At 30.4% G+C, this 72,089-nt stretch overlaps 4 protein-coding genes across 4 annotated transcripts in view; all 4 read right to left on the reverse strand.

Annotated features, from left to right (window-relative positions):
* Positions 1 to 11,052: 11,052 nt before the first annotated feature.
* On the reverse strand, positions 11,053 to 14,690 carry LOC129297701 (ras-related protein Rab5-like). The gene is made up of 4 exons (XM_054936058.1): positions 14,570 to 14,690; positions 14,003 to 14,076; positions 12,351 to 12,444; positions 11,053 to 11,466 (listed from the first exon to the last, which is right to left on the reverse strand). The coding sequence occupies exons 2-4, from the start codon at positions 14,063 to 14,065 to the stop codon at positions 11,363 to 11,365; spliced, it is 261 nt and encodes an 86-aa protein (XP_054792033.1). The 5' UTR covers positions 14,066 to 14,076; positions 14,570 to 14,690; the 3' UTR covers positions 11,053 to 11,362.
* A 19,909-nt stretch (positions 14,691 to 34,599) lies between these two features.
* LOC129303862 (trans-cinnamate:CoA ligase, peroxisomal-like) lies at positions 34,600 to 37,370 on the reverse strand. Its single transcript, XM_054943409.1, is given in 3 exon segments — positions 34,600 to 37,067; positions 37,174 to 37,238; positions 37,241 to 37,370. Coding segments are annotated over 3 exon segments (1,743 nt in total). The 3' UTR covers positions 34,600 to 35,519.
* A 14,701-nt stretch (positions 37,371 to 52,071) lies between these two features.
* LOC129302988 (ras-related protein RHN1-like) lies at positions 52,072 to 57,694 on the reverse strand. Its single transcript, XM_054941956.1, has 7 exons — positions 57,427 to 57,694; positions 57,243 to 57,320; positions 56,467 to 56,634; positions 55,621 to 55,669; positions 55,051 to 55,128; positions 53,327 to 53,416; positions 52,072 to 52,439 (listed from the first exon to the last, which is right to left on the reverse strand). The coding sequence occupies exons 1-7, from the start codon at positions 57,463 to 57,465 to the stop codon at positions 52,336 to 52,338; spliced, it is 606 nt and encodes a 201-aa protein (XP_054797931.1). The 5' UTR covers positions 57,466 to 57,694; the 3' UTR covers positions 52,072 to 52,335.
* Positions 57,695 to 71,705: 14,011 nt separating this feature from the next.
* Positions 71,706 to 72,089, reverse strand: part of LOC129304097 (protein OXIDATIVE STRESS 3-like) — a 1,009-nt gene continuing 625 nt past the window's right edge. The window contains exon 2 of the mRNA XM_054943744.1: positions 71,706 to 72,089. This exon is cut by the window's right edge and continues 130 nt beyond it. Coding sequence (XP_054799719.1) covers positions 71,847 to 72,089 — 243 coding nt within the window. The 3' untranslated portion in view covers positions 71,706 to 71,846.

Below are 72,089 nucleotides of genomic sequence, written 5' to 3' on the forward strand. Positions count from 1 at the left end.
GTGGCCTTTTTATCTCCATTCCATTCCACCAACTTTGAAAAGCATTTCTGTTAAGGGGGAAAAACATTTATCTTTTTAAGAGGAAATTTAGTACAGATGAGAAACCGGTTTCTTGCTGAGCACCGTGCTGCTCATCATTATCCATAAAAATCTGAACCATCAAATTTTAATATAAATGATCCAATTTTTTCAATTTTAGTTTTATATTTTATAAAAATAAAATTTATAAATTTTTTTGATAAATATATTTATTATCAATTTGGAAATTACTGATTTAATTTGGATGATTCAATTTAATATTATAATTTTTATAAATTATTTATCTAGATGTACTCTGAACATTCTAAATTTAATATTAAATTTTTATCTGTAAAGTCTAGATTTAAATTTTTTATTTAAATTTTTATTTTATATTTATTAAAATAAAAAATTATTAAAAAAATTAATAAAATAAAAATTATTAAAAAATTTAATATTGAAACTGTCTTATTCAGAGTACATCTAGATAATCAATTTATGAAAAATATAATATTAAATTGAACTACTCTGAGTCTCAGTACTGTCCAAATTGATAATAAATATATTTATTAAAAAAATTATAAATTTTTTTTATAAAAATTAAAATTAAAATTAAAATTACAAAAAATCTAGACCATTCAAATTTTAATTTTCCGAAACTGGTTCCGTATAGATGATGTGTACGTCTTGTTTCGTTTGCTTTGGCATTTTATTTTCTATATTTTGTTTCCTGTTTTATTCTTTACTTGGCAATTATAATGCCTTTGTGCTTTCTCTTCTGCTTGTTAATGTTCATGTAACCAAACTCCATTTTTAGGGTCAGTGAGTATGAACACCGGACGAGCTACGCTGGCTGGAAACAGCTTGTCAAAAAGTGCAAAAAGTGGGAGGGAACACAGACAATAAGCTCAAACATAAATATTCTAACCTTTTTAGGGCCAAGGGTTGGTCCATTTAAGCTTGTTTATACCCTTTTTATTTAAAAATGTAAATTATTTTTAATTAAATTTTATTTTTAATAAAGTAATTACCTACTTTCAAATTAACTTTATCTTTTTATATTTATCTCTATTAAACAATCTATAATAAATATAAATTTGTTATCAATAGGGACACTTAAAAAAAAAAGATAATGATTACACCTCAAAAGATTAAAAATACTTTATATTTTTGAACATACAACTCTTCAAAAAATACCTTATATTTTTAAACGGAAAGAGTATTTTTATATAAAAATTATTAATAGTTAATAAATGAGGAGGGAGAGAATTCAGATATTAAAAAAAAAGTAGAAAAAGAACCTATAAAATTGAAAATTTTGATACTTTTCTGACTAAAAAGACAGCTCAAAAAATGAAGTACAATCAAATATTATTAATATCATAGATGATAGCAGTATCAATAGTATAATATTTAATATACCACAATAAAAATTATTTAATATATCGGGCTTGGCCTATAATCTGAATAAGATTAAACATTAAAAATTGATTGCTTTACTAATGAACCCTAAATTTTTTCAAGTTTATGTGGGCAACAATGTGAACTACATACCAGCTCCGTCATTATCTAACTTTATATGGATATAGATAGATTTTCATCGAAGGCTGGCCCAGTCTACGTGCCATCCAGCCTTTTGATTTTGTCTCATCCACTACCTGTTTTCGATCACTTCATTTCAAAGGATCTCACAATCAGTTCTTTTATATTTTTTTTTGTTCCCCGTGAATATTGGCCATATGTCGATGTCACAACCTCGTCTGTTAGTATCATAGCAAACGCTTCCAAACACAACCTCGTCTGTTAGTGTTAGCTATTTTCATACGTTTGTGTTTGGAAACGTTTGCAATAATGTAGCCATGCCTGTTTTTCAAGAGAAAATATCACTAATGGTGCCCACTTCACTAATGGGACTGGTTTCAGGGCTCAGTGCACTAATGAGCATCGTGCTGCTCAGCGCTGCACTGAAAACTGAACAACTAAATGATGTAAATTTAAAATACTATTTTATTTTATATTTATTAAAATAAAAAATAAAAATAATTTTAATATTTTTTTATTTTAATATGATTTAAATTTAATTTGAAAGGCCTAATTTAATATTAAGAATTTTATAATTAATCTATGTTGACTATCCAAATGTACTCTGCACAATTTAAATCTAATCTGGCGTTAATCTAAATTGTGCAAAGTATATTTAAATAGTCAACATATATCAATTATAAAACTCTTAATATTAAATTGGGCCCTCTAAATTAAATTTAGATCATATTAAAAATAAAAAAATTATTAAAATTATTTTATAATTTTTATAATTTTTATTTTAATGAATATAAAATAAAAATATGTAATAGTACTTTAAATTTGTATCATTTAAATCAAAATTCAGATGATCTAGTGATTCAGATTTTATTACAGTGATGAGCGTAGAAACCAATCTCCTTCACTAACCAAGCTTTGTTTGTGGATCACGTGTCTAGGCCAAACCGACCGTTGAAATCGCAACCTTTGTGAATGAAAGCGCTAAAATCAACAAAGGTTCCTCAAAACAGCAATAAATGGCCCCTTATGTTGACGAACATTGGACAACTAAAGCTCCCGTGGAATATAGTTTGTAAATTAAAATTAAATTAAAAATTAGTTATTGTAATATGATTTATGTTTGAATATATTTAAAAAAAAATTACTTGTTTGTACCCTTAGGTTGACCAACGCTGGTTAACTAAAGCTTGTTTGAGTCCCCCTTCGACTTCTCATTAGGGTTTGAGTCCTAAAAACCACATTTCAATTATCAATTACTAGTTTTTGAAAAACATTTTTAACATAAAATCCAAATTTGATAGTTGAAATTAGATAAAATGCTCAATCATGCATAAAAAGGATCAATATGTTGTGGCAATTGAGGGGTGGGTCCTGAAAACAAAGTTGCACCTCTGAAAAAGGAAATTAAAATTAAAATCACATCAAACTTTCATTAGTGTTTCTGATTCACTTTCCCCAAAAGAAAAAGATGGTAATAATTAAATTTGAGTAATATATATCAATAATTAAAAAGCTGCATATCTGGTGGTGTCTAATTAAATTTGTGCGTGGAATGATTGGGTTGCTTCAATATCAACCATTCAAATGACTATTAAACAACACAATAATTTATAACCTTCAATCTATACTCAAAATATATTGACTTGTCTGTGAATAGGGACTCCATTATCAAGTTGCTTAGACTGTTTAAAGAGGCAAGATAAGAACAAGATTGATGCCACCATTCGCCTTTACTCTCCCTCACCCCCTCTCCCAAATGTGATTATTTGGGAGAATGATGCATCACGAACCTTTTTTGTGGGATGGCAAAAAATTGTTTCTGAAAAGTATTTTATTAAATAAAAAAGATATTAGCATTAGTGTAGCTTTGATACTTTGTGTAAAGACAGGAAAAAGAAAAGAAATATTATTTATAAGTCATAAATTGTATGATTTATTCGAATTTCTGTTGATGAGATAAGTTATACTTACAATTCATTATTTATAAATAGCATGACTTTATATATTATTTTTATTTTTTTAATACTGATGACAAAGAATGACTTCTTCTTCTTGTTTTTTTTTTTTGGGTATGAGGAATATGAATATTTTGCTAATAATATGATTGGACATGATCATATGACACCACATTAACCAGTCATCAATGAAACCCTACCTTCCAATTCCACACGACGCAAGTTCTTCAATACAATATTTTATTAATTTAAATGTCAAAGCTGTTGGAATATTTATTTAATTATGGATTAACATTAATTAATAAGCCCAAATAGATTGGTCTTTATGATCTTGTATGGACCGTGATAGGAGGACCACATAAGTGAGCCCAATGGGTAGAGGCCCAACCGACAACCCAATAGCCGTCAGTTATTCCCTATCTCTTAACTGACTGAGTTAGAGATAATAAGATAAATAATTATTTATTTAAGACGATTAGTCGATAACCGCATATACGCGACTCATTTCTTCTACTCTATTATCTCTGAACTCTCTAAAAGCTCTGAGAATATCACTTTACTCATTTATATGAATTGAGATATAAAGATTCAACACGTGGCATCAGAGCCTTGATAACGAATTTTAAATTTATATATCTCAATTCTTCTTTATGAATTAATAAAATTTATTTATGAGCATGTTTAGAATTTATTAACATACTTAATAATTTTCCTTCCATTATTCTTTGTCGTGTATGAGATTTACTATGTAATTGTGTATTGCTGTAAGACTCTCTTCTTCTCTTCCCTTTCATTTTTTTTCCAACATCGGAACGGGACGGAATCTGGTACTTCCACCGTCAGCTTCGTTTCCGGTGACTCTGGTTCACACACAAACAATGATGGAATTCGACCATCACAGTCAGATCTTGGGAGGGAGGGAGATGCCGTGACCTGACAGAATTCTGTAGCTTCTTTTCTAGTGACCTGACAGAATCCGGTACTTCCACCGTCATCTGCAGTTTCATTCTTCGCCGTTGCTCGCCTGCTCCATGGTCGCCGGCGTTTTCTCCCCTGTTCAGGTTCACGGCGCTGCTGCAACATCACTCTCCCATGATTTCTGTTCTTCATAGCATGGGGACTGTAGATTCGTTTGGAGATAGTTGCCGACGGAGAGAGCTGCTGGACCGTCAGAGATGGCTGGTTCACGGCGTCTCGCTGTGCTGTGACTCGTGGCTGGTGCAGACCGTTAGAGATGGCCGGTTCACGGCGTCTCCCTGGGTTTATGGCTCGCGGCTGATCCTAGGGATCCAGTTTCATAGAGTGTTGGGCCCAATTTTCGTTGGGGCCCAGACCTAATTTATAAAAAAAAAGGGGAAAGGGAAGGGAAGGAGGAATAGGCCAGCGTTTCACTTAAACATATTGGGCCTCGGCCCAGTAGTATTAGTGTGTGTGTATAAAAAAAAAGGATTTCTGTTAATTACGTTTTGACCTCAGGATAGAATTACCTCCTTCAGCCCAAAATTTCTGTAATTTCTTCCATGACCCTAATAAATTTTGAAGTTCTAATTTAGTCCCTTAAGTTCTAGAATTGCATTTTAAACCCAAATCTCTTCTAAAATTACCCATTTACCCCTGGACACCTTTCAAAATTTTACTTAAGTCCTAAATTTGTTCCCTAATTCCTAAAAGACCCTAAAGACTTTTAAAATTATTTTTTTTTGTCCTAAGATCATAAAATTTGTGACTTTATGAATTATTGATGATGCTTAAGATTTTGTAGCATTGATAATAGACATACCCCATAGGTGTGACATTATTAATGTGATTTTGATGGTTAGTTTTGAGGATATGCTAATAGCACTCCTTTAATGTGTTAGATATTTGTTGTACCCTATAGGTATGAAAATGTTTAATGCATTATTTTGTATGAACTTTTGTATGAGGTAAACTTTTATGGTATATGAGCCTTCTTGGTGCATGATTATAGTTGCATAATTGATAATCACTTGTTGGGAAATTCTGTTTTATAATTATGTTGTGCACGCATAATTAATATTTTCCATTTTCTATTTTGCGATTTTAGTTTCTGCTTTTACACAACTATCCTCTGTGAAGGCTCTCAATGGGACTAATTATGATGACTGAAAAGAGTCCCTGACTATGTATTGACCATTTTTTAGAAAGATTTAGCTCTGAAAAAACCCAAGCTTGCGGATCTCTCTTCTGAGTCTAATGCTTCTGAAATGACCTTCCATAAACAATAGAGTGAGGCCAACCAGATTTGTCTAGCAATCATCAAGTATACAATTGAAAAGAAAATTAGGGACAACATTCCTGAGAAGGATACTATAGTAGAGTACTTGAAAGCTATTGGTAACAAATACAAGAAGCTTGATAAGACTCGAACTATTATCTATCACTTCTTAACAATACTCGATATGATGGAGTTTCTAGTGTCAGGGAGCACATTCTGAAGCTTGTTCATTACTATAACAAGCTTAGGTCATATGGGATTGATTTGGGTGAAAGTACCTTAATTTACCATGTTCTTCAATCACTGCCATCAAAGTATGCATTCTTGAGGACTTCATACAACTCACAAGAAGCTGAATGGTTTGTTGACCAGATGATATTGATAGTCACTCAAGAAGAGGAAGCTATAAAGAAGAATTCCTCTCACTCAATAAACTATGTTTCTCATGGCTCTAACAGTAAATCTGGAGAGTCATATAAGAAAAGGGAGAAGAAGCATGATGCCCTAAAGCCTAATAATCCAACCTTTAAGAAGGATGGTGATAAGAGCGAGAAGTTGAGGAAGAAACCCTTTAAGGGGTTATGCAATTATTGCAAGAAACCGGGTCACATTAAAGCTAATTGCTTCAAATTGAAGAATAAATAAGAAAATGAAGGTACAATTCTTCAAATTGCCCCTCTAGCTCTAGTCTATTTTGAATCTAACACCATTGAAACTTTCTTTGACTCATGGTGGCTGGATTCTAGTGTCACTGTATATGTTGTGAATTCTCTATAAGGGCTAAGAAACTAGAAGGTTCCAAGTGAGGCACAGAAGTTAGTCTTTGGCATAGTAGGGAGCAAGGCATCAGTTGAATGCATTAGAACTATTTCGTTGTATTTAAATTCTGGTCATATTTTACATTTGAACAATGTTATTTATGTACCTTCTGTGAAGAGAAATTTAATTTCAACTTCTGTATTGGATATTTGTGGCTATTCATTCTTCCAAGGAAATGAAAAAATTGACATTTGTTTTGATTCCATTAATATTGGTGTCGCTTCCTTAATATATGGTTTATATTGATTGAATGATTGGTCACTTGAACTTCCTAATCTCCATATCAATGCTGCTATTGGGCATAAACGTTAAAGGCCCAATAATAATTCCTCTATGTTATGGCATTGTCGTTTGGGTCATATCTCTAGAGAAAGATTGAAGCATATGACCAAACAAGGTGTCTTACAAGACCTTGATTTCTCAGATTTTGAGACTTGTGTTGACTGTATAAAGGGAAAATTTCCTACTAGAGCTAGAAAAAAGGGGCAAAGAGGTCTGAAAACACTTTATACCTAATCCATACTGATATTTGTGGACTTATCACACCTCTGGCTATGGGTGGTTTCAGATATTTCATCACCTTCATAGATGATTACTCTCGTCATGGATGGATTGAACTCTTGTGTGAAAAGGGCAAGTCTCTTAATGCATTCAAGACCTTTAAAGCAGCACTCGAATTAAAATTTGACAAGTTGATTAAGTGTGTGATATCTGATAGAGGAAGAGAATTTTATGGGAGATATACTGAGACTGGTAGGAACCCTGGGCCATTTGCTTTGTACCTTCAAGAGCATGGCATTTAAGCTTAGTATACTATGCTTGGGACCCTACAGCAGAATGGGGTTACAGAAAGGCAAAATCATACTCTCATAAATATGGTTAGAAGCATGATCAGTTACTCTTTACTACCGAAATTTTTATGGGATGATACACTTAAAACTGCTGTTTATATTTTGAATCAAGTTCCTAGCAAGTCAGTTCCAAAGACTCCATATGAGTTGTATTTTGGAAGGACTCCTGTGCTGAAGCATATGCGAGTTTAGGGTTGTAAAGCATAGGTAAAACCTTACAATCCACAACAGATGAAGCTTGATGCTAAAACTGTTGATGGTTTCTTCATTGACTATTGCATCAGATCTCGTGGGTACAGATTCTATTGTCCAAATCACACTACTAGGGTAATTGAATCTGACCAAGCTTATTTCTTTGAAGATGCCTTAGACAGTGGGAGCTCTGTGCCTAGACATATTACTTTACATGATAAAAGTAGCATTTTGCCTATGCCTATCTTTACAAACCCTCATGTTGATAGAAATAATGCCGTGGATCAGGATGAAGCTCAAGATGAACCACCTTTAGAGGGTGATAGGGATCTGGTTATTGAATCAAGACGGTCCCAAAGAGTTCGCAGGTTTGCTATTCCAAATGATTACATGGTGTATTTGCAGAAATTTGATTCAGATGCTACTGATAGTTTAGACCCAATATCTTACTAAGAGGCTATTTCTAGCTTGCATTCTTCTGAATAGTTGGAGGCTATGAGTAAAGAAATTGCCTCTATGTACTACAATCACATATGGGAGCTTGTAGAGCTATCAAAGGGTTTTAAACCAGTGGGTTGTAAGTAGATCTTTAAAACAAAACGAGGAGCTAGAGGTGAAATTGATAGATATAAAGCCAGACTTGTAGCTAAGAGCTACAACCAGAAAGAAGGTATTGATTACACAGAAACCTTCTCTCCGGTATCCACCAAAGATGCTTTTAGAGTGGTAATGGCTTTTAGTTGCACAACTTGATCTTGATCTTCACCAGATAGATGTCAAGACTGCGTTCTTGAATGACAATTTATATGAAGAAGTCTACATGACACAACCTAATGGTTTTGTTGAATCTGGTAAAGAACATCTAGTGTGCAGATTAAAGAGATCCATCTACGGGCTAAAACAGGCCTCTAGACAGTGGTATCTGAAGTTTGATGAAGTTATCACCTCGCTTGGTTTTGCTGAGAATGTCTCAGATTAGTGTATCTATCAGAAGTTTGATGGGAACAATTTTGCCATTCTTATTTTCTATGTTGATGATATATTGTTAGGCAGCAATTCAATGAATTTTCTCAATGAGATAAAACACCTATTGTCTTGCCATTTTGACATAAAGGACATGGGTGAAGCCTCCTTTATTCTTGGGATACAAATTTATCGTGATAGATCTCGTGGTATTCTTGGTTTATCACAGACCACTTATATTGAGCGGGTACTTAAGAGATTCAGAATGGATTCATGTTCTCCTTCACCTGGTCCTGTACAGAAAGGTGAGCTGTTATCAGAGTTACAGTGCCCCAAGGATGATAAGAAGAGGGCTGAAATGAGAAATATACCATACGCTTCCGCTGTCGACAGCCTTATGTATGTTCAAGTGTGTACTCGACCAGATATAGCCTTTGCCATTGGAGTGCTGGGTCGATACTTAAATGATCCAGGTCTAAATTATTGAAAGGCTACTAAGAAAGTTATGAGGTATCTTCAAGGTACAAAGAATCATATGTTGACTTATAAAAGGTCAAATTCTCTTGAGGTTGTTAGGTATTCTGATTATGACTTTAAGGGATCAGAAGATCTTGAGATTGTTGGCTTTTCAGATTCAAATTTTGCCTCTTGTCTGGATGATCGTAAATCCACGACTGGCTATATTTTTATATTGTCTGGAGGAGCTGTCTCTTAGAAGAGTGTAAAACAGACACTTATGGCAGTTTCATCTATGGAAGTTAAGTATATTGCATGCTTTGAGACTACACGTCACGCTATATGGCTGAGGAAGTTGATATCTGGCATGCACCTAGTTGAGTCAATATCACGTCCTCTAACCATTTACTGTGATAACAAATCTGCAGTATACTATGCTAACAATCACAAAAATTCCAGTTACAAAGCATTTTGATATCAAACTCATGTTTGTGAAAGAGAAAATTGATGAGTCTCAGACCCGTGTGATATACATTTCTGGCACATAGATGCTTGCAGATCTACTGACTAAGGGCCTACCTGTAGAAGTTTTTCAAAATTATGTCACTTGTATGGGTATTGTGAATTCATTTAATGCCCTGGTCTAGTGGGAGTTTTTGAGAACCTTTTATGTTGCAATTTCTCTTTAGGCTTTGTTTTTCTTCTGAGTTATGTTCAGTTTAGTTAGATGCATCTATATCATTTGTATCCCCATAGGATTCAATGATTCTGTTGTGATATGCTATGCATGTCACTTGTTTCCCCATTTGGAATAAAAATTTCATATTTTATTCAGATTATGAGATGCCATATCACTTGTTTCCCTATAGAATCTAGTGATTTTGTGGAGTTTCATTTTCTGAATCTTGTTTGTGGCTTGTTTATACAACTTGCTTAATTAATGCAATCCAAATGGGAGATTGTTGGAATATTTATTTAATTATGGATTAACATTAATTAATATAGCACTTATAAATTTTTCAGGTACGCATATATCACTTTATTCATTTATATGAATTGAGATATAAAGATTCAACAAAAGCATGATTTTATGGAGATGGTTTATTAATTTGAACATCATTAGATAATGATCAAATTATAACAACTAGATCAAGCACAGTGCATTACAAGTAAACGGACGGTCTTCATTAAATTTTCCAGTCAAAACATAGTGTGTATGTAAAAGTATTTCAAGTTTAGTCATATATTCTCACCAGTTTTATTTGTAAGACCACCCTTATCGGTCTTCAATACACAACTAGTTCCAAAATTTAATGTAACATTTATAAGTCATATACAAAATTGCAACTCGACCCATCTCCCAATGCTGAGAAAAAAGTTCTCATTTTTTATCTAGCATGATTAAGTGCAATTGGGAAAAAAATATAAAAGTTTTTGACACTTCCCTTACTACAAGTAAAGTAGTCAACAGATGCTTATAAAAGAAACCGGATAGAGTATGTCGAATTATTAAAAAAAAATAAATATTATTTTTTATTATAATAGTACTATCCACCCTGATCTTTCAAAAAGCGTATATTTTAAAAAAACAAATCCAAAGCTTTTTTATGGGCTTTGGTGTTTCAAATCCTAAGGGATCTTTTCATGCATCTTGATCTCTTTTAAGAGATCTTTGTGATGCCTTGCTCCGACCTTTGGGTTGGTTACTTATTTCCTCCTCATAGCCACCTTTTTTATTTTTATTTCTTCAACTTATTTGCATGAACCTGGCTTGCGCATATCTAACCAAGGAATAGCTGTTCTTATCAGTTTCAGGTTTATTTGGTTTCAGTTTTTCAAGTTATGTTTTTTGTTGGTCCTTGTTCGTAATACTTTCAGGTTGGGCTTTCAGATTCATTGCTCTAAGCCTTTCTGGTCTGAAATAATCATTTTATATGTTTATATATGTAGACTTTTTAACCAAAAAAATAAATAATAATAATTAGTTGAAAACCGTAAAATCAACGAAGAAATTATCCAATGACTAGTCAAGAATAATATGATAAATTAAAATTCAAACAGCTTGCAGCTAATAAAAAGATTGAAGTTATTCACACATGTTTTGATGCGAGAGAGCTGAGAGTTTCATGGATTCCATCCACCCCATGTATTGAACAAATCAAGCCACCAAAAGTTTTCAATTCCAAGGCGCGTGTGTATTATATATACACTGCCCATACTACTACTTGAGGGAGCTACAACTAAGAGTGTGCCACTGAAGTGCAAAAGACAAGCCACAGAAAACACAGAAGATGCTAAGTTAAAGGAAGAAGAATCACAACACCAATGCTTTAGGAACAACAAGATGCAGCAGTTCTGGATCCTTCTGCAGGTCTGTCCACAAGCACCATCCCTGCCCGGTTTGGAGCAGGCTGAGCCCTCGGTAACCTCTTTGCTGTTTACACAACCAAATTGCCAGTCAAGCAACACAGTTTATCAGAAGCAATTCGCATGCTTTAGAAGACGAACTCCAAACCAAGATATAATAAATGTGATTTCATGTCATTGGAAACCGGTAGACATGTTAAGCCAACTAAACCATTCAAATACATTATAATAAGAAATGTGTCAAGGAACAAGTAAAAGTTTGTGCCAACGAGGAGCCAAAACATTATTCCCTCCAACCCTATATACAAGTCACTTCTAACTATTTCATCGGAATCAAGGAGAGAGAGGTAAATTATTATTGTTGTCTTGAAAAAAAAAACAGAGAGAAGAAAGAAATTCCTCAATTTATCTTTACCAAATGCAAAATCTTTAAAAGCACTTTCTCTCTCATATGTAACATTTTACTTTGCTCATAGAAAATTGTAAGAGGATAAAATTGAAAGCAATTAATTAATGATCCGCCTTTTATGCAAAACAAGTTACCAAAAAAAAAACCATCAATTTCTTCTAATCAGTGACTAGCATATGGGACTTGAGGGAGTACTAAGCAAAGCAGTGTTTTAAATAAATTGAACCCGAGATTCATTGCTAAATGTCCGATCATGTGATTGGGTTCTGATAATTACTTTCAAGTCCCAGAACTAATACCATAAAATGCTAATTTAAATTCGAATAACTTGCAAATATAATCACAAAATCTTGCCCAGCAGAAGTGTGGGGGACCAAGGTTCTTCCTCTAAAAGAAAGTTTCATCTCTTTGAATTGAGGTTCTGTTATACCAAAGCTATTTAATTAAAGAAATAAAGTAGGGAAGAAAATGATTAAAATAGGACAGTTCATAATCATCATCAAGCAGCACAAAGAGTATTCAACATAGAAAATGGGTCCCACCTATTTCATAAAACATGTCGTTTACATTGATTGCAGTTTTGGCAGATGTTTCCATGAAAAATAGATTATTTTCTTCAGCATATGTTCGTGCCTCCTGCAATGCCAACGAGATAAAACTTGTATGTTGGTGCTTCAAGGAATTGTATTTTGCACACAAAATTTGAAAATATATTGTATAAAGATCCACAATTTATCAATCATGGAAGAGCAAAGCACCTTATAATATTTCAAATTAAAGAACCTTTGCCATCGAGAATGGATGCTTTAGGAATTAGCACAGCACAAGTTTATGAAAAAGACACAACTACCCAACAAGTTCATGTCAGATTCACTATGCATAAACCTTCAATGGCAAACAGATTACCAAAATTGCACTTGCAAAAGGGACATCAAAGGAGTTTCTTAGCTAGAAACAAAGCTGAAATGCAGGAAATGTGTCCATGAATCATGAAAAATAATTCAAAATGTTTCGCCAAATTTTATTCATGGGGAAACCCATTTGACAAATTAAAGCTAGTTTTCTAGTAGACATAGGTATAGACTATTAATTATTCTAGACCAGAATCTGCAGGCAACAAAACTAAATTTAAAGTCCAATTACCGAAATTTTGATTAAGGCAAAATCAGTTGATTAAAAGGAATAGGGTTAGAGTTTATTTAGTTGTGTTTATTATGTTGTAAGACCAAATATAACTCCAACAAGCTGACTGTCAACAGAATTGATAGGGAAGGACGTCTGTTGTGGCATGCAAACATGTAGGATATTGGCTCTGCATTTTTTTTTTGGCTGAATTTTGACCATACATCTTTTCCCTTATTTTGAAAAGAAATGAAAAGCAGGATAAAGACAGTTTCACTGAACAGACATCTAGTTACTTGTCTATCTGGAGAAAGTTAGAAGGCTTTCTTTAGTTTATTTTTTGTTTCTTTCAAAACTAAAAGGGAAAAAGAAAGGATGGCCAAAAAAAAAAACATCAAAAACAAAAAAAGGGAAAAGGGAAAAGGAAAGAAAAGAATTGATCGTCAGGACTGCACATCAGACAATCCAAATTCCCAGCATATTCAGAGCCAACATCTAGAGCTATCCCTCAAGAAGCTTAAAACAAATGTAGCACTACACTTTAAATCAAGAGTTGTCTGTCTGAAACCTGCCAAGCACTCATATTAGACACAACAAAACAGCTTAAACTACATATAGGCACTTCAGATTTTGTCATGTCATTGTATCCTTTTGAATGATGCTGTGTCTATGCAAGTACCCATGCTTCCTAGCTCAGAATAGTTAACAGCCAGGACCCAAAAAAATTCCAAATGTGTTAAGCCAGGGGCTATAGGAAATTTATTTGACAACTCAAATGCCAAAAATGATCAAAGTAACACATCAGCTGCAATACTCAGATGGATGACAAAACCCAAAAAATAAAACATAATAATAACATGGCGCAAAATTCCTCTTTGTCATTTAAACCAGATTTCAAATTTAAATCTTTAGAGGAAACAAAATACAACTTTACCAAAACAACAACAACAAACCTTATTCTATTAGGTGAGGACAAAAAATATAGTTTTAGCAAAGTTGCAAAGTTCAAGAATTTAGATGTTAAAAGCTTACATGCCGTAATAAGAAAATTTGAATATGTAACAAAACTCACTTCAGCTGTCACTTTCCTCTTATCTTCCAGGTCAGCTTTGTTACCAGCAAGAGCCACAACCATGTTAGGATTCCCTGTAAAACACATCAAAATGAGTGTGTGATTTGGGAATCTGGCAATCTACTCTGAAAGTCTCCCACATTTTCCCTCTGGAAGGCAATTTATATTTGTGTGAAAACCAATAGCTACTGATATTTGTTTATATGGACTTTCATGCTTTTCTATTCCCAAACGAAATGACAGAGTTTTATCTTGACAGTTAATTCCAGCAAAAACAAAATAACCATTCCCCAAAAAAAGATATTAAAAGGATGCGAATTATAAACAAGATTGCTCTGTTCATTAGTACAGACAGTTAGAATTCAAATGCTACCAGTACAAGGGATATGAAACATCAATTTTCTGATTTTCATTTTGCAATCTACCACCTTCATATCTCCACACAATAGTATAGCATTATATTATATCCATAATATAAAGAAAGGACCAAGAATAAGAAATTTTCTCCTTTTTTATGATAAAGAGAGACATAAATCACAAGAAATCTTCATGGCAATTACCATATACCTTGCTTTTGAAATTCTAGAACCCAGTTCTTGGCTCGTGCAAATGGATCCTGTAATTGAGATGTAGAACTAGCCTTAGTGAACAAAGCATAACAATTTAAAATGCACTGCCTTGGACCTATCCAAACACATGCAGGGATAACCCTCCTAGCAGATTGAGTCTTCTCAACTTTTGTGAAAATACTATATTGAATATAAAAATATAAAAAATACTCTCTCCATTAAAAAATATAAAGCATTTTTAAGGGATTGAATAGTAAAAAAAGCAAGGTATTTTTAATCTTTCAAGGCGTAATCATTGTCCTTTTTTTAAAAAATTTCTTTATTAAAAAAATTACTTTATATTTACTTAGGGTAAAACATCTTATTAAATAGGGTGAATATAAAAAGATAAGGTTAATCTAAAGACAAATAACCACTTTATTGAAAGGTAAGATTTGATTAAAAATACCTTATATTCTTAAACAGATAAAGTATTGATGAATTACGATCACTTCAACCATTAATTTTTACTCTCAAGTAGTTTTCTTTTCTCAGATTTTTTAAGATACTTCACTAATTTTTACTCAATGGAGTTTGCAGTTTTAACTACAGGTGCCAAAGTAATTTTAAAATTGCGTTGTCAAGACAATTTGTCAAATGTTTTTAAAGTGAACAATAATGGATTGTGCAGTCATTACTTTTTTTTCCATGAGCATAGTGAAGTCAATTTAATTCTCTGATTAATTGAACTTGAAATGAATTATTAAGAATGTTAGAGATCTGTGATTTTATATTTTGATTTTTTAAACATTGATTTGGTCTTATATTAAATTAATTCAGACATTGATTTAACAGTTTACTAGTTCAAATATTGGGTTAACTTGATCTCTAATATTATGACTTTGCATGATTTCTTCCATAATAGAATTTCCAAGCATTCCTCCAAAGGAGAGATTGTGAGGGTGACATGGAGACTTTATGAGACACGAGTCTCACCATTTTCTCTGTTTGTATTTTCAACGTATTCATTATACACGAAGTTTTATTTCCAATACAGTTTTCAAGCATTTCTCCAAAAATAAAATTGAGGCCTCGTTTAATTTATTAATTAAAAAGAATTTTAATGAAAACGGAAAAGAAATTGAAATTGCAAAATGAATTAGAATTTGATTTAAAATTACATACGGTATAATTGAAAATTTGAATGGAATTCTGACATTATTTTTGTATGATAGTGGGAGTAATTTCCTCCACTCACAAGCCTAGAAGAAAATTTCTTTGCCTAAATTTAATTCATTCATCGCCACCCCTAAAAAAGAAAAGAAAAGAAAATTCATATGGCCTTATAAAAAAATCGTTTATTCCCTAAAATAAATTAGTTTTGCGAGCAGATAACTATTAAACTTTAAATCATATGTAATAATCCATTAATTTCTCAAGTTGTTTTTTTAAATAATAGACTAATTAACTAACCACATGATAAGAATATTATCTACACAAACATAATATGGATATTCTGGTCTTTGTCTTCATTATGTTTTGAGAGACTAAATTGATTCAACAACCTACTTTTGTTTTTTCATGGTCTCAATAACCAGGAAAAACCCTAACAACTATGTTTTCTTAAAGCATGACCAAAATGCAGAAACTAATAAAGGTATGTTCAGGTTTATGCCGGCCACTAATAATTATATGCATTAATTAATTATTATGATAAAAGAAATTCAACAAGAATAGACTAAAAGAATTGTTTTGAATTCGTCATTGTTCAAAGAACCTGAGGATGATGAACGAGAATTTCAATACATGGTTGTGAAAATTAAGAATACATCAAAAGGATTTTTTTCCCCCCACATTTCGCATTTTGAATATAATAAGGCAGCTTCATGACACTTTCATGGAAAAACATGTGAGTATGCTGATTATTTGGATTCATTCAAAAAATTCCAGTGGAAAGTTATTAAGTATTACTCCTATTAGTTTTCCAATAAGACTTATCAAGTCAATGAAAAAGATCTCTACAATTTAGAAAGATGTAAAGGTTGAGGATAAAATTTGAATTAGGACATTAGGAGCAGTAAGTATAGTAAGTAAAATGAGTTGAGTTTGTAGGGCTAACTCATTTAAACCTAACAATTGCTAGTGCTGGATACAAGATTTAGAGTTTCAAACTAGAAAAAAAAGTCATAAAAGTCAGTCATAATAGGCCAAGGGTCTAAACAGTAGGGTCAAGGGCTAGTTCATTTAAACACTTTTATTTATTTATGTGTTAAATATTATTAATTATGCTAATGTTAATAATATTTTTGACATTATTGATAATGCTTCAAATATTTAATTACTACTGTATTTTTTAAAATTAACTTTGCTTAATGATTTGGTTTGTTTAATTTTAGATAGTGACTTCTTTGTTTGAACTTTAAACAGTTGTTTGATTTAATTTGGACTTTGACAATAATTTGATTTATGTAATGTATGTGTATCTATATTTTTAAATTATATTTTTGACAAAGAGAGTATTTTTATACATGTATAATATGAGATCGTATAATTTAAATTAAGAATTTATAAATTTTAATATTTTTATTACTTAAAATAGGAGGTTTCATGCATAATCATGATGTTGATAGTGCATACATGTAGTCTCCTATTTTCCTCAATGGAGGCAATATTTTGGTTGAGAAACAGTCAAATACTAAATGTAAGCATTCATTTCAAGTAAAAATTTATTTTATTTTTATTTTTTTAATTTATTTCACTTCATTTTATTCTAGTAACCACTACTACAGATTTGGTTATATATGATGGTTATTTTCAATCGTATTTGACGATTAACAACTATCAAGTAAGCCCTCATCATATATAACACACGACAATATTTGATGATTAAGGAACCGTCAAATAACAACCGTGAAATATTCTTATACATGTTTGACGGTTATGGTAAGAATCATCAAATATGACCATCATTTTTTTTTTTGTATTTGGGGGTTGCATATTTCATAGCCCCTTGCATTACAAACCAGAATAAATGCAACCAGAATCTAGTCTAAAATACTTCTAATACATAAATTAAAACTAATCAATTGAAAATATGTTCAAATTAACCAATATATTTTCATATACCATTTTTTTAAATCCTCTAATATCTAAGAAGAAGTTACCCCTATGAATTTGTTGCATTTTAAGCTAGCAATTGTAATGAATATTACCACTCCTTGATAACTTTATGGATGCTCATATTTCCAAATACTTCACAATATGTGTCTGGGTAGTACTACATTATAAATAACCAAAGAAAAGTTAGTTGATAGATTTTTAATATTGTAAAATAGTAGAATTTGAATCACACACACACATGCACGCACGTACAGAGAGAGAGAGAGAGAGTCAAAGGAATGATAGTCTGCTAGTTAGTGATAATGTCTCATAATGCAATATCTACAGTCTAGGTTATTATCCTTTTTTCTATTGGTCAGTGATGATGTCTTTAAGATACCTCATAACGCAATATCTACCGTCTAGGCTATTATCCTTTTTTCAAGGGCACTTAAAAAAGCTGGTCAGTGATGATGTCTTTAAGATACCTCATAACGCAATATCTACAGTCTAGGCTGTTATCCTTTTTTCAAGGGCACTTAAAAAAGCTGGTCAGTAATGATGTCTTTAAGATACCTCATAACACAATATCTACAGTCTAGGCTATTATCCTTTTTTCAAGGGCACTTAAAAGACCAATAAAAATATGTTAATGAATTAGAACAAATAAACATATAATGAAGACAATATTCAAAGGCAATACCTTAATTATGTTCCAACTATAAGGCTAATGATATTTCTTACCTCTTAGAATGCTAAGCTACATTTGGGTGTGACACAACACCACAGCCCTCATAAACAAACAAAAAATATTAATGTTTAGAAATTTGAAGTAATAAAAAATATATAAGCTAATTAAGAAGCTAACATATTAAACATCTCCATCATATCTTGTCGATACTTGGTAGCCCTCCAGCAAAATTCAAGTAGTAAAACCTTAGGCATTACCAACCAGTTGGATGGAAATTAACATCCAATGGCTCCTAAGAGAATTTAAAAATGTTATAAAATGAAATTCTTGAAGCGAAATTAATTTGACAAGTTCAAGTAATAAATTCTCACCCTTGCATGTAAGGTGTCAAGAATAACAGTTCCTTTGAAGGGTTATTGTTCCTAGCCTTAAAATACTTGGATAAAGCAATTGATTAAGCTTCACAACTCTTGGTAGATTGGTTGTGATGAGTAGCAATGTCATAAGGACATATAAAGATAAACTTTGAGGCAAGGTTGGTGAGGACAATGAAATTTTCATAAAGATACCTAAATAAAGAAAGCAAATATGTCAATATATTTGTTATAAAATAGAAATTAGTCATGTGAAAAATAAGTACCTCATATGACAATGAATGATGGTTTGGCTAATCTCCCCATGCTTAAGAACTTCATCGATTACTTTGATCCTGAGCATATCTCCTTGAATCTCTATTGTACATGTGTGATTAAATAGGAGCCACATCATAGGATTTTTAATCCTAAACACGAGCATATGCTTCAAGTGCATCTCACCATCTCGTTGACAATTGCGACACACTTGTCGAGGGTAGTCCAAAAACCTTAAATTCATGTGCCAAACTTTTAAGACGGTCTTGTCCCTTAGATTATGAACCAATATTATTAGTTATGGATGAAAAGAAATTATATATATACTTTGTACAAGATAATGCCAACTATGATACCTTTTTTATCTTTTCTTCTATGTCTACTAACAATATGAGACTCCTAGGCCATGCAACAAAGGAGCCTGCCACTTCTCCTATAGTCGCTGCATCAATTATGGGCATAGTCAACGGATAGTTGGCATCAAGGGATTTATTGATTAACCTTCACATGTGATCTGCAGGCATTAGCAAACTATGTATAGTAGTTTCTCCTGATATATTATACACTTTCCCTACTGTGACCTTACATTGATCCAGACTGTTTACTAAGAAAAAACAATCGAACTCGCCCTAAACATACAAAAGCATTAGGACAAAAAATAATTGTGAACTAAAGTTAATATATATATATATATATATATTAAAAAAATACTATATCAGGGATGGCTTTGAGACGAGAAGGCTGGGCCATTGTGCAACTGTCTCGCTTTCTGGTGGAAGAAGGTCAAAAAATGGTTTCCCAGCTTCTTAGGAACTAAAAAATTCCTCAAATTTCTCAATCAATTTTGCTTGTCTTCTTACTTCTTGTCTCAGCTCATCGACCTCCTCCGTAGTAGCCACACCCTTAGCCTTTTCCTTTTGTGGTGACCCTAGTATTTGTTTTCCAGTGACATCAAGGCCAATACCTTTAACACGACTAGGGTGATTTTTATTGCCTAATATCCTTTCCAATATATCTTCAGTCTTTAAAATCTCACCTTGAGAGACTTCTTCTAAAATGGCAGCTTGAGTAGCAATAATATTATATAACAAAGAACATGCAAATGAATAAATTCATTTGATAATATAATTATTTAAACACTTACAACTTTTTCAATAAGTTCTCAAATTGATTCATTAACAATATTTCCAGATTTATCAATCTGGCCTCATATAAAAAGTCTATGACGAGATATAGTACTATCTCTCATGCCTTCTTGCTCTAGCTATATATAGGCATAAGTGGCAAAACACATGTTAATAAACTTATTAAATAAAAAAATTTAAATAGTTTAATTTTAATCCATACCTTTTGTTTCTTAATGCCAGAATACCCTAACTGCCCTTTCAAGAAAGGGTAAGGATTCTTCGACCTCAATTCCTGATTGTTTTGGCTCAAATCCTTTAGCAAAAACATAAAATTCATATCAATAAACTTATTAACTAATAAATTTATTAAATAAGAGTAATCGTTAACTAAAAATCTTTTCGAAGTTATCTAGCAATAAAATCATCCCAATATTGTTGTTTAACTAATGGCCTTATTAAATCTGGGACAACAGCACTAATGTTCCTCTCAGCCTTTCGTATGTATTTATGCCTACGAAATACCAAAAAGATTGCAATGCCCTCATAGCTGTGCTCATGACATAATGCCTTTGACTGCTGTCAATCTTAAATGCTGCCTGCACAACAATACAATCATTTTGTTATTGATATGAATTTTAATGTAATTCATTAATAACTAATTATACATACATACATACAAACATACATACATATATTACCTCTACTTGTACCCAAATGAAATTCTTTTAAGCTTCATCTATATCAAGCCAAGAACTAACTGATAATCCTATATTCGCTCTAGCCATGACACCAATATCGCTTGTGAACTTTTTTCTATTAGTTTTAATCGACTACCCTTTAACATTCTATTAAAGCTCATATTTCTTTCTGACCAACCACTTTCTACTCACATCCTCTATAAGTACCAATCCTTTCTTAATTGCCCTAGCCTTGGCTTATTGAGCATCTTGACTCATAAGAATGTTGGGTATGATATGATCATCACCAGTAAGAGAAAGGGGATCAACTAAGAAATCAGTAGTAGGGCTAGGCTCATTGAGCACACCAATGGCATCAGGCACAGCGGTGGCATTGGTCGTAGTAGGGGCATTGGGCACACTTTTACATTTTTTTTTTGAGCCATTCACCTATTACATTCAACAACACACAAGTTAATTAAGTAAATAATTAAAAACACACAAGTCACAACTATAAATTAATTAAGTAAATAAAAAAGCACATAAGTCACAAATACAAATTAATTAAGTAAATAAAAAAACACACAGTCACAACTAAAATTAATTAAGTAAATAAAAAAACACACAAGTCACAAATACAAATTAATTAAGTAGATAAAAAATCACACATACTTAAGTTGATCTTTTTCTTTTCCTTGTCTTTTTCACCTTGGTAGCAACTTTCTCAAACTTTTCTTGAATTCTTTTGCCCCTCTTTGAAATCCAAATACTTTCATTGTGATTACATCTCATATAGTAGGCACTATTTTTATTCAAATTACTTTCAAGTGACATTCCTAGAAATGGATCATCCTCAATAATAGCATCTCTAGCATCATTGACCTCCCTAATTTTTTTATTTGTCAATAAAACAATAGACTAACCTGGTTTAGCAAGATTAGGAATATAGAATACTTGTCAAGCCTATGATGCCAAGATGAAAGGCTCATTTTTAGATCCTTCTCTATTAAGATTCACTTGTATGAGGCCTGATGCATCATCAAACTTTAAGCCACTTTTGTAATCAACCTACTTACACTTAAAAATTGGCACCTAAAATTTGATATAGTCTAACTCTCAAATATGCTCAATTACTCCAAAATATAACATTTTTGTATACACAAGATTTTTATCTTCGGAACTAGATATATGAATTGATTACAAGAGTCACATCACTATTTTGCATTGTGCTCTAATCATCTCATTCTTTGGTATAGAATGTATATCCATTGATTATGTAGCTACTGTATGAGATAACTTGTATCCTTAGATCTCGAGCTAACCATCTCACTCTTCTAGAGACTAAATTGTGATCTGCATTATACTTGTCAGTAATGTGCTCTATTAGCCAACTAGTGAAATGCTTATTGTGTGCTTTCTCATACCAAGTTTCTATCTTACTTGGATTTTCCTTCTTTAATTCATCCTTGTGCTTGTCTATATATTCTTGATTGTCTTTATCATTTTGCAGTACATATAGGTGTGCTTGTTCCCATTGTGTGTTTAATATTGTAATTAACTTCCCCTTTTTTGTGCCTTCCTCATCTTCCCTCCCCATATGTCGAGAAATTGGAAGACCAACATAATTTTCATTTCTCAAGTACTTTTGACAAAATTCAATTGCTTCTTCACTAAGGTAACATTCAACAATAGAACCCTCAAGTTGACTTTTATTTTTTGCATACCCTTTTAGGACCTTCATATGACACTTAGTAGGGTACATACATCTCAAATAAGCTAGACCACATGTTTCAACCTCCCTAACCAAGTGAATAGTTAGGTGAACCATTATATCAAAAAATAAAGGTGAGAAAAACATCTCAAGCTCACATAACATTCTTATTATTCGGCCTTACAATCTCCATATTTTGAGAGGGTCGATGACTTTACTACAGATAGACTTGAAGAAGAAACATAGTTTCGTGATTATAACTCATACTTTATCGAGTAAAATTGAATGTATGGCCACTGCAATAAAATTCTCCATTAATATATAGCAATCATGTGATTTTAAACCCTTCAGTTTCAAGTCTTTCATTGACACAATGTTCTTAATATTGGAAGAGTATCCCTCTAGAACTTCAATTGCAACAAGAAACTCATAAAAAGACTTCTTCTCTTCCTTAGACAGTGTGTGAGCTGCTAGACAAAAAATGTACGATTTCCTTCTCCTTTGGTGCCAAGTCTTCTCTTATTCCTATACAAATCATGCCTAACCTTGCATTGATGCCATCTTTAATCATTCTTAGAATATGTAGCAATGTCCCGACAAGACTATCACACATATTTTTCTCAATGTACATCACGTCAAGAAAATGCCTCACATCCATTATCTTTCAATATAGTAACTGAAAAAATAGATCTCTTCTTTCACCTACTAGTCCCAATATGCTTTGTGAAAGGTTTTGCAAACTCAATATTTATATTGCTAACCTTTTCAAATAACTCCTCACTATATAACCATGGAGGTGGCCTACCTTTTTCTAATTTTTCATTGAAAGATTTTTTTAATCTCCGATAATAATATCCTTCATGTCACCATCTATGATGTCCTAAATAGACATTTTTCATTCCATGTTCCAACCTCGTTGAATGAGTGCTATCTTCACAAATAGGACATTCAAGTTTTCCTTTGATACTATACCCTAACAAATTATTGTAGGCCGGAAAGTCATTTATTGTTCCAAACAGCAAGGCTTTCAAATTAAATTTTTCTTTCCTGTAGTCATCATACACCTCAATGCCATTCTCCCATAATAGCTTTAAGTCTTCAATTAGAGGACCCAATTGTATGTCTATATCATTTCCTGGTTACTTTGGTCCTAAAATTAGCATGGACACCATTAAATACTTGCGCTTCATGTATAACCATGATGGTAAGTTATAAATGACCAAAATCACTGGCCATGTACTATGAGCACTACTTTGAAGTCCATGTGGATTCATTTCATCAGTAGATAGTACGAGGCATATGTTCCTAGATTCCTTTGCAAACTCAAGGTACTTATTGCTCACCGCAAGTATATGAGTTGTAGTAAGTAATATAAAATGAGTAGAGTATCATTCCCTCAATGATTTCTTTAAAAACTATAATCAAGCAAAAGACTAAGCAAATTTGATCAAGTTGAGCTATATATAGTTAGGTAAAAATGATTTTGCAAATGAAACTAACACTAGAAAATAAAATAAAGTGAGTGATTCATAAATTTCAAAATTACCTCCTCTCATAAATGCTTTTAATGAAAACAAGTGCTAACCTAGGGTTCTAAAAATACTTGGACAAACTCTCTCAAGTTATGAACAAATGTTTAGTTAAATTAATTGCTCAATCTCTTGTTACAATTAATAAAACTCAATTTTAAACACCAACCCTAATGTGGCTATGCAAGGCTAGCAAGTATATCTCTATCTTACTAGCAAAACCATCCATTCAACATGCAAATATCAAGTTTTTACACAATTTTATCCAAGTTCTACACTCAACCTAGCCCTCTCAAACATCAATTAAGTGAACCCAACATCTAAATGGTGGCCAATCACTTAGAAGTATTAAGAAAAGGGTAAAATAAACACATATATATCATTAATCACAAAAAGAGAGGAGAAATATAGTGTTAATCCATACAAGGGTTCTAAATAATCTTAGAACAAAGGGTTTAGCTACTCATAATCATCCACAAGCTACAAATATACAAAATAAGTGGACCCATTTCAGATTACAAGAGAGGAAAGGGAAGAGGAATAGAAAAACTGAAGAAAATGAGCTCTAAATGTCTTCAAAGCTTCAATCTCTTAGTCTCAACTCTTCCAATGCCCAAATTCTAGCACAACTAAGATCCAAATGTGTTAAAAGTCTGTAAAATGTGTTCTGGGTCAAGCTCTCAGCATTTATATGTCCTAGCCATCTAATTTCTAACAAATGAAACACAGCGGCAAAAGTCGTGAACGAAAGTCACGACTTTGGCAGTTTTGCACTGTTTTTGTAACTAACAAAAATCATTCATTTTGCTCTTAATTTCTTCATCCAAAAGCCTTTCAAAAATATCCACGAAGCTCTAGAAATGCTACTAATCAAAACTTCAATCAAAATAATATGAAATTAGGCCAAAAATATCAAATCAAAGCTAAGAATACAAACCCAAAACAAAATGCACATTTTCCTTATTAGGGCAATAAAAACATATACAATTAAGTCAAAATGAATTAGAATCTAAGGAAAATGATGAAATAACATGAAATTCTAGAGGTTAATAATACTCATGATCAATCTTTTCCTATTGAGGAGAGTCAACAGGATGTCAAAGCTTCCCATCTTTAATCCTCTCATTTGCATGCCATGTTAAATTTTTTAAATCAACAGCACCGCTATACAAGCATTTAAATCTAGGTACTATGGGAAAGTACCGTAATACCTTCTCCAGACTCGTTTCATTATCCTTATAGTGTGATGTATTAACATTCAATGAGTTAATGATGTACATTCATTTCTGAACAAAATGCAATCGTTGGAGCAAGCATGTATCTTCTCATAACTCATCCCCATAGATTGCAAGACCTATTTTGCATTGTATGTTTGCATTAGAAGATTATTATCCTTCGATAACATTTCATGAATAAAAGAAGGAAATTTTGTGAAGATTGTATCAGTCAAACCACCCCTTATTTTTAAGTTGTACAATCTCAGCACAACAGTCAATTTTGAGAATTCTATGCAATCATTGTATAAAGGTGTACTTGCATTGCTTTTCAAAATCTCAAGCATTTCAAGAGAGCCCTCAAGTTCTTCCTTAATTGCATTGGCCATCTCTTTAACACGATCTACTTCTTCTGTATTTGTGTCGAAATCATGTGACATAAAACTACTACAACTTCTTTTGGTCACGCTCCTTGCCTCGCTGTGCTTATACCAATAATTGTAAGTTTGATCAATTCCGTGACACACTAAATGATCTTCCAACTCACTCTTATTAACCCACTTCAACATACCACATCTTACACAAGGGCACACAATATTTTTATAATCATCTTCATACTCGAGTGCAAACCTAATAAATTCTTTAACCCCATCCAAGTATCTCTTTGACACTTGATTCGCAAACATCTGTGTCTTATCCGTAATCCCATCTATCAAAAATTAATTGGGGAAATGTAATTAGTGGCTCAATTATATTGGAGGAGTGCTTGAGACAAACACAAGAAATATTAACTACTTAAAAGTTAAAACCATCCTAGAGTCATGAGCCACCACATGCAACATAATCTCCTTTTAAGCTAAATTAAAATAAATACTTGCAACTATACTTAATTTCCTAAGAAATTAAGTATGCCTTCTATTCATACTTAATGTCATCCCCATTCAATCTAATTTAATTACTTTTATACAAAAATTTAGCAGCATAACGACTTAAAAATAAGACTTTTTTCAAACATTTTGCCCTCACTTCACACTAAATTTCATCCCCATACAATTTAATCCAATCCAATTCAACTCTACTTAGTCATAACTACAACAACAAAGTTTACAATACAATAGCATCAATATATATTAATTTAAATTCTTTCACATTATAACAACCAATAAGTAGAAAATTTCAACACAAAAATCACACAATTGTAGATAGATTTAAAACTAAAAAATTCAAGTTGTATATACAAAATATTAATCAACAAAAAAACTATAGCAATATGTGCAAAAATTCAATTTCTACAACTTAAAATTCAAAAAATACAATTCCAACAATAAAAAATCAAAATCATCAACAACAAGTAATTCTTAAGCAATGTAGGCAGAATTACTCACTAAAAATTGAGGAAAAACAACTCACAATGTTCCAAAATCAAGTCAACCGATGGATGCCTAATAGCAATTTTGTGATTCACAATTGTAATGAGCATAAGGGAACCTTTAAAACAATTTGGGTAGTTCAAAAATACTAAAACAATAATAAATTCCAACACCCATATATAAAAACAAAGAAAAATCACTTATCCATAGTTGCAAAGCCAAAAGAGAGCGAGAATAGACGAGATAGAATCCCAAATGAGTGGACGAACACCAAAACTTCAAATAAATGATAGGGGAAGGCTGATTTCATGGAGAGTATACTGAACTATCGATGGCATAATGAAGAAGACGAAGAGGGGAGGGCATTTTAAATTTCAATACTTGACAGTTGTCTATAGCAACCATTAAGTATTTTTCTTAATATTTAACGGTTCTTCACTAAAACTGTCAAATATAAGAAATTTTTTTTAAAAATAAATATATTTTCCTTAAGTTTGACAGAATCATCAAACTTAAGGTTGTGTATTTTTTATATTTGACGGTTGCTATAAGGAACCGTCAAATATAAAATCCCGTCTCCATATATTTGGCGGTCCACTAAATAACCATCAAATATAAGGAGTCATATATGACCAAATCTATAGTAGTGAACCAAACAGGATCTTGATTTTCGCTTATCTTTGACTCATTTAATTTTTATCCATGCATGACCTTTGGTGTATATTCTAATTAATTTTTTTCATTTTCCAAATTGCTTTTAAGAAATCAAATCAATTAATAGAACTCTATAACTTTTTTTATTGTTTACAAGCTCAACGATTTGCTGTGTGATTTCACTCATAGTCGAGAATTCAAACTCATTAAAAATTTAAGACTTGGGTGGCTGGCGTGGGGTTAGAGCACGTAAAAAGAAAATAAAAAAGAACTCAAACATATTAATTACTAATTAACTCACTTTTGACCAAAATAATTAACTCATCGTTAAGTAAATGCTAAAGATCATAAAAGTGAAGGAAAGAAACTTCACATTTTCTCATATGTTAATTTGGACTTGCTTATTTGGATCCGTTTCAAATGAATAATTTACCAATAGTCACACTCATACACATCTTTTTGGATAATTGAACAAATTATTCACTAAATTTTAGATTCAATAATTTCACAGGCCTTAAAAACTCACTTGTTGTGTAAACTACTCTCTCAACTTTTGAAAATGATATAATTTAGCTCATATCATTAACAAAAATTGACTTCGACCATTCATTGACTAAAAAATGATTGAAAAGGATCTCAAAAATTACACAAAAGGACCAAAATTTTTTTGGGTCCTTTATTATAATTTTCTAGCCTTTGTCTATCATTTTTGAGTCATTTATTATAATTTTTTGGGCCCTTTCTATGATTTTTGAGATCCTTTGCTAGTTAACTAATAGTAAAATTTAACTTTTATTAACAGTAGAGATCATATTGCACCATTTTTAAAAGTTAATAAAATAATTTATATAATAAATAAGTTTAAGGTCTATGGTATTGTTAGACCTAAAATCCAAGGATAATTTGCTTATTTACTGTTTTCTTCTAAAATCTCAATAAAAATATTAAGAAAAATACTAAAAAAGAAAACTTCACCTAAATTTACCAATCCCAACTTCAGAGGATTTAAATTCTCTAAAGTTGGAATTGGTAAATTTTTGTGAAGTTTTACTTTTGATGAGAGAGAAAGAAGATTTTATATTTTATAAAAAATAACAAAGTGTGAGAAAATATTAAAAAAAAACTTCACCTAAATTCACCAATTTCAATTTCAAAGGATTTAAATCCTATCAAAACATAATGTTCAAATAATCTGCTACTTACGCTCTATGAGAGGATTGGGCATTGTGACTCTCTTTATTCTATCATCATTATTTTTATTTTTATCTAGTATTAATAAAATATTTTTTTTGATTGTTCAAGATATCCTCATAGACAATAGGACTAATTTCTCGAAGAATCTAAATACCATTTAAGGGAGTTGTTCTCTCCCAAGTAATATTTTTTATACACATCTTCAGGAATTGAATCCTACAATGATGCTTAAAGGGTCCTATCACTATTATTTGTGTCACATGGTATTAATAAAATAAAATATCTTACTACATGACTAACATGGTCATTTCAATTGGATAAATCATTTTTTTTGTGTGCCAATAATTGGATAAATCAATTAGTCAATGGGAATTATACGGAGCAATCGATCAAACATTGACTTGAGGTCCCAATTAAAGAAACGCCTCACTATATATGAACAATTATTGATGTGGGTAGATACAGTCAGTTGGTTAGTTGGGGGTTTGATTTCCGGATTACGTCTTAAAAAAAAATACAAAATGTATGACACTGACACATTCATGTAAATGATGAATCCCACTCTCAATTTATTGAATCTACAATAGTAATTTCAGTCCCAAAAAAATCTACAATAGTAATGTTTTTTTAAACATATTTTGCATTAACAAACTCTTGGAAATTAATACAGTTTCAAAAATTAAAAAAAAATCAACTTCAGTTATATACGTTTTACTTTCTGTTCTCATTTTTTATTTTTAAATTTTGTTTATAATATAATTTTTAGAATTTTTTTAAAATAAAATAAAATAATTTTTTGGTTATTTAATTTAAAAATAATTTTAAAATAAAAAAATAAGCTAATAGTGAGGGTTGCAGGTGATTAATAATGGTGATTTATGATAAAAATTGGTTAATATAACTAAATTTTTCAATAATTAAATGTAATATGTTTTGAAAAAAATAAAAATAGTTTTAAGATTTTTTATTTTTTTATAAAAAAATAATGATTGTTTTGAAAGCATTCAATCCAAAACACTTATTCAAAAAAAAATTTTAATTTTTTTATTCATAGAAATAGAAAATAGTCTTTAAAAATAGAAACCAGACAGGCCCAAACTTTTTCTAGTTATATTTATAAGGTAGATAATGAAGGATTTTTTTTTGTCATATTTATTAGTTACATCTTTAATTTTTTATCACAAATTTCCTCCTTAACTTTTCATTGAATGCTGATGAGAGAAAATATATTATTAAAGTAAGTATACTCCTTTTGGTCTTATTTATAAATCATTTTTAGTATATTTGATTAGAATAAAAAAATTAAACCTTATTAATTCTATCTTAAAATTTAATAAGTTTTTAATTTCTACCTCTATCCCTTAATAAAGAAAAAGAATTATTTTTAATAATTTTTTAGCATTTGATAAGGCAGAAAGGTAAAGAAGACTTAGAAAATAGTGAAATGCTCTATAAATAAGATTAAAATTAATTTTTTTATGTTCTATAAATAGGACCAGGGGAGTATTTAATAGGGTTAAAATTAGAATCTTATTATGAAATTTTTCTAGACAAAATTAATGAATTTTAATATTTTTCTTAATTTCAATTAAATTTATTGAAAACAATTTATAAATAAAAGTAAAAGACAGATTTTGATTCTTACAATTCATATATACATGTTTAGTTCGAAAACTCTTTACTATCAATTATCAAGAGTACACTGTGTTGTTGGTGTTATATTTTCTTTTCATTTTGTTTTCCCCTTTGAACTTGAATTTCCCTTTTTTTTTTTTTTCAAATCAATGTATCTTTCATGAAAATTCCCTATGGCTATCGTGTTACTATTGATTCCGTGTATTGAATGTGTTTTGGACAAGCAATGCTAATTGCGTGGTCCATGAGCCGCAGTTTAATAACTATAGAGTATATTGACCACTCTATTTTTGTCCACACTGTCATATTGGATGAATCGGAAGGGAAATAAAATATAGGAGAATGCCATTTAATAAAAAATTAATTAAATTAATTTGTCGTTCACCTAAATTTAGATTGACAACTCATAAACTGTAATTGATTGATCCATGATGTACTCTCCCTATGGTAGTATTTATAAAATAGAGAAATAAGAATTTTTTTTTATTGCTTAAATTATTATTATTTTTTATTGAAGCCAATCATATGTGAAGGAGATTGAGAATCACAATGAGTTACAGGGATAGAGAATCCCCATTTTCTTATATTTCATTCAAAAGTGCTTTTCCTGAAGTTATCATCTCAAAATTGTGTTTACGTTAGAAGCCTGGGTGTGTGAAATCTTCCTTTCTTCCTCTTCCCCTTCTTTTTTTCTTCCCTTCTTCCCTTGCCTGCCATAGTTAACAATTTCTTCTTCTCTATCGGTTTTCTCAAGTGGTGTTTCTCTTATGGTATGTTATGATTCTTTTTCTTGATGAATTCTTTTCATTACAGATTTATTGTTGTTAAACAAGTGCATTTTCAATACTCTACAATTGATTCACATTTGAATTTCATGGTTTGATTGTGCACTCTCATTCTTATTTTCTTCATTGTGTCCTTTGCATTATTATAAGCTTTTATAATTTTTTTCAAGTCAGCCCTCCATATTTGGATTTCCTAAATCCACTTAAATTTATAATTTCTTATTTACAAACCATATCAACATTTATGAGTGGCCCTAATATTCAGAAAATATTCAACAGCCATAATATATTTGTCTATCAAATTTTGATTACTTATTATTTTTAAATTAAAATTTTGAATTTCATTTTTTATACAATCAAAAATATGAATTTCATTTATTATTTTTAAAATAGAATTTAAAATTATGAGTAAGTTAATGAGAAGTTGAGATAGTGGGGAGATATTTGGGGTAAGGTAGTTTTATTTATTTTTAAAAATTAAAAAATAAATAAAATAGAATAGAATAAGAGACACATGTCATCGTAGTCAGATATTGCAACAACAGTGCATAGTTTTGTTATTATTTTTGATTAAAAATTTAAAATTATAAATAAATAAGTTAATAAGAAGTTGGGGTAAAGTAGTTATATTTGGGAGAGGTGAGGTAATTTTATTTATTTTAAAAAATTATAAAATAAAAAGCAAATTAGAATCAAGGGCATGTGGCGTAATCATATGTTACTTGTGGTATGTAATTTTCTTATTATTTTTAAATTAAAATTTGAAAATTATGAATATGTAAATAGAAAGCTGAGATAATGGAGAGATATTTGGAGATAAAGTAGTTATATTTATTTTAAAAATTATAAATTGAAAAATAAATAAGTCAAAACAAGTTAAGAACATGTATCGTTGTTAGATGTTACTTGCAATTCTTTTTTTAGAAAGTTGAGATAAGAGAAAGATATTTAAAGGTAAGTTAGCTTTATTTATTTTAAAAATTAAAAATTAAAAAAAAATAGAATAAAATAAAATCAGGAAAGCGTGTCATTGTTAAATGCTACTTGCAATTCTATTTTTTTATGAAGTTGAGATAATGGAAAGATATTTAAGGGTAAGTTAGTTTTATTTGTTTTTAAAAATTAAAAGACAGACAAAGCAAAATACAATGAAGGACACATGTCATCATTAGATGTTGCTTGTAGTTTTATTCTTATATAGTAGATAGATAATATAATTTAACACAAGATTCTCATTATTTATTTATAGAAATATCAATATGTGAGCTTCATATCACATCCGAGCCTTGCCAATACAAAAATTAATCCAAGTGATTCCATGCTTACATCTGTTGCGTGTAAGAAAGAATATACTGAAAGATTTTGACCGACAAATATTATTATTATTGTGAATTTTTTTGGTGATATTTAGTTTTAAACAATAAACCAATCCTATCTACGGTAAAAATAAAGAATAAATTAATTGTTGAGACAAAAAATTAGCCCATCTCTTCATCAGCTTCATCTTTTTCTCTCTTTCTCTTTTAGCCATGAAATTAATTTTTGAACGGTTTAGATTTAATCATTTATAAAATATTATTTATTTTATTTTACTGCAGTTTAAAATTTTCATGTAAATCTTGGGAAAAATATAATATAAGTATTGGTCCTTATAGTTTTATTATATTTTATTATTGATCTTTATATTTATTTATATTGATCCAAGTCCCTATAGTTTTTCTCATCTGTAATGTTAGTCTATTTATTTTTAAATATGTCCAAAGGAACAATTTTGTAGCACTGATTGACAATATTAAATTTTCTTATGTGTAACTAAGGGTGTTAAATTGAATATTAAATAAAAAAGAAAGAAATAGAGCAATTACAAAATATAAAGTAACAAAGATCAACTAGAAGAAATTAAAGACTATGCCTAGCTACATGAAAACAAAATAAACTCTAACATCAAGATTAACCAAAAATAACAACCAATAGCATTAAAAATAGGGGAAAAAGTAAAATAGAATATCATGGTATGGTGAATAAAACCAAAACAAAGGTGAAGAGAAGAGCTTGAAGTATGTACTAATAAACAAAATAAAACCTAATCCCATTGAAATAATATTAGTTATGGTAGATAATTTAGCATCGTTAACTACATCATAATCTTTAAGGACATATTTAGAAATAAAGAGACTAACATTACACAAGGAAAAAACTATATGTACTTGGAATAATGAAAAAAAAGTTTAAGGATTAATAACAAAATACAATAAAATTATAAGGATCAATAGTTATATTTTTTCCTTAAATTTTAATTGTTTGAATTTGATTATTTATTTTTTTATAATTTAGTATTTTAATAATAGTTTTATAAAAGATCAAATATGAACAAATCTTGATACAATGAATAGAAAAGAAAGGTGGGGGAGAGAATGGGAGAGAAAAATGAGAAAATCTTTGCCTACTTGAGGTCTGCATGGCGCTGAAGCTGTTATGCTACAAAAGACAAGGAGAGTGCAAGACCCAAGGACCATGTCATTTATTACAATGATTTGAATACCTTGGAAATTGGAAATCCACGTGAATATCTTGAAATTTGCATTTTTAAAAAAGAAATGTGAGGTTTTATGTTTTATAAAAAATATTAAAAAAATAAAAACTTTATATAAATTCACTAATCTCAGCCATAGAAGATTTAAATTCGATCCACGCTTATATTTTTTTTCTCAATCTCAATTTGAAATTAAGTTGAATTTCAATGATAATTATCACCGTATCCTATTATTTGCATTCCTCTAAATCTATAGAAAATTCAAAATTCAAAATATTAAAATGATACAAATAAACCCCACCATGTAAAAGAACAATATGTTACTAGCGAGGGGTGGGCCTAGGGCAAATGCTATTTTCTAATGCGTCAAACCCATATTTAAATTTTATCAAGAGAGATATTCACATGGTACCTTTTAACTATACTTTGAATAATATTACTTTTAATATAAGAAATTTTTTTAGTTTATTACATAAAATTATTACTGGCGGATCAAGTTTAATTTTAGTGAAACTAAAGCCTGAGGATTCTTGCACCAAAAAAAAAAATTGCCCCTTTGCCTAAAAAGGCCTGAGGGTTGCGGTTAACGTGAAAAAAAATTTAAAAAAAAAATTGGTGGAAATGACCTTATTAGAAAAAAAAAAAATTAGTCCTAAGGACCAAATATAATTGAAGGATCAAAGCTAATATTTTAGTCATTAAACAACTTGAACAAATGACCAAAACACCTTCTTTTTCAACTAATGAAATTGAAAAAAAAAAAGAAAGAAAAGAAAACAAAAGCTGCTTGTTTAACACCCTATGCCAATAGCTTTGCACCCCAAGCCAATAGCATTGTACCCCAAGCAGAAGCCTTACACCCTAGCTAATAATCATGTACCATAAGCCAGAAGCCTTATACCTCAAGCAAGAAGTCATGCACCCAAGCCAGAAGCCTTGCACCCTAAGTCAGAAGCCTTGCATCAAAACTAGAAGCCTTATACCCCGACCAGTAGCCTTGCACCTCGAACCAAAAACCTTGCACCCCAGCCACACACTAGCAATCTGAAGGTTGAACAAGTCTTGATAAATTGATAAAAAATAGAATTTTCTAATATTATAAAAATTTAAAATTTTATAATGTAGTAAAATTATGAAAGTATATCTTTTATATTTCCTTAATTGCATACAAAGAATTTTTTTTGACAAATATAGATTTTTAAATAATTTTGACTTTAAAGAGGGACATTTTGGTCAAATTAAAAATTTAAGAATCAAATTTAATAGTCAACTAACAATTAGATGGATGAAAATAGAATCTCAAATATATACTAGAGGTTTATGTGTCATATATTTTAATTTTAAGAGATCTTATATGAGCTTTTAAAATAAAAAAGATGGTTGTATAATTAAGATATAATAAAAGGATGGTTGGTATATTTTACTTTATGATTTCTTTTCCTTTCGCCACTGGAAGTGTATACATGATTATTGTCCTGAGAGGCTGTGATGCGAGAAGAAAAGAGATTCTCCATCGTTCTCATTAACTCATTTATTTTCTTGTTCCCCTTAAATTGATCAAAGTTAATGAAAATAAAAATAAAAAGAATATTCATATTTTAAATAAAAATGAATAAAATGATCAAAGCCTTGCACCCCTAAATTGCTTGGGTGCAAGATTTCTAACTTGAAGTACAAGGCTTCTAGCTCAAGGTTAAAGCTTCTGGTTTGAGTGCAATGTTATGAGTTAGGGTGCAAGGTTTTTGGCCAGAGAACAAGACTATTAGTTTGGAGTGTAAGATTTTGGCTTAGGTATAAGATTTTTACTTAAAGTTTATGTGTTGAACAAGTAGCCTTTATTTTTTTTTAATTTCATTAGTTTAAAGAAAGGGATATTTTAGTCATTAGCTCAATTATTTAATGAATAAAATATTAATTTTAGTGGTATTTAGATATTGGGCCTAATTTTTCTTTTGAAAGGTCCTTTCCACCAATTTTTCTTTTTTTTTTTCTGGCCCCTATATGTATATTGAAAATAACTGCACATATAAATATATTTATATTAAAGGAAAATCGAAAATCTGGTATTCTCACAGTGCACATGGAACTTGTCTGAAACTCTCCAATTGAAAGGTTTCAGACTCACAGACGAGAGTGAGCCAAAATCTGCGCACTATTATCTCCTCCAATATTTTGGTTATTAACTCCATGGCTACACTTCTTCTTCTTCGTCTTATTTGCTGTATTAATCTCCGATGCTGCGACCAATTCCTTGGCCTTCTCCCTCAATTCAAACTTCTGAATCTTCCCCGTCGACGTCTTTGGCAGCTCCTCCATAAACTTCACTGCCTTCGGAACCATAAAAGACGGCAACTTTTTCCGGCAATGACGTACGATCTGCCCTTCGTCTACAACTTTTTCCAACTTCTTCTTCAACGCCACGAATGCACATGGACTCTCCCCCCACCGTGGGTGAGGCATTGCCACCACCGCGGCCTCCGCCACCGCCGGATGCGTGTACAGCACCGACTCAACCTCCACGCTGCTGATGTTCTCTCCGCCGGATATAATCACGTCCTTTGACCTGTCCTTGATCTCGACGTACCCATCTGGGTGTATCACCCCCACATCACCGGTCCAGAACCAGCCATTTTGGAAAGCTTTTGAGGAAGTTTCGGGGTCATTGTAATAACCTTTCATTATCCCGCTTCCTCTCAGAACGATCTCTCCCATGGCTTTACCGTCTCGCGGTACGCTCTTCATCGTCCTCGAGTCTTTCACATCCACGTCCGCCATTGTTAATATGCTTATTCCTTGACGAGCTTTCAGTCCTGCTTTTTGCTTTCTCTCAAGCTGGTTCCAGCTCTTCTGCCACTCGCATATCAGTGCCGGTCCCGTCGCCTCCGTCAGCCCGTACCCATGAGTCACGTGAAACCCCAAGGATTCGACCTGTTCGAGGAGAGCCGGCGGAGGCGGGGCTCCTCCGGTGAATATCTTAACCGGAGATTTCAACTCCGCTTCTGGCTTCCCCTCTAGCATGATGCTGAAGACGATGGGAGCACAACACATGTGGGTCACGTCGTGAAGAGCTATGTTTCTGTAGATTCCAGACGCTGTGACGTTCCGGAGACAGACGTTGGTGCCACCGCGCGCCGCCACGCCCCACGTGAAGGTCCAGCCATTGCAGTGAAACATGGGAAGTGTCCATAAGTAAACCGGTTCACTTCCCATTTCCCATGCGAGAATCAAACTCAGAGTACTGAGGTAAGCGCCTCTGTGACTGTAAACAACTCCTTTAGGCGCCGAAGTCGTTCCTGATGTGTAATTCAAAGCAATCGGATCCCATTCATCTTGAACTTCCTCTGTAACATAATTCGGATCACCATGACGAACCAGTTGCTCGTATTCCAGCTCTCCCAGCCTGATCCCCGTCGGCGAGTTGATGTCGTCGATGACGATGACAAGAGGAAGTGACGAATTGTTATCAGTCAGGAGCAAACGAAGCGCGTCACGAGCCTTGGGCACGTACTCGTAGTCCACGAACAGCACTTTGGCTTGAGCGTGACGCAGAATGGCGGCGATATTGTTAGCGTTCAAACGAGTATTGATGGTGTTGAGCACAGCACCCGCCATAGGCACAGCGAAATGCATCTCGTACATTGCAGGAATGTTAGGCGCCAAAACCGAAACCTGAACATGTACACAATCAAACTGACGAATCGTCAGCATATATATATATATATATAAGCGTATTACGATCGAGAATGAGAAAGTAGTATTGTTGCATAGTGCTTACGACATCGTGTTTGGATATGTTGAGGGAGCGAAGAGAGGAAGCGAGACGACGACAACGATGATAGTTTGAGGCCAAGTGAAGCGAGAGGATTCGTGAACGATGGAGATGCGATTAGGGTAAGAGGAAGTAGCTCTGAGCAAGAAGGTGAGAGGAGTGAGTTGGGTGAAGTTTGCTGGGCGCTTTGGAAGCTGATCCATGGCTGGAAGACTGAGATCGAGAGAGGAGAGAGAGAGAGAGAGAGAGAGAGAGATTGTGCGTGCGCCGGTGTGGAGATAAAGTTGATGAGTGAGGAGAATTTATTTATAAAGGGAGCGAGGGTAGGATTAAAAGGAGTGAAGGAGGGAGGAAGGTGCCACGTAGGTGGGGATGCGTTGTGGGGTCCACAGAGCAATGAATGACAGGGAAGATGCTGCGGAGATGAAAAGTGAATTTCGCTGAGGGGTTAGGAAAGGAACTAAAAATAAACAAATTTTAAAGTTTTAAATAATTTCTTATAAACAGTAACCATTTGTAAATTTTATATTTACTTTAAATGAAAATAATGAAGTATATAATTTATTAATAAATAGGTATTAGATTAATTTAATGAAAAAGGTTATCCTAAATATCGTTTACTTTTAGTTTCTCTCTATTTTCTCAAAAATCAATAAATAAAATGGATTAAATTTTTATCTTTTGCCAAAACAATTAAATGTTTCCCTATTTTTAAAAATAAATTGTATCTAAATTTTAATTATCTAAAAAATATTTTAATAAAAAATTAATTTTAACCATATAAATTTTATTAATAGTTATTTTGAATAATTTTAATTTTAAAGAATACTAATAACTTAAAATACAAAATACTTACAAGAATCTCATGTGTAATTAATTTAGTTAACCTCTAATTATTATCTTCCTCAAAAACAATAAACTCAAAGAAATCTAGACCAAACCTGAACTTGTAGGCTAGCTAGATATTCAAAATTTTATTATTAATAAAATAAACTTAAAATTAGATGAAAATTTAAAATCTTAATTTTTTTAAGATAAAAATTATTGAAATTGACTAAAAAATAAAATAATATTAATAATTTGAGTATTAATTCAACCCGAAAGTCTAAAGTGTCACAGCTTGGCTTGGCTTAGCTATATAATCTCTTTTAAAGTAATAGTAACTATGCACAATTGTAAAAAATATATATATATTCAAATTACTTTCTCTCACCTATTATTAATGAGAATTCTCATACATGATAAAACTATAAGAAATTATTTGCAGTATATATTGTTTCATGGGAAGAATTTGAGAGAGTTTTTCTTAACATATAAACTCTAAGAACATTTTATAATTGCTTTATTTTATTATATCAATTATTTATTTTCTTCATTGTAATACAAACAAAAAAAGTTTTTTCCTTAGAAATGTAGACAAAGAGATTTGTGGTTTGATCTTGAACATAAAATCAATATTATTTGAATTTTGTTAATATTAACTTCATATAAAATAAAAATTATACAATTAAATAATATTTTTCATAAAATATAATTTTCAATTGATTAATATTATTTAACAAACTTAATGAAAATAGGAATGTACACTTAAATTATTTTCTCACAATGATTATTAATGAGAATTTCTCACCATAACAATTGCTCACAGTACAAATTTGAAAGAAGTTTTCTTGATATATCTATATATACATATAAAAAGAATAACTTAAAAACTTTTCTCATGGATAATGCATCAAAAGAAGTTCTCATCATTAAGCTGGCCGTGAAAAACATTTCCAAAAAGACTTCCTTACAGAAACTACTTAGAGAGACTTTCTGTAACATTCCAAAAAAAAATTTCTATGATTTATTAATCTAAAAAAGGTAATTGTGTAATTTTAAGTATAATTGAGTTTGAGGATAATTAGAGATGGCTATTGACCTTGGTTTTAACTTTTGGATTAGATTTGAAAGTAAATTGGATTATTCAAGCTCAAATAGTAGAGAGAAATTGGATTTTTACCTCACTGTACATTATCCTGCAACATAAAAATTAGCATAATTTCCTGAACTAGTTTTTTTTTTAACTTTAACATTAGTTCAAAAACAGAGAATGAGACCGAAAATAGTAAGAAGGCAACCAAGTGAGTATTTTATCTATTAGGATGTCAACTTTTGGGCATTTGGATTGTTTAAAGCTTGGTTTCACCTAAGTATGCCTTTCTTATCTCTTCTTCTTCCTCTACACATTTTAGAAGTGAGATTTAGGGTTAAGAGATGATGTTTTCAGATTTAAAGCTATAAGTTTGAGCCATTGATCTAAATAGGATTAATGAGAGGTTGTAAGTATTTTACACATAATTTAAAGTTTTTACAAGCTTGTAAGCTTGGGTTCATTTATTTTGGACGAACCCTAGACCTCTAAAGTGTAATTTTGGATGTTAGGTGTTATAATAGTGATTATTTAGTTAATGAAATTAAATGGAGTTATGAAAGTTAATAACAACCTAATGCTTATACTTAAGTGCAAGAGATTGAAATTTAGCGTAATGAAAGTGTTGATTTATGGAATTTGGAAGAGTGTTTCTGATAATATCAATGATGATTGGTATAATTAATTATAGATTAATCATCTTATAAACCATTCAAGCTTTGTTATAGCTTGTGAAGAACTTTTATGAAGGCTAAACCCTGACCTTTTAAACGTTGGGTAATTGGGGAAAACTTAATTGTATAGTTAGATATTAATACTTATTAATTGAAATTGTTGTTTTGTATAGTTAGATATTAATTACTTATTAATTGAAATTGTTGTTTTGAAAATATGATTGATATTATGAACTCTTTGATATAAATTTGACATTTTTGAAAGTTGTGTTTAATGGTTGTAGATAATATACATGTTCTACATGTGTGAAATTATTTTGGAAAAATGAAAAACCCTATACATGATGCATATATGAGATTAATTTATTTGATGATATGTCATTGTGAAAATGTGGTAATTGACATGTGGAATGTGAGAGTATGTGAGTGAGCATTTGTGAATTCATGTAAGGTGAATTGTTGATTAAATTGCATAATATGTGTAAGTTATGCATGGCATGATCATTAGCGAGAGTTTGCCTAGGAAGAGGAGTAGATTAGTAAATCCATATGATACTGGAGACTTACTGTTGGAATCAGAAGCTTGCCTTGGCATTGACTATTAGAATCAAAAAGTAGCTTTTATCCTATGGTTGATTCGGGACTGTCATACTTGTTCTATAAGGGATTCAAACCTAACTAGTCTCTACCGGTTCATGAGGAGGCTAAATTAAGGGTATGATACCTTATAGTTGTTTGTGTTGGGGGAAACTGAGGTTCACAAGAGAGTGAGTTAACCATGGCCTGAAAGCTCCCCATAAGTGAAAGGTTAGGTTAGTCCATGTTATGAACGAAGCCACTTAATAGCCACCAGTTCATGTTAGAGGTAACAAGAGCGTATAAAATTGGCATTGATCATGCATTTAGATTCAGCCACATGGTCATTATTATGGTAATATGGCATGCATTAGTGGCACATGGTTCTTAGTTTTGCGACCTTATATTATGCATAATTGGTAAATACATGATAATATGTGTTTAATGTTAGATTACATAGTTGTTATTGTTATGCGTGGCTATGTTTATTATATATCTGAAAAATATGTGTGCTATTACCAATTGCATATGTTTTTAATTGATATGCAACTATATAGATTAGGTGAAACTTGGTTACTGAATGGTTGTACTCATCCCTTATTCTTCAATATTTTCAAAGCCTAACTTATCGAATCCAAATCAGGAGAAATAGGGCTTAGGATTGTAGAGTAAATCCTACTTGTATGCCTCATTGTATTATTTATGTATATTAATGTTGTTAATTTGCTAACTAGGAATTATATAATTGTTTTGAGCTACTTGCATTATTATTATGTACAACTTGTGTATTTTGTGCCCTGGGTTAGTAAATTATGATTTTAAAACCTTATATGGGGTAAAATACTTGTGTAAGTAGTATAAAGGTGTCTTTGAGTTGTTATTGATGAATATGGATAATTTGTGCAAGAATTTCATCCGCCTTGTGTTTTATGAATTAAGAGTTGTTATTGAAAATGTGTTGCACATGTTATTGGAATGTTGTGATGTGTTGCATAGGTTTTGTTAAGTTTATTGAGTATAGTCTAGTGGTGGTTGTGAACTTATGGCACTTGGATATGATTTTGGACATCCTAATTATGTTCTGAAAGCATAAATAGATAAGTTTACATTTTTTGATATTTAACTTTTGATTAAGAAATGATTTGAATGTGAAACAGTGCCATTAGTTAGAGTGTAGATAAAGCTTTCTGTAGACACCTCGATCACCTCAATCATGTCGGATGAAGATTTTGGGGTGCGTCAGAAGTTTGATTAGAAAATCTGCCATTAGTTGACATGGGCTTTTGCATTTTATGCCGCAGCGTATTATGGTAGAATCACTACTTTGCTCTTTTGATCTCAATTTGATATTATCTTATCTTGTATAATGTTCATGCACAACTTCATTTAGAAAAGTTTTCATAGCACAACTTCGTAAGAACTTTTTGGGTCTACGAGCAATTGGTTTTACTTTTTTTTTTCCGACAACCTTTCTTTTATTTCCTTATGACCACAAGTTTATGATAAAGTTGGCACCACAATGCTATAGTTCTTTATTCTTACATGTTTTCTCATTCCATTCTCATAGATATTCCTTTCATATCATAGCCATGAGAAAAATGTGACAAATTATGCAAAAATTAATGTTCTGTGAGAAAGTTCATAAGCAATTCTTATGTTCCAATTGCATAAAAATTCTTTTATAAAAAGATTATTTTCTTGTAATGTCCTATCTGTACTTTGACTTAGGCTGTACCTAAAATAGTTTTATATTAAGGATTAGATAGTAACAAACACAACCTTCAATTTATTAAGGTTTTAAAAATTGATTGATCATTAAACCAGATAAAGTGTTGATTCAAGGGTTAATGGCCTAATCAAGATTGAATTGGGGTTGAACCGTTTATGATTAATTTAATATTTCAAATAACATATATAATGATAAAAAATAATATTTATCTAGAAAAAAATTATAAATTATTTTAATTAATTTTGTTTCATCCATTCATTTTTTATAAAATGAACAATATTAATAAGTCTTATTTTATCATCCAAAAAATGGCATTTAATATATTAATGTGAATCTAAATTATTTTATTAGTACTTTTGCATTAAATACATAAATGTTTTGCCTCCCTCTCATTTCAAATAGGAGTGGAAATAGGTCAAGTCCTTGACAAAGGCCTATAGCCTAACCTACTTCAAGACTAACCTAGTCTAACCTACTTACTAAATAGGCTTAGGTCAAACTCAAACCTTTAATTTAGCCTATTTAATTAAATAGGCGAGGCTTATTTTTTTTAAGGTTTAGCTTACAGGCCCAATAGGTCAGCTTATAACATTATGTACTATATTACAAACAATTAGTTTCACCATATAATTTTTAAATCATTTATTCTTTACTACTTCTAGTTATATTTTCAATCATTATATGACATATATATTAATTTTAATATTAGCACTTTATTGTTATATTATATTATAGTTAGTAACTCTTTTCAATTCTTATATACTGTAATTGATAAATTAGGTTATATATTGTGTATTATAATAGCCCTAGAATATATTTGAAATGTTTAAAACTAAAATGTGAGAGCTTATTTAAAAGGCTTTACTTTTAAGTAAGCTTTTAAATAGGCTTATAGGTTAGGCCAAGTTTTAAATAGGCTTAGGTTTGAGCCATAAAAAAGCTTTATACAAAGCTTTAGGCCAAGCTCAAGCCTCTGATTTACTATACAGGCTCAGATCTATTTGGCCAAGCCTAACTCGACCCAGCATGTTTCCACCCTTATTCCAAAGTCAAAGCTCTTCCCAAGCCCCTTTTTTAAGGGAAAATGACAATTAAGAACCCCTTAAGGACATTAATCCTAATTAGAGACCATAATATTTTGAAATCTCAATTAAAGACTTGGTTCTTAATTGGGACAAAAAATATATCTAACTTTACAAAATTGCCCCTTTCTTAAACACTAAAAAGTAATAGCAAATCAGCTTATATTACATTCTCTATTCTTGTTTCTAGTTGTGAAAAGCTATTCTCACGCGTGAAAAATTGAAATCCCAATAAACACTTGTCCTTAATTGGGACAAAAAATATATCTAAATTTAAAAATTTTTCTTTTCTTAAAACCTAAAAAGTAACAACAAATCAGCTTATATTACATCTCTATTCTTGTTTCTGGTTGTGAAAAAGCTATTCTCACGCATGAAAAATGTGGACAAGAAACTACTTGAGTAGATCATATGGGTGACTGGGTCATCATCTTCTCCTCTCTTAGTAACAGGTAATTATATGATTGCTTTTTTTACATTTTCTCCTTTGTCATGCACGCAAGAAAAATCTATAATTTTCTCTTCTCTATCTTTAACATCTCCTCTATTATGCATGCGTGAAAGAATTTTTAGATCTTTGTAAATACTGTCTTACACCATTCCTCTTCTATAGCTAAGAAAAAGTAATTTTCTTGATGATTAATAAATTATAATATAAACACACACAATAAATGATTTTTGAGAATGATAGTATTAAAAAAATTAAGTGAAAAATGAGAAAGATATAACATGGATGCTGAATTTTTCTATTTTATAATGAAATATATGTTAATGTTGAAAAATGCAGCATGGATGTTGAATTGTTGTAGTCATGGTTGGAATTACGGGAAGGATAGTGTGTGAAGTAATAAATTTGTGTGTTGCTTTCTAGTTGTTGCGAATTTATTTCCTATGACAAGTACTTCAACAAAAGAAGTATTTTGTTATTTTATTTTCACGTTGAGGACATTTTGTAAAATATTCACAAGGGTAGATGACCTATGAAGATGGGAGATTAATTTCTAAATTGACTAAAGAAGGCATAAATTATGAAAGCTGTTGAAGATGGTGTCCATCAATGATAGAGTTGAAACTATTACAGATGACTTATTGAATGACTTTTTGTATAGACATCCACACCATATTTTTTTATACTTGTAGAGGTGACAAGTTATGTAAATAAGTTTGCACTTTACATTGTTTTTTGAGAAGAAGATTGCAGAAATATCATTTAGATAGATGGGATATTTTCTATATAAAAGAGATGTAAATATGGTGTACATTATTAAAATCAGTGTCTATTTCAAGTTTAAACAGTGCAAGTGTAAATGCTGTCATCACATAAAACTGATGAAGTCACTAACGTAGCATACGAATATTGCTATTGTAACTAGTGAAAACATGGAACCTCACTTGAGAATAAATTTTTTTATAGTATTTTAGACTTTAAAGTGTAAATGCTGTTATAACATAAAATTCACTCTTAAAATGTTCCAAGGCCGCTTATGAAAATACAAGCATAATTGAAAAAGCCACTAACTTCAATGAAGAATATAAATACTAATGTGACTTATCAAATTTACACTAAAATCTTTATATAACGTGACTCATTACTAATAATATATGCAGTATTTCAGACTTTGAAATGTTCTGAAAATCCAACTTTATATAGTTGGGGGACATCTTAATCGCAAAAACTAATATATTAAACCATTATAGAAAAGTCATTTTTTTCGAATATACGTTAGTTATTTTTTCAAGTGGGGTTAGTGAATTTCAAAGTGACAATATTGAATCTCAATTTGGACAAGCCATTTTTTCTTAAAAAATATATTTCCAAGTGGGTTTTATATTTTTACAATATACGTTAGCCATTTTTAAGAGTTGAGTTAGTGAATTTTCAAGTGATATCAGTGGATCCCAATTAACAAGTTGGGTTAGTGTAAATTTGACGAGTCACGCTAGCATTCATATTCTTTACCGAAATTAGTGACTTCTTCAATAATGCTTGTGTTTTCATAAGCGGCCTTAGAACATTTTGAAAGTGAGTTTTATTTTCATAATTAAGTCCTTAATTGAAATTTTAAAATATCATGATCCTTAATTGAGACTAATCTTTAGAGGGTCCTTAATTGTTATTTTCTCTCTTTTTAATATAATAATATAATATAATTTAATAAGATAATAAGAAAGCTACTGAGCCTGCACGTGGAGAGAGAAACATGATATTTTAATATCCAAACCCCACTTCCCCGATTACCCCTGCGTCGCCTTCGTTTTCCCTCTCCTCTCTGCTGCCGGTCAGTGTTGTTGAAGGCAGCATTCCAAGTTTCATCCTATCAGATGATGTCATGGTAGATTCGCTAATTTTCTGAAGGAAAAACGCATCTAAAATGGTGATTTGCTTTAAAAAACGCTTGCATTTCTTTTTTTTTTTTGAATTTTTTTCTCTCTCTTCGTCATCATCTGTTGTTTGATCTCGTCCATATGTCCCCCTTTCTTCTCTCTCTCTCTCTCTCTGTTTTTTTTTTAAGATTTAATCTCTTGAACCACTCAGATTGGTGAACCGTTTGGTTTCCCGATTTTTTTCAATTTGTTGACCAGTTTGATTGTTCTCTGATTTTGCTACATCAACCAGACCGCACTAGTGGCCGATTCCCGATCGAACCGGTCAGTCCGATCAAGTTTTAAAATCATGCAATTTATACACATCTCAACACTCAAGCGAATGCATATATGTCTCTTCAACATAAAAGCGGCAAAACAAAGAGTACAAGAACTGGCAATCAATCCTCAACACATATTTCAGATTTTTCAAACATGCATTGAACAAGCGCACAATCACTTTTCAAGACGCCAAATCATACATTAAAATGTAGTTTTTTTTTCCCCAATAAAATAGGAAAAACAACGTAAATATAAATATACTCAAGAAATAATTAGACGTGTATACAAAGAAAGGCATACTTTTGCTACACAAATGGATTAGAAATGAATTAATTTGATATTAAGCAGAGGAAGGGAGTAACTCACATGCGAAGATACAGCTTTATGAAAATATAAGCTAATTTAATGATTGCTTGTTTGTTTTAACACATTATCCTTCTATTTGCACCTAATAGAACATGATAATATGAAATGGAAGAGAAGAAAGTGTGGAGGTATAATGAAGTTTAAAAGGAAGTGAAATTTGGTTAATTTCTTTGTCTTGACATCTTATACTCCTAACTTGCCACCAATTCTCCTAATCTTGCCACCTAATCATGTTTTTCCCAGTCTTAGTTTCTAGATTGACAACTAATCTTTTAATATTTTTTAATTAATCCAAAAAGAAATTAAAGAAGAAGCGATGGAAGGCAAAGATGAAGAGGTGATGAAGCTAATATAATATTATTTTAGGCATGTATGGCAAGAAGGTGACTACTCAGTATTCACAAGGCTAAATGAAATTAACACTAAACAACATATAATTTGTATAAAAAATGCTTCTAAATGAAATGAAGACTAACAAACACTATAAGGAAATTAAGTTATTAATATAACCTCATTAATATTTTAATTATTTTTTAATTTGATAATTATGAATAACTAAGGAGATTAATATTTCATTACTAGATGGGGTAGCATATGATGAGGTTAATTGCGGTTTTTACAGATTAAAAAAAAAATTATTAATTAAGGATCCTTGGAAACAAGGTACAGACCGGTGGACCAGGGGGAATTAATTTCTTTTTCAGTAAAACATAAAGGTTACATATTTTTAACTCCTTTATCTAAGTTAACACATTATAAAAGTTTTAAGATATTAGATAAAATCTTCATTTCAATTTTATATGTAGTCCTTTATGTATGTATAGTGTAATTATTTCAGTAATTTAAAAATATAATTTGTCATAGGATCTACTTATTTTTAACAAGATAATGCTACATGCCTATATATGCTCTTAAAATATTGATGATATTTAATTTTGCTTTCATTTTATATTTGATAAAAGACATTATAAAACATATTACTGACAAACTTTGTCGAGCATTATAAGAAAAATTTGAAGATGTTATGTTCTTGATATTTACCATAAAATCACAAGTTAATATATTATGGTTAAGACGTTCTTCTGAAAAAATTACTTTAATTTTTTTGTGATAACCAAGCTATTAAAATTATGATATGAATGATTTTTACTTTGATATAAATATAAAGATTTTGTGACAATTGAGTTTTATTTATGGTGTTGATATATTTGTTTACTATAATTATCAATCAAAAGAATTAAATAGTAAATTTAGTATGTGAGTAATAAAGCTTCCTAAATAGAACAAAATTTTAGATCTCAAGGATGCATTTGAATCATTTAATACCTATAAGAAAGATAAAATTTTCACCAATTTAATGATACTTTATATTGAGAAGAAAATTGTAAAAATATATATTGCAAACATGATAAATAATTATTTTTATATCATGAAAAATTGATGAGTGAAACTTAAAAAATAGAGGTATATATTTATTTTTGTTATATATTTGTAAGACTAAATATAAGTATATATTTAAATATTTACATTATATTAATAATATATAATATATATATATATCAACTTTCCTTCAAATATTATAAATGCTTTATCATCTCAGATTGAGGGGGTAGTAGATAGAGATCATAAAACATTTTTTCTCCTCATTTTAGGATGAATAAAAAATAAAAACATGCAGTAATATTCAAGTGAGAGTCTAAGAGACACTCCCTCTATTCAAAAATATAAAGCATTTTTAACTGAATCTCACCCCTAATAAAGTAGTTACCTACTTTCAAACTAACACTATCTTTTTATATTTACCCTTATTAAACACTCTACAATAAATATAAAGTCACTACTAATAGAGGTATTTTTGAAAAAAAAAAAAATAATTATATCTCGAAAGATTAAAAATGTCTTATATTTTTTAACATCTGATTTTTTAAAAAATATTTATATTTTTAAATGAAAGGATTATATAGCACGCAGGTGTTGTGGCCTTTTTATCTCCATTCCATTCCACCAACTTTGAAAAGCATTTCTGTTATAAAAAAACATTTATTTTGTTAAGAGGAAATTTTGTATAGATGATGCGTACGTGTTGTTTCGTTTGCTTTGTTTCCCATTTTATTCTTTACTTGGCGCTTATGATGCTTTTGTGCCTTCTCTTCTGCTTGTTAATGTTTGTCTGTGTAACCAAACATCATATTTAGGGCCAGTTATAAATATTCTATCGTTTTAGGGTTAAGGGTTGGTCCATTTAAGCTTGTTTTATATTTTTTATATAAAAAATTATTAATACTTAATAAATGAGGAGGGGAGAATTCAGATATTAAAAAAAGTAGAAAAAGAACCTATAAAAAAATGAAAATTTGGATACTTTTCTCACTAAAAAAGACAGCTCAAAAAATGAAGTACAGTCAAATATTATTAACATTAAAGATGATAGTAGTAAACATTACTGAATATAGTACTTTTCAATAGTATAATATTTAATATAACACAATAAAAATTACTTAACATATCAAGCTTGGCTCACAATCTGAATAAGTCTGGACATTAGAAAATGATTGCTTTACTAATCAACCCTAATTTTTTTAAGTTCATTTAGGCAACAATGTGAATTACCAGCTCTGTCATTGTCTAACTTTATATATAGATATAGATATAGATAGATTTTTATTGAAGGCTGGCCCAGTTTACGTGCCATCCTTCCTTTTGATTTTGTCTCATCTACAACATGTTTACTGTTTCAATCACTTCATTTCAAAGGGTCTCACAATCAGTACTTTTATTTTATTTTTTTGTTGTATTCCATGTGAATATTGGACATATGTCAATGTCACAACCTCATCTATTAATAACTTAGTATTATTGCAGCCGTTTCCAAACACAACCGTAACAATGTCAATGTCACAACCTGATATGTTAGTACGTAGCCATGTGTGTTTTTCAAGAAGAAAATATCTCTAGTGTTGCCCACTTCACTAACGGTGTTGTGTTTGGAAACGTTTACAATAACGTAGCCATGCGTGTTTTTCAAGAGAGAATATCTCTAGTGTTGCCCACTTCACTAACGGCAGTGGTTTCACCGTTTCAGTGGTCAGTGTGCTAATGAGCACTGTAGTACTCAATGCTGCATTGAAAACTGAACCATTCAAATTTTAATCTGAATAATTTAAAATTAAAATATTATTATTTTTTATATTTATTAAGATAAAAATTATAAAATAATTTTAATAATTTTTTTATTTTTAATATGATTTAAATTTAATTTAAAGAGCCTAATTTAATATTAAAAATTTTATGATTAATATACATTGACTATTTAAATGTACTCTACACAATCCAAATCTAATCTAGTATTAATTTAAGTTTTGCAGAGTATATCTGAATAATCAATGTACATCAATTGTAAAATTTTTAACATTAAATTGGGCCTTCTAAATTAAATTTAGATCATATTAAAAATTAAAAAAATTACTAAAATTATTTTATAATTTTTATTTTAATAAATATAAAATAAAAATATATAATAGTACTTTAAATTTAAACCATTTAAATTTTGATGAAGAGAGTTAGGATTTTATTACAGTGATGAGCGCATAAACCAATCTCCTTCACTAACCAAGCTTGCTTTGTGGATCACTTGTCTGGGCCAAACCGACCATTGAAATCGCAACTTTGTGAATTAAAGCACTAAAATCAACAAAGGTTCCTCAAAACAACAATAAATGGCCCCTTACGTTGACAAACATTGGACAACTAAAGCTCCCGTGGAAACTATAGTTTACAAAATAAAATTAAATTAAAAATCAATTATTGTAATATAATTTATGTTTGAATATATATTTTTTTAAAAAAAATACTTGTTTGTGTCCTTAGGTTGACCAACATTGGTTAATTAAAGCTTGTTTGAGTTCCCTTCGCTCTCTCATTAGGGTTTGAATGCTGAAAACCACATTTCAATTATCATTTACCAGTTCTTGAAAAACTTTTTCAACATAAAATCCAAATTTGATAATTGAAATTAGATAAAATGCTCAATCATGCATAAAAAGGATCAATATGTTGTGGCAATTGAGGGGTGGGTCCTGACAATAAAGTTGCACCTCTGAAAAAGGAAATTAAAATTAAAGTCACATCAAACTTTCATTAGTGTTTCTGATTCAGTTTCCCAAAAAAGAAAAAGATGGTAATAATTAAATTAGAGTAATATAAATCAATAATTAAAAAGCTGCATATACTGTGGTGTCTAATTAAATTTGTGCGTGGAATGATTGGGTTGCTTCAATATCAACCATTCAAATAACTATTAAACAACGCAATAATTTATAACCTTTAATCCATACTCAAAATATATTGACTTGTCTGTGAGTAGGGACTCCATCATCAAGTTGCTCAGACTGTTTAAAGAGGCAAGATAAGAACAAGATTGATGCCACCATTTGCCTTTACTCTCCCCCACTCCCTCTCCCAAATGTGATTATTTGGGAGAATGATGCATCACGAACCTTTTTTTGTGGGATGGCAAAAAATTGTTTCTGAGAAGTATTTTATTAAATAAAAAAGATATTAGCATCACTGCAGCTTTGATACTTTGTGTAAAGACAGGAAAAAAAAGAAATATTATTTATACTTCATAAATTGTATGATTTATTTGAGTTCCCGTTGTTGAGATAAGTTATACTTACAATTCATTGTTTATAAATAACATGACTTTATATATTATTTTTATTTTTTAATGCTAATGACAAAGAATGACTTCTTCTTGTTTTTTAATTTTTTGGTATGAGGAATATGAATATTTTGCTAATAATATGATTGGACATGATCATATGACACCACATTAACCAGTCATCAACGAAACCCTACCTTCCAATTCCATGCGATGCAAGTTCTTCAATACAATATTTTATTAATTTAAATGTCAAAGCATGATTTTATGGAGATAGTTTATTAATTTGAACATCATTGGATAATGATCAAATTATAACAACTAGATCAAGCACAGTGCATTAAAAGTAAACGGACGGTCTTCATTAAATTTTCCAGTCAAAACATAGTGTGTATGTAAAAGTATTTCAAGTTTAGTCATATATTCACACCAGTTTTATTTATAAGACCACCCTTATCGGTCTTCAATACACAACTAGTTCCAAAATTTAATGTAACCATTTACAAGTCATATACAAAATTGCAACTCTACCCATCTTCTAATGCTGAGAAAAAGTTCTCATTTTTTATCTAGCATGATTAAGGGCAATTGGGAAAAAAATATAAAAGTTTTTAACACTTCCCTTAATACAAGTAAAGTAGTCAACAGATGCTTATAAAAGAAACCGGATAGAGTATGTTGAATTAAAAAAAAAAAAATTATTATAATAGTACTATCTACCCTGATGTTTCAAAAAGCATATATTTTAAAAAACAATCCAAAGCTTTTTTATGGGCTTTGGTCTTTCAAATCCTAAGGGATCTTTTCATGCATCTTGATCGCTTCTCTTTTAGAGATCTGACGCGTTGCTTGCTGGTTCTTCAAAAATGTCTTATGGGCCTACCTTTGGGTTGGTTACTTATTTCCTCCTCATAGCCACCCTTTCTATTTTTATTTCTTCCCCTTATTTGCATGATCCTGGCTTGGGCAAATCTAATTAAGGAGCAGCTGTTCTCATCAGTTTCAGGTTTATTTGGTTTCAGTTTTTCAAGTTTATGTTTTTTATTGGTCCTTGTTCGTAATACTTTCAGGTTGGGCTTTCAGATTCATTGATCTGAGCCTCTTTGGTCTGAAATTATCATTTTATATGTTTATATATATGGACTTTTTAACCAAAAAATAATAATAATAATTAGTTGAAAACCGTAAAATCAACGAAGAAATTATCCAATGACTAGTCAAGAATAATATGATAAATTAAAATTCAAACATCTTGCAGCTAATAAAAAGATTGAAGCCATTCATTCACACACGTTTTGATGCCAGAAAGCTGGGAGTTTCATGTATTCCATCCACCCCATGTATTGAACAAATCAAGCCACCAAAAGTATTCAATTCCAAGGCGCTTGTGTATTATATATACACTGCCCATGCTACTACTTGAGGGAGCTACAACAAGAGTGTGCCACTGAAGTGCAAAAGACAAGCCACAGAAAACACGGAAGATGCTAAGTTAAAGGAAGAAGAATTACAACACCAATGCTTTAGGAACAACAAGATGCAGCAGTTCTGGATCCTTCTGCAGGTCTGTCCACAAGCACCATCCCTGCCGGGTTTGGAGCAGGCTGAGCCCTCGGTAACCTCTTTGCTGTTTACACAACCAAATTGCCAGTCAAGCAGCACAGTTTATCAGAAATAATTCGCATGCTTTAGAAGACGAACTCCAAACCAAGATATAATAAATGTGATTTCATGTCATCGGAAACCGGTAGACATGTTAAGCCAACTAAACATTCAAATACATTATAATAAGAAATGGGTCAAGGAACAAGTAAAAGTTTGTGCCAAGGAGGAGCCAAAACATTACTCCCTCCGGTCATATATATAAGTCACTTTTACTATTTCACCCGAATCAAAGAGAGAGAGTTAAATTATTGTTGTCTTGGGAAAAAAAAAAGAGAACAAAGAAATTCCTCAATTTATCTATACTAAATGCAAAATCTTTAAAAGCACTCTCTCTCTTATGTAACATTTTACTTTGCTCATAGAAAATTGTAAGAGGATAAAATTGAAAGCAATTAATTAATGATCCCCCTTTATGCAAAACAAGTTACCAAAAAAAAAAAAACCATCAATTTCTTCTAATAAGTTACTAGCATATGGGACTTGAGGGAGTACTAAGCAAAGCAGTGTTTTAAATAAACTGAACCCGAGATTCATTGCTAAATGTCCGATCATGTGATTAGGTTCTGATAATTGCTTTCAAGTCCCAGAACCAATACCATAAAATGTTAATTTAAATTCCAATAACTTGCAAATATAACCACAAAATCTTGCCCAGCAGAAGTATGGGGGACAAAGGTTCTTCCTCTAAAAGAAAGTTTCATTTCTTTGAATTGAGGTTCTGTCTACACTGGAATTATACTAAAGCAATTTAATTAAAGAAATAAAGTAGGTAAGAAAATGATTAAAATAGGACAGTTCATAATCATCATCAAGCAGCACAAAGTATTCAACATAGAAAATGGATCCCACCTATTTCATAAAACATGTCGTTTACATTGGTTGCAGTTTTGGCAGATGTTTCCATGAAAAATAGATTATTTTCTTCAGCATATGTCGTGCCTCCTGCGATGCCAATGAGATAAAACTTGTAAGTTGGTGCTTCCAAGGAATTGTATTTTGCACACAAAATTTGAAAATATATTGTATAAAGACCCACAATTTATCAATCATGGAAGAGCAAAGCACCTTATAATATTTCAAATTAAAGAACCTTTGCCATCGAGAATGGATGTTTTAGGAATTAGCACAGCACAAGTTTATGAAAAAGACACAACTACCCAACAAGTTCATGTCAGATTCACCATGCATAAACCTTCAATGACAAACAGATTACCAAAATTGCACTTGCAAAAGGGACAACAAAGGAGTTTCTTAGCTAGAAACAAAGCTGAAATGCAGGAAGTGTATCCATCAATCATGAAAAATAATTCAAAATGTTTCGCCAAATTTTATTCATGAGGAAACCCATTTGAAAAATTAAAGCTACTTTTCTAGTAGACATAGGTATAGACTATTAATTATTCTAGACCAGAATCTGCAGGCAACAAAACTAAATTTAAAGTCCAAACTACCGAAATTTTGATTAAAGCAAAATCAGTTGATTAAAAGGAATAGGGTTAGAGTTTATTTAGTTGTGTTTACTATATTGTAAGACCGAATATAACTCCAACAAGCTGACTGTCAACAGAATTGTCATTTTAACAGTGATTAACCAAACAAATAGGGAAGGATGCCGGTTGTGGCATGCAAACATGTAGGATACTGGCTCTCCATTTTTTTTTTTTTGGCTGAATTTTGACCATAAATCTTTTCCCTTATTTTGAAAAGAAATGAAAAGTAGGATAAATACAGTTTCACTGAACAGACATCTAGTTACTTGTCTACCTGGAGAAAGTTAGAAGGCTTTCTTTAGTTTATTTTTTGTTTCTTTCAAAACTAAAAGGGAAAAAGAAAGGATGGCCAAGATTAGCGCAAGAAACAAAGGAAAAAAAAAACATAAAAAACAAAAAAAAAAGGAAAAAGGAAACAAAAGAATTGAACGTCAGGACTGCACATCAGACAATCCAGATTCCCAGCAAATGGTTCCTCATACTTCAATAGTAGTTTTGGTGGATATTCAGAGCCAACGTCTAGAGCTATCCCTCAAGAAGCCTAAAACAAATGTAGCACTACACTTTAAATCAAGAGTTCTGTCTGAAACCTGCCAAGTACTCATAGTAGACACAACACAACAGTTTAAATTACATGTAGACACTTCAGATTTCGTCATGTCATTGTATCCTTTTGAATGATGTTGTGTCTATGCAAGTACCCATGCTTCCTAGCTCAGAATAGTTAACAGCCAGGACCCAAAAAAAGTCCAAATGTGTTAAGCCAGGGGCTATAGGAAATTTATTTGACAACTCAAATGCCAACAATCATCAAAGTAACACCATCAGTTGCAATACTCAGATGGACAACAAAACCCAAAAAATAAAACATAATAATAACATGACGCAAAATTCCTGTCATTTAAACCAGTCAAATTTAAATCTCTAGAGGAAACAAAAACAACTTTACCAAAATAACAACAACAAACCTTATTCTATTAGGTGAGGTCAAAAAAAATAGTTTTAGCAAAGTTGCAAAGTTCAAAAATTTAGATGTTAAAAGCTTACATGCCGTAATAAGAAAATTTGAATATGTAACAATACTTACTTCAGCTGTCACTTTCCTCTTATCTTCCAAATCAGCTTTGTTACCAGCAAGAGCCACAACCATGTTAGGATTCCCTGTAAAACACATCAAAATGAGTGTGTGATTTGGGAATCTGGCAATCTACTCTGAAAGTCTCCCACATTTTCCCTCCGGAAGGCGATTTATATTTGTGTGAAAACCAATGGCTACTGATATTTGTTTATATGGACTTTCATGCTTTTCTATTCTCAAATGAAATGACAGTTTTATCTTGACAGTTAATTCCAGCAAAAACAAAATAAACCATTCCCCAAAAAAAGATATTAAAAGGATGCGAATTATAAACAAGATTGCTCTGTCCATTAGTACAGACAGTTGGAATTCAAATGCTACCAGTACCAGGGATATGAAACATCAATTTTCTGATTTTCATTTTGTAATCTACAACCTTCATATCTCCACGCAATAGTATAGCATTATATCACATCCATAACATAAAGAAAGGACCAAGAATAAGAAATTTTCTTCTTTTTTATGATAAAGAGAGACGTAAATCACAAGAAATCTTCATGGCAATTACCATATACCTTGCTTTTGAAGTTCTAGGACCCACTTCTTGGCTCGTACAAATGAATCCTGTAATTGAGATGTAGAACTAGCCTTAGTAAACAAAGCATAACAATTTAAAATGCACTGCCTTAGACCTATCCAAACACATGCAGGGATAACCCTCCTAGCAGATTGAGTCTTCTCAACTTTTGTGAAAATACTATATTGATTCATGTTACTTTGTTTTCAGCAAGTTGCAAGGAAAAAATAGTTTTCAAGGCTCCATCTTACAAACTCAAAATCTGCAACTATACACTTTGCTAATTTTTATTTAGAAGGTTTTGTCCATCAAATTCAAGGATTGGGGTTCCCTACCTTTCCATATTCATCAATTAGAGGGTCTGATTTTTGCTAATATTCATTCTTTAAGTATGCAAATCAAATATGGATAAGGACGCAATTCGTAGTATGTCCTAAGCATGCATTGCACCCATTAGCAACTTTGCCTAGAATTTAGTATTTTCCAGGACCCAAGGAGCAAAAACACAACGTAAATAACTGGAGACAGAATTCAGTTTCAGTCAAGAAATCCATATCCTGGATACAAGAATAGAAGAAGAGGAAAAAACAACTTGAAGTACTCAGTCATCCACATCGCAAAAAGAAAAGAAAAGGATTACAATTGTACTTTAGTGCTTATCAAGAAGCGCAAATAGGCTGCAATAACTTTTTAAATCATCATTTACAGTTTCCAATATGAAATCATACAAACAAGAAAGGGATTTTGAACATAGAAGCACATCCAAGAAAACTATTAATTGATGAATAACAATATTACTCTTTCAATACACATTACTAAACGTTCCAAGGGAAGAAAATCATACTTCATTCGTAATGTCATAGACAATGATAGCAGCAGCAGCACCTCTGTAGTACATGGGAGCCAGACTATGGTACCTCTCCTGTCCAGCAGTATCCCAAATCTCAAATTTCACGGTTGCATCATTTACTGCCAATGTTTGTGAGAAAAATGCAGCCCCTATTGTAGATTCCTGTTAGTGCAATAGATCAAATACATTCAGCAAAAGAATCTTCAGGTATCATTTCATTTGCGTAAGGCTTTGGCACAATATATCAGGCCTCAGTGCCAAAAAAAAGGCCAATACTATTAATATGCATACTATGGTAGTGAGAAGACAAATTGCCCTCCTTCTCCCCCCTTCCTTTTTACTTGAGCAACAAAATATCAATTTGAGGTCAAAAACCACTACAATCAACACTTAATATCTTCCCTTCCCGTTCAAAAGGAAAACACCAGGCAAACTAGGCTGTAAATTACTATAACCAGCTGAAGCTTCTCTCGTTCAACCTATTATAGCTTTGAAATCAATGTCATTCAAAAACTAGCCAGCAGAATCCTGATTCCATTCGGTTAATGCAACTAGAAATTTATTTTTCCAAAAAAATTTTTTAGGTCAACGCGGCATTGATCATCTAAGGACAAGATGTGACAATCTTTCGTCATGGTAACGTAATTCACGAAATCACTATATGTAACAAATCCAGGGAAAATTTTCTGCAAACTAACACGGAAATCCTTCTAAGTTAGATGCAAGTACTTTCCGATTTAATTAATAAATAAATAAGGAGGTAAAATAACCTGGAATTCAAGAAATTGACCCTTGACAAAACGCAAAACGATGCTGGATTTTCCCGCACCCATGTCCCCAAGGAGAACCTGGTTTTAAACAATTCCAAAAATTCAGTATCATAACCTAAAATCATCGCCGAAACTGAATTAAACAGCAAAAGGAGAAAAGGGAAACGAAACAAGAGTCGCTCACCAGTTTGGCGTTGATGTTGTTGTGCCCGATCGTCGCCATGGAACGGAATCAGATAGATCGGAGGAATTCAAGAAAACGAAGAGGCCAAGCAACGAAAACAAGAGAAAATTCCAGAAGATGAGTAGTCGTGGTGATAAAACCTGTATAATTAGTACGGAAGTCTGTACAAGTTGTAAATTTGTAATCGAAGACAACGAACGAAGAAGCCAAAGTAAGCCAAGAGACCTTCCCCCTCACGGTGACGGTGCTTGCTTGCGCGTGAACGGTCCCTCTCTATACAATATATATACACGCACACGCACTCACATACGTTATATAGACGCACAGATGTGACATGAGATATGTATAATACTTCCTCATTTGAAAAATAAAGTATTTTTTTTATATGTTAAAAAATATAAAACATTTTTAATATTTTAAAATATAATTAATATATTTTTATTAAAAATATTTTTAATAAATCAGTCATTTTTTATTTATTTTAAAAAAAACATTCTATTTGGTGTTAGTTGTATTTTATTAGAGTGTTATTCAATTAAAATTACTTTTTATTTTTAAATTGAAAGAGTATATTTTCTTGATGATAAGATAATACAGATTATTATTAATTATTAATTAATTAAAAAATGGCACCAAAATTATCTCTACTTTTTAATTAATTAAATGTCAAATGAATTTTTTTTATAATATGAATAAAAATCATTTAGATATTTTAATATAAATACAATACTATCATTATAAAAAGTGAATTTGTTTTTTAAAAAATTTTTAAGTTGTAAATAATTAGAACATATTATTAATATATATTAAAATATATAAAAAATTTAAATATAATTACAAAATAAAAATTTTGAATATAAATTATTCAAATATATTAGCACAGATATTGCGCATGGCAAGAGAGAAAAATAGGAAAAGAAAAAGGTAGAGAGAAACCTACTTGATTAACGAGAGGGGAAAAAAAGAAGAAGAAAAATGAAACAAGACTCACATGTTTTTATCTTTAACTTTTCTCTGTAAATATAGAAAAATTTTGAATAAAAAACTCAACTTTTAAATGTAGACATGAATCTTTTTGTTTTCTACTCATTGCCTTCTTCCATTATCATACTAATTTTCCCTCTACTTTAAAATTTAGATTATTATGTATTTAATAATTTAAAAAAATAAAATTAAAATAGGACAAAATATTTTTTTGCTGGCATTGAGTAAAAGAATTTACAATTATATTTTTATTTAATTAGTCATATAAAATAGAAATTATATAAATAATATGTTAAAATATTAAATGTTATTATATATAAATATTCTTCTATAAATAATAAGGTTATTATTATACATATAAAATTAATAATTTTTTTCATTTTCTCTCACTCAATGAAGCATAGGAAAAAAAATTACATTCCTCAATTTTTCTCTTCCCTCCTTTTTTTATTCTCACATTTTATCTAGCTCCTTTTCTCTGAGCCAAGCATAATATTGGGGAAAAAGTGCATTTAAGGATGTAAATAATTAAAATTCTAGGATTTGAAATCACTTTAGAGTCTAAATTCACCCACCAAACATGTATCTTAATTATGGTCATTGAATTTTATCAACATTTAAAAATTATCATTCATCAAGATACATTTTTCTTTAAAATTTTTAATTTTAATAATCCTCATTATCAAAACACCCATCACATATGTCATCTCTTCCAACAATTTACAACAATCACTAATCTAATATGGTCTGAGAGGTGAGATTTGGTGTCTTTTTTGTATATATGACAAAATTATTTAATTAAATTGACTGTTGTTACCGTATCATGAGTGTTTATGCCATTTACTGTATCCAAATTCTATTACTAGGAGGGTACACTTTCGGTGCCTCACAAAAAGTGAAGAACATATAAATTTCTCAAAATTATAAAAGAAAATTATCGTTAGTTGTTAATATGAAAACGTTTTGATGAAGTGATTGGAGAATTAAAAATTGTGAAAGAGCGAGGAAAGGGAATAACTTTGTGTCGTGGATTTTGGGTGGCATGCTTGTCTTGACTTAACTTTTCGGAACACTCGAGAGGCGCGTTTGTTTTCTTTTTCGTTGGTGGCTTGACTTTGAAAGGCAGGTAAGCAGATGCGAGTTTCCTTTCAAATTGTGATTGGGGCAAAGTCTGCCACCGAAATTTTGATCATTCCTCTTCATCAAGCAAACAAGGCCCCACCCTCACCCCTTCCTCCAAGCGCAACGCAATAATTAGATGTCAGCCAATAGCCAACACATTACCCTGTAATCTTTACAATAATTTAACTCATTTTCATTAATTTTCTTAATTTAAGATCGCCTCATGAAAATATTCAGGGTAGTGTTATTTATAATTTATGAACAGTATAATTTCTTAAAGTTTTGTATATTGATATTGATTAAGTTTATAGGTGGTCTATGTTGTATTGCATAGAATTTGAGATTTTTTTTTTAACCAACACAAAGTTGTAGCTCTATGAACAATTTAATTTTTGAGAGAATTTTAATTAAGAATCACTATAAAAAATTAATTTTAAGTAAATTCAAAAAAAATTTAAAATTTCAGTTTAGTTCAAGAAAGAAAAGTTAAAAAATTTCAACGGTGAAAAAATTAAAATACTATTCACTTGTTATGTAGAATCACTAATTATTAATTTTCTCACTGTACTCATTGATTTACCAATATCATTTATAAATTATATCCGTTTGTCAAACAATCAATACCATTAGTTGTTAATTTGCTAACTTATTAATTTACTAACATCAAATGTAAATTATAAGACCTATCAATAATCTACAATTGATGTTAGTATGCAAAAAATGTCGGTAATTTACAACTGATGTTGGTAAATTAACGAATAAAGTTAGCAATTTAATAACTAATGTTGCTGCTTATGATTGAACAACTAATGTCAAGTCTTATATAATTATTAATATATTAACTCATGTAATTTGTAACTCATATTCATAAATTAACATGTGGAGTAAGAAAATTAATAACTAGTGATTTTACATAAAAAGTGAAGGATATTTTAATCTTTTTACCATCAAAATTCTTTTAACTTTTCTCTTCTAAACTAAACTAAAATTTTGAAAAAAAAATAGACCATCCTGAAATTAATTTTCTATAGTGATCATTAACTGAAATTCTCCCTTGATTTTTAATAGCTCATATATATATATATTATTTACAGGATTTGAAACATATACTTTTTTTGTAATATTTTATATACAAAATAATTTTGCACAATAACAATAAGCTTTATCTCACTAAATAAAGTTAATTATATAAATTATATGATGTCATTGTATTCTATCATTGTACAACAAAATAATTTTGTATTTTTTAAAAAAAATGTCCTGGTAAAAAATGACTATGATTAAAAATAATTTTGCATAGACCCCCAGATGTCTGTGATTGTTTATTGTCAAATTCCTTTGCTCTCTTTTTATTTGTCGTTATGTGTCTTTTCACTTTTTTCTTGCTGCTTTCTGGGTTTCAAATTTTTGGTGCTACTTTTGTTTTGGTCACTTCGTTTTATTTGGATTCTAGTTTGCTCCTACTTTAGTTTTTGTAAATTTCAGATACAAGTTGGGTAAAAAGAAAACGTGAGATGCGATGGAAATAGTGTTCAGCTAATGTAATTAAAAACAAATAAAAAAATATTATTTCAAGGAAACAAGCGTATAAACCAGAGGGCAACAATGGTCCCTTGATTTGGAAGTTTCAATGGAAATAGGCACCTCATTAATGCGAGAGGGATGGCATTTATAGTTTTATTTTTGATTGTGTGCAGATAATTTTGGGATAATAGAACTTTTTAATCTTTTAAATTTATCTCAATTTTTAATTTAGTTTCTTAAATTTATTTTTTATTGATTTAGTACCTACATTTACTTAAATTATCATATTAGTTCTTTGAGTTTTAAAACACAAATTTACTCTTAAATTATTTTAGTGTATAAAGTGTTTTAAAGACTTGACATATACGTTTAGCTAAATGAAAATAAATTAATTCTTAAATTAGTTTAATTTTTATTAATCTAGTTTCTTATGTTGCATTTTATTCTTTTATTTTTTTTAATTTTCTGAGTCTTTTTTTCTCTACCTAAATAAATTCACTGTTTTCATTAATCTACATAGTTGCCACTAATATTCTATTATCTGTGCCAACCAATTTTAACAATGTTATTTTTTATTTAAATAATAAAGCCCAAATTGATAACTAAGATAAATTTAAAAGAATAAATCAATAAAAATTAAACTTAAAAAACTAAATTGATAACTAAGACAAACTTAAAAAAATTAAAAGTTTTACTATCTCATCAATTTTTTATTAAAGGTAATCTTATTCGATACATGGGTGAGTTAGTTTTCTTTTAGATAAAGAGATAAATTGATCTTTAAACTATAAATTCAAAAGTTTCTGAAATTTTAAACTCATTTTTAATATAATGTTTTTCTTTAATTTTTAAAAACAATGTAATCTATCCTCTATAATTAACAAGAGTTATCTTTTACCCTTGGCTAACTAGAAAATAATGAAAAGGGGCCTCAAAATTATAAAAAAATAACCAATAAAATTTTATTGGTCATTTTTTAGAATTATTTGTGTCTTTATTCATAATTTATGGATCCTTTATTGCAATTTTTTGTCCCTTTAACTAACTTTTGAAGTTTCTTTTTGTCATTTCCTTCTTGGGTAAAATTTAAAGTCAATGTTTTGTTAACAGAAGGGTTAAATTGTATTATTTAAAAGTTAAAAAAAATATTGTACTGAAAGTGAGTTTAGATTTTCAGACATTCCAAATTTGTAGTTCAAGAGCCTATTTTTCATTTAACCCTTTCTTTTATATTCACATTTCCCAAGTTATAAAGAAAATTACATATTACTTGTAAATACCGTATTTTGTCCAGACATTTTTAAAAAATAATAATAAATAACCCAAAAAAATAAAATACAAAAAGAAAATTTAATCCTTTTTTAGGATTATATTTTAAAAAAATATAATAATCTTAACAAAAAAAATCTTGTTTAAATCTTTTAAAATCTCTCCTAAATTATCCCAACTATTCAAAATATTGGGAATCAATTTTTTTGAGACTCAACTATTTTTAAATTTTCCTTCCTTAAATCTTTTTATTTTTCATTTAAATATATATATATATATATATATTAAAATTAGACTTTTCTTTCTCTCCCTTAATCTAATTAGTAAAAAAAAGAAAAAAAAGCATTAAAAAAAAGAATTGCTGAAAAAAGGGACATGCACGTACAAAGCTTAAGCACAGAGTAAGCAAACACAGTAGCAAACCAGGGAGAAGCAAACATGCACAGTGAACACAAAAACAGAACCCGACACACCAGCTGATACACACAAAAAAGAAGAGCAAACCAAACGCACACAGACAGTAGTAACACACACGAGCAAATAGAGCAGGAACACAGGCACGAGAATGTGGCTGCATGCAATAATCTAAAACACACAATCGATTTTCCATCTCCTGTGCAAACTTCCAAAGCAGGATCTAGTAAGGTTTAAAACTTATTAATCACACTCTGTACCTATAAAAAGGGGGGACCGAGAGAAAAAAAAGGTGAAGAAAAACAAAAAAAAGGAGTGCATGAGAGAGAGGTAAAAAATGAAAAAAAAAACAGAGCATGGAGGGGGAGTAGAGAAAGACTAGAGACGAGGGAAAGAGGAAGACTAGAGGAGGGAGAGATGGAGAACACGCGAAGAACTAGGGACGAGAGGCACAGAACGAGAAAGGATAACAGAGACAGAGGAGAGAGTCTGAGAGAGGATAGAGAATGAGAAGAAGACGAAGAGTGAGAGATGAGAGAGAGATGAAAAATAGTGACAAGGAAGAGAGGACTGAAGAATGTAAAAACAGAGGGAGAGGACTGAAGGACGTGAAAAAGAGAGCTGAGATAAGAAGGAGAAAAGGCTGAGAGGAAAACGGAAGCAGGAGGACGAATGAAAACTGGAGAAGAGAGGTACAGAGGAAAGGAGAAGAAAAACAAAGCAAGAAGAGGAAGGAAAGACCACGAGAAACTGAGTTGAAAACTGAGAGAGAGAAACCGAGAACGAGAGAGGAAAAGGTGGGAAGAAGAGGAAAAGAAGAAGAGAAGAGAACGAAGGAGAAGGAAAGCATAGACAGCCTTCAATGCAAGAGGAAGATCTAGAAAGAGAAAGCAAAAAAACAGAAGAGAGACGATGGAAAAAAAACACAATGATGGGAAAAGAGAAAGGTAAAAGCAGAGGCAAGAGACGAGGTGACAGAGACGAGCCTTTTTTTTTGGAAAAGAAGAGTGGGAGAGGAGGAGTAAGAGACCGAGAGAGGCGAGTCTTTTTCTAAAAAAGCAGGGACTGAGTAAGCCGAGAGGAGACAGAGGGAAGGGACATGAAAATTGAACGTAAAAACATAGACTGAGCAAGCCAGGAGATTTGAGGAAACTAAACGGGGGGAAAGAGGAAATTGAGATAGAGAGAAACCGAAATCAGAGAGGAGATTTCTGAAAAGACAAAGAGAAGAGAATAAAGGCAAAGATCAGACGTAGAAGTGGCTAGGGAAAAAAGGAGAAAAGGACCTGCGTTTTTTCTGAGAGCGGAGGAAGAAGACGTGCTGCTCAGGTTCTTTAATCTGCTTGTTTTTAAATTTGGATATTTTATATTTGACTTCAGTTTGTTGTTGCCAAACAAATTTTAAAGCTTTGATTAGTGCTGGGGTCCCTAAAAAAATTTCTAAACAAAAGGTTGACATTTGCCTCTTTGAGCGTTTAGATGCTTGCAATTCATTAGAATTTTTTTTGGGTATGGAATTTGGCTTTTTTTGAAGGTATTCTTGCTGTGAGTATTGCAAAATTTTACATATGTTCATGTATGGCTTAATGGATGCAAGAGTGTGAAGAAGAATGATAAGAAGATTATAAATAAAATTTTTGCTTGCTATCATAACTAGCCTGATTTGATTTTGAGCATGATCTCATTATAATTTTATCTCAGATAATGAAAAATTAGTGAGATTATTAGACATGCTTTTTTTAATATGTTTTTAGCCTAAAAGGATATGTAGATATGTGGTGGATTGGCGTTGATCCCTATATTGATAGAGGCCCTTTATCTATTTGTAATGTCTCAACATGATTCTCTACCTTCTTTATCTATTTGCATGTGCATTATGTCATCACCAGAAGGGAGTTCCATTTTTAGGTATTTTGAACTCTATAATTGAAATCCAATAAAAATAAGAGAGTATATATTTATTTGTTACTTATTTGTCATGAGAAATATTAAGAATTTTTGCAGGCATTTAAAATGATCTCATATCATGTAAATCAATAAGATTTCACAGATATGAGAGCAAAACGTATATATTAAAAAAATTAACTCTCCTTTTATAATTCAAATTAATAATTTATTTAAATCTCATGTGAGGTTTCAAGAATCTCCATAACGACTTAAATTAATTACCTCATCGTGTAAAATAATAAGTCCTGACAAATATAGTGATTCTCAGTTTTTATAATAAATAAATGATTTTTGCAAATAATTATATAATACAATTTAGAAAAATTAATCAACCAAATTAATGTATTTAAATTGTAATTTAATATATTAAACCTTTTAGTCATATGAAATTTTTGAATATCTATAGACCTCTAGGATAATCGTACTACCGTGAGAGTCAATAAAGTTTCGCACGTATAACGATTAAGATTTCTACATTTAAATATGAATTATACAATTATGTATTAAAATATATTTAAAATATATAATATTTAATCCTTTATGGTGTGAGGATTTTGAATCTCCGTAGATATTTAGGATAATTATATTATCGTAAAAGTCAATAAGGCTTTACAGGTATGATGATTAAAATTCTCTAAAAACATATATATGCATGCTTGAATAAATTATTACTAACATATAAATAAATGTAACTCTTTTATTGTGAGAGATTTTGAAATCGCTGTAGATATTCAAAATAATTGCATTATCGTATGAGCCAATAAGGCTATATAGGAACTGCAATTAAATTCTCAATAATAAAATATAAAAAATAATTTTAAATCCTTTTCTTTTCTAGAAATTCAAAAATTGAGAAAATAATTGAAATTAAATTAATTTTTGCAATTTAAAACACACATATTAAAAATTTCAGAAATTATTTTATTTGCAAAATAGTGAATTATTTTTAATTAATTTTTTTTAAAAATATTTTCACCAACAATTACCAAACCCAAACTACGTGGACTTTGATTCCTATCATAGGGTACGTAGGCCTTAGAGCCAGATTCTGAGTCAAGTCCTCCCCCTAAATAAATAAATATTTTTCGCTTAATTCTTATCATTTTTGAAACACATGAATATAAAGAGGATAATTAAAATAATTATAAAATTATATTAACAGAGCACAACAAACTTTAAGTAACCGTTCTCATGAACGGGTGTTGTGGGGTGCCTAACACCTTCCCCACACTCAATCGACTCTCGAACCTATTTTTTGTTTTCGCAAACCACCCTTATCCACCTTTAAACGGTTTCCCAAAATTTTCCTCAAAATCTTAGTGGCAACTCTCATTTCTTTGGTTTTCCTTCTGAAGGCCGAAACCTCCGCTCTCACGCCGTCCACATCGCATTTTCGGGTGCGACATTGCTAAAATTGCATAAAGACTCACCTTAAGGTATACACTTGCAATTTTTTTTAGGATTTTTTTTAATGAAAATACTCACTATAAAAATTTGTAGAAGGCATTTTAATGAAAATATATGCATTTGAACAAGTCAACACTCCCTCCGTTTAAAAATATAAAACATTTTTAATCGAATCTCACCTCTCAATAAAGTAGTTACCTACTTTTCAACTAGCCCTATCTTTTCATATTTATCCCTATTAAACACTCTATAATAAATATAAAGTTATTATCAACAGGGGCACTTTTGAAAAAAAATAATGATTATAATTCAAAAAACTAAATATACCTTACATTTTTAAACATTCAACTTCTCAAAAAATATCTTACATTTTTTAATGAAGTGAGTATATGTCAGCATCCAATATTCGTATTCAAATATAAACCTGAATGATGTGCCAACATCCAATATTTTCCCCCCATTAAAAGTTTAAATAAAGGACCTTAATAGATAAGAGGTTGGCCTCATGTGTTTCTTGCCATTCCGGTAGTTAAACATATGATGTCCAGAGTCAAAATTTCAACTAATTCAGCTTAAGTCGGGTTAAGATCTTTTTGAGCCAAAACTTTACCACCAAACATTGCTACATATTCAAAACTCATATTTAAAAGTTTTGATTAAATTAATACAACTCCTCTACCAACTACATCAAGAACTTGTCAATTGGTTTCATATTCTTTTCCTAAATGACAAGACGCTTTTATAATATAAAAACACCAACTGAATTATACAAAGCTCTTAAATTTGATTCATGTGCAACTAACTCCTTGACCTTTCTGCCCCTAAATTTTACTAGTTTGTGCTGATAATCCTCATCTAATAATCATTATGTTATTTTACAATTGGAGCATATTGTGTTATTGACTAAAAACTCTCAAATTTTATTTTTTATGTGTAGATAACCCTTTCAAATTTTAACTTTAAATTACATATACATAATCTTCTAAACTTTAAGCCACGTGCATGCAAGTCACTCATCATACTATATTATTTTAATAAGATGACAAACAAATTAACAATAAAAAATTATTTATATGAATAGAAGAGTCTAGGGGTTTATTATAAAATTTTAAAGTTGTGAAAGTTATCTCCACATAACTGGAATTTTAGAAGTTTGGAAGGTTACATATAATTTAGCGAAGAAGTGGGGAAAAAGTATCAGTGTATGAAGTTTTATAAGTATGGGCAAGTAGCTAGGGTTCAGTATTGACACTTGACATGGGTTGGGCGACCAACTATGCAAGCTGTGAGTGAATTATATATAGAAAATTTTAGCATTATTCATGGTGTATATATATATATATATATATATTTCTTGAAAAAAAAAGAAGATTTTTAAGTGAAAGGATTTTTATGCCGGGTCCTCTTTAAGCCTTTTAAGATCGGGCTCTAACTTGAATTAGCCTTTTAGGCCTTATATTTTTTCTCTCTCTATTTTCCAGTCAACCTGTGGATGAAATTGCTAAAAATTGTTTGATTGAAACGGCTAATATTACAGATTAACATGATTGAAATTTTTTAGTTTATTTTTATTTTTAAACTAATGTATGAAAATGATATAATTTTTTAAATTAGGTATTAACATAGTTAAAGAGATAAATAAAAAATTATGTAGACTTTTAAGACCGACCCTAAACCTGATAATGAAAACTTGATTTCAGAAATATGAATATGTGATCAATTTATTATATGCAAGATTATGGGTTGGGATCTTTAAAAGTTATTAATTCTATAACGACTAAGCTAGCTCTTATTAATACCTCTAATCCATGGTAGAGGACAATAATTCAACATTTAAGCTTTGAGCTTTTCCAAACTCTCAAGTCAAAGTCAACATTTTATTTTGTCTTGTGGTCATGATATTGGTATCATTTTCATTCATAAAAATATAATATTTTAATATATTGGGATTCTATTTTATTCTACATATCAAGTGACTTATAAATTACATAATGGAAGCTAATGTTAGTAAGGATTGAAAGGCTGAATACAAAGAAGAAAAATCAATGAAATTAAAGGCCAACTTGTAAACTTTCTATTTCGTATCCTCTAAGAATTCTACTACTTTGGACATTAGAATATTCTTTGTAGATTTCGAAACTGTATGGGTTATATATGGTTCGGATTCAATCAAGAGAATCCGACCCAGCTTGGAAAAGAATTTAATAAAAAGCTTATCAGAACAGAACTTTTAAAATTATACGCACGCGCTTTCGGATTTTGAAGAATAAAGTTGAAACACAAAGATGAAAATGGATGGAGGAAAAAAATATCGACATGAGTAAGTTGAACAAAGAGAGAATTATTTTAAACTTCTACTCAATATAATTAATTATTCTCAAGTTCATTAACAATTAAATTGCTGAGTGGGACTTAAATGTAATTTTTTCTTGAACAAATGCTTGTTTAGTACAAAATGAGACTAAACAAGGGGAAAGGGAAGTTTTTTTTCCCAGTAAATATGGGAAGCTTTTTATCTAAAAAAAATTGTCATTTTATCCATCATCTACTAGATAAAGCAAAAATATTTTTCTTCAATTTTTCTTTCTCTTTAAATCCTTTTTCATATACAAAACAACCAAAAATCATGATGCGAATGGAAGTAAGAATATTTCACACCAACTAAACTCTGGAATAGATGACAAGAAAATAAAGGGCAAGCTTGTTTACAATCAGAGCAAAACATCATTTCAATTAAGTTTAATATTATAGGGTGTGTTTGGATTTCTAATGGGTATAATTAATTATAAAAAAATGATTAACATAATATATTTTAATTATAATTGATTATATTATAATGTGATAGTGTTTGGATGATATTTTTTAAAATTGATTTTGATAAAATTTATGATGTTTGGATAATTTTAATTAAAATTAATTTTTAATGTATAAATGATAATAAAAGACATGAGTTTTATGGTAAATAAAATTTCATATAATATTATTAAATTTATTTTGATTTATTTAATAAAAATATAATAATGATACATTTACTGTTTTAAAAATTATTCAACACATATATATTGATAAACAATATAAATTTAAATTAAGTTACTATAATTTTATAATATTAATATTTAATAATATTTTTAATCAATGTTACAGTTTTTTTTCACGTTTAATGTTTTGTTCTCTTTAATAGTATATAATAAACATTCTTATTTCATTTTTTTTGAAAAAAAAAAAACTTTTCTTTTTATCTCGAGCTACGTACTAAAGTAGTTACTTTATTGATTTTCCACCGTTCACACTTTTTGTTCTCACATTCACACAAAGCCAGGTGTACCTTTGGTAGAATAAAAATTCTGACAAGTAATAAATGTTTATACAGGTATAATTGAAATTGATAAGTTGGTGAGCATAACTTAGACAAAAATGTAATTTGGGGTCACATAATCAATTATGCCGAAATGGAGGTGTTTGGATTTTTTCACCAAAGTCACATTTCCGTACAATTAATTGATTCCCATGGCTAATCCAAACAAGCACATAGTTGCTGGAAAAACATTATGCTAATTATAAAGGTTTAATTTGTTAGAGGGGAAAAAAATAAATGCTCTTGATTAAGAAGCTTTATCATATTTAACCTAATTAAAATTACTTTATTTTAATCTTAAATAAATTGATCCAATGCGAAATGAGCATGAAACTTGGGATGATGTCAAGGGAAGAATTTGAACGAGCAAGTAAAACTACACAGCCTAATCCATGAAGTGATAATTAGTTCATCTATTGTGTGGCAAAGAACGCATTCACTTTTTCTATCTAAAAAAAAAAAAAAACAGAGAGAAAAGAAGGCATTCTCTTTAATTCATATATATTTTTTAAGATTCACACTCTCATTCGCTAGCTCAGTTTTTTAAAGACTAAAATTTATTCTTAGTTTTTTACCTTTATATAAAATTTTAATTTAATTTTTTAATTTTGTAAAGTATTTTTTTAATCCTTAAACTCTAACATTGTTATTCTCAAATAATTATTTTTTGTATAAATTATTATTATTTTAAAAAGATTAAACTCAATATGTCAACATTTAAAAGTGTTTTGTCAATATTTAAAATTTTAATGTAAAAAATTATTAGGATAAAAGTAACGGTGTTAAGATTAAAAAACTACAAAGATACTTTAAAAAATTAAGGAGCTAAAATAAAATTTTATATAAAATTAAAGAACTAAAAATATAGTTTAATTGTTATATATATATATAATCAAATATGATTAAATATAAAAAAAAATTACATTAAAAGCTCAAGCTGTCTAGATGACTTCGACTAACCCGGGCAGCAATACTGGAAAATACAATAACAAGAAATAAGGAAAACACAAAAGCTACAAACAATTAATTAATTAAAGCAAAACCAAAGATATATTGCTAATTGAGACACAAAAAGAGCGATAGTGAAGTTTATGCAATAAGCAATGTGAAAGACTCTCATATCACGAGCAAACATAACAACCCACTGATGACAATATTTGTTGATACGATCAGCACAAGTTATCAAGGGAAAAATCATGGCATAACATCCAATCCACATACACTATCCCTGCACATATTTCTACTCCCAACGTTTAATTCAGACTTTTTTGAGGTAATTTGGTGTCCTAATTAACTCTTAAAATATATTTGCTTTAGATTATTATATATGACATCTTTTGCTTGATAAAAAATATTTACTTTAGTCCTATTTATAAGTTATTCTCAACATATTTTATTAAAATTAAGGAAAATTTTAAACCTCATTAAATTTATTTTAAAATTTAACAAGTTTTCACTTTTACTCCTAATAAATATTTTTAAATCTCATTACTGATATTTTTATTCAAAGCATTTAATAAGGAAAAAAATATAAAGAGGAGCATTAAAAATTGACAAGTATTTTATAAATAAGATCAAATTTTTTCTTTTCTCTTTACCTTATAAATAGAACCAAAGGAGTATAAGGTATTAGGCAATATTTTGTAATTATTATTCTAACTATACATCTACTTTATTTATTACTTTTTTTTTTTACAAAATGATGCATTAAAACTTCAATTATCATTATTAAGGCAGTTATATAAAGTATTTAATAAAGATATAACTTGAAAAGGAAAAAGAAAAAGAAAATGTACAATTTTTTGAGATATTAAGATTTTATTTATTTTTTTTAAAAACATGAATTATTACCAATACACTAGATTGTGGTGTGGCGGAAGTAAGTTGTTTTGGGGGAAAAAATTCATTAATAATCATCATTTCAATATTACCCCTTATCATTATTTTACTCCTTATAAATATTATTTCTTTTTTCCTTGATCCTTTACTTGGAAGAAGTGTTATGTTTAAACTCAACGTTAACATCTTAGTGTCCTTCAATGGATGCATGTCTCTCTTTACTGGAGAAAAGATTTAGGCTAGGGGTAAAATTTTAAAACATAAAATTATAAATTGTATTTAATCAACTTTATTGTTATATATATAATTTTGTCAAAAAAATATATCTTGTAAATATCTTGTAAAAAAATCCTCAAAATTCACAGCTGACGATGGCTCTAGAAAATTTGCATATTCAAGATAACACTCAGTAGCAATGGATACCAAAAATAAGATAATTATTTTAACAAAAGAAAAGAAAATAAACATATACTACAAATTACAGTCCTTAATTTAGAATTGCTGCTCAAGGTTATATATACCATCACAAAAAGAAAAGACAAACCAGGTCCTAATTTTTCTATTTAAGAAATGAAATCCAGTAATCACATAAAACTTCTCTGCAATATCCGATCGAACAAGAAAACTCAAGCAAACAAAGCAGCTTGATTAGAAATGGTGGTGGCTGTGGCAGTAGATCTATTATGATGATGATGACGTGGAATTGCTGGCCTATAACACTATGATCCCTTCTTGACTTCCATTCCCCTTTACCAATTTGCCCTGATAATGCATTACTTCTCCACAATCCTCCATAGCTTCT

The sequence above is a fragment of the Prosopis cineraria genome, unplaced genomic scaffold, assembly GCF_029017545.1.
Source record: "Prosopis cineraria cultivar Desert tree isolate PC_DT_omini unplaced genomic scaffold, ASM2901754v1 PC2, whole genome shotgun sequence".
NCBI classification, from domain to species: domain Eukaryota; kingdom Viridiplantae; phylum Streptophyta; class Magnoliopsida; order Fabales; family Fabaceae; genus Prosopis; species Prosopis cineraria.

Coding starts and splice junctions, on each gene's coding strand:
- LOC129302988 (XM_054941956.1), bottom strand. CDS start 57,465: ATGGCGACGATCGGGCACAACAACATCAACGCCAAACTG. Junction 55,670..56,466: donor TCTATGACATTACGAATGAA/GTATGATTTTCT, acceptor TCTCAATTACAG/GATTCATTTGTACGAGCCAA. Junction 53,417..55,050: donor GAAAGTGACAGCTGAAGTAA/GTATTGTTACAT, acceptor GCATCGCAGGAG/GCACGACATATGCTGAAGAA.
- LOC129297701 (XM_054936058.1), bottom strand. CDS start 14,065: ATGGTTGTGGCTCTTGCTGGTAACAAAGCTGACCTGGAAGATAAGAGG. Junction 12,445..14,002: donor AGAGGAAAGTGACAGCTGAA/GTGAGTTTTGTT, acceptor TTGGCATTGCAG/GAGGCACGAACATATGCTGA. Junction 11,467..12,350: donor CGACATGTTTTATGAAATAG/GTGGGACCCATT, acceptor TTGTGTAAACAG/CAAAGAGGTTACCGAGGGCT.